At 43.8% G+C, this 72,089-nt stretch overlaps 1 protein-coding gene and 2 long non-coding RNA genes across 3 annotated transcripts; all 3 read right to left on the bottom strand.

Moving 5' to 3' along the window:
* Nucleotides 1-29,873: 29,873 nt before the first annotated feature.
* Nucleotides 29,874-30,977, bottom strand: LOC125940376 (uncharacterized). Its single transcript, XR_007463598.1, has 2 exons — nt 30,907-30,977; nt 29,874-30,050 (listed from the first exon to the last, which is right to left on the bottom strand). It is a non-coding gene; the product is annotated as an uncharacterized LOC125940376 (long non-coding RNA).
* An 804-nt stretch (nt 30,978-31,781) lies between these two features.
* On the bottom strand, nt 31,782-43,601 carry LOC125940375 (uncharacterized). Its single transcript, XR_007463597.1, has 3 exons — nt 43,449-43,601; nt 43,094-43,213; nt 31,782-31,954 (listed from the first exon to the last, which is right to left on the bottom strand). It is a non-coding gene; the product is annotated as an uncharacterized LOC125940375 (long non-coding RNA).
* Nucleotides 43,602-47,047: 3,446 nt separating this feature from the next.
* LOC119464626 (uncharacterized) lies at nt 47,048-71,582 on the bottom strand. The gene is made up of 6 exons (XM_037725654.2): nt 71,444-71,582; nt 70,621-70,770; nt 64,637-64,786; nt 57,900-58,064; nt 53,951-54,106; nt 47,048-47,169 (listed from the first exon to the last, which is right to left on the bottom strand). Exons 1-6 carry the CDS (start codon nt 71,562-71,564, stop codon nt 47,048-47,050), a joined length of 864 nt encoding a protein of 287 aa, XP_037581582.2. The 5' UTR covers nt 71,565-71,582.
* Between the last annotated feature and the right edge of the window lie 507 nt (nt 71,583-72,089).

The raw sequence follows: 72,089 nt of genomic DNA, 5'->3' as shown, positions 1-72,089 counted from the left end.
TGTAGGCAAGCAAAGTGTCTACAAATCCGCGGTTCAGGTAATTGGTGCATACTCAAATTCATCGTTATCTCACCCCTCACAAGCACAAGTGATGAACAGTCGTTCCAATAGAGTACTCCTCCACACGAAACATGAAAAAGTGATTGTGAGAACCCCATGCATTCTGAAGCAAGGTGTGAGACCGGGCTACTTCCGCACGGTATCACTAGGTCAAGGCTAGTCCTCGTCGCTTCTTTTTGTATTCCGTGTCTGTTTTTGCGCTAGTCATATCATTAACCATGTATTATCCCGAAAGCTGTGGTTGTAACAAAGTCATACTTACTGTATGCTCAGTAGGAACGACATCGCGCTTTCATTTTCTCGAGAGTCCAGACTTACACGCATGAGCGGTCATCAATATGGATAATCATTCTACACGATCTCGTGGATAGCGTAAGTAAACACAAGTGCAGCGCATTTAGGTTAGTCAAAATGGGTTTTCAGATATTTTATTCACAAACGAAGCAATTTCTGATTTACGGATATTGCCTCTAAGTGGTAACCGTTACGGTCATCCTACTTTCCTCAGTTTTATCACTGCAACTGACATAAAAGGGTCAATATCACAATCAACACAAAAACACTACACTCTTAGCAAACAAGTCCAAATTTAATTTGAAATCGCAGCCAGCAAGCCCTTCCTACTAACAGCGACCACCATTCCGGCAATAATCATGCCACGCACTAAAATGCCGGTCCACCACTATATTGTGTGCACTGAAACAGTCTGAAACGTCATCGGATAATTTGCGCCGCACACTGTGACCACACACATCGCAGCGAAAGTGCCACCGTTGACTTGTGCTCGGAATTCCTTCACTCGTACGACAAATCCTCTGGCAAGCAAGAGTAGTATCAATCAGCGACTGCCTGCAGAAACTATCGCGGGATGACCGCTAACGAATCGCGGTGATCCAATCACTCCGGCGCTTGTACCACGCAAAATTCTGGCCTTCGAAATTGGCTTCCGTTACATTGATCGAGCCATTACGGAGACATATTTCATTTTTCTGCCGATGAGTGTTTGGCGTTTAGTGATTAACGATTGCCGAGCAGCGACACAAATAAAATGTCAAATACAAACGTCTTATGGCATAAAATTCACAGATATTTTGCCAGCTTACAGTGGGAGGTAAACGATTGACCACGTGACGCTTAATTTAAAGCAAAAATTTCGTGACATGGCCCTTTTGAAATGGTCCTTTAGATAATTTTGTGTACTAGGGGAAAAATGTTATCACGCAGTTTTTACCTTGCTTGATTTGCTCCTTCATTTCTGTCAATGTAATGGTATAACCTGCTTTCATAGCCATGGCGCCCTTGTATCAAACCAACTTACGTGTACAATACTTTTGTATGCAACTTTCCTGAAACATGCCAGTGGAATAACATAAGTACTTCATACTTTATTTATTATTATTCTCAGATGAAAATCGCTTTTCTAAAGATATTGTGAAATATATTTTACTCAGACAGGATATATCAGTAACTGCATTTTTTTTAATCTCTTCGCTGTTGCAATGTGTGGTTTCGCTTAACGAATGCTGCAGTTTACTAACCCAAACGAGAACAATACACCTTCAACACAGGAGCAGTGAGATTCAGTGCGGACTCACCCTCATAGTAGGACACAGTTTCAGGCCCATATCTGTAACAATTACGCTACTTTGCTCATTTGAAGATGCTTTTTTGACGCATTTTGTATTGTGGGTATACCAACGCAATTTGTAACTTTAGGTGGGAGGTATGCCTTTTAGGGTGTACTATTCCCTCTTACAGTGTGTTGCCTAGCATTTAGTGAAGCACACTCACTGTTCTCACCAAAAAAAATTTACAAGTAAATATTTCTTGGGGCACTAGGCATCAAATAGACTTATTTTTATTGAATATTTTCTTCTGAAGTCTTTTTTCAGCATACCTACACAGCTAATGCTTTTTGTTTCAATGTATTTGTACTTCCTTATAACGAAGCGAACCGTGAACACCAGTTTCCATTTTCTGTAGAAAGTTTTTTGCAACAGGGTCACCGTTTCGCACATTATTTCTGTAATATACACAAATCACGCTTAACAAAATGCCCTTTTGCGATCATCATCAAAAGCGTTTTACTCACACTTGGGAGATTTTAAACAACAGGTAAGCTAGACAAGCATAGCAAAATTAGAAAAAGGCTGATGTACGTAAATTCTACCCTGTTTGCTTCAATAAAAGCTTTTTTAAATGTGAGGGTGTTACGCGCCAAAACACATTCTGATACTGAGGCTCACCATAGGGGGAAACACCGGATTAGTATATTGACAGCCTGGGGTTTTTTACCGTGCACCCAATGCATGGTACATGAGCCTTTTTTGCATTCCGCCCCCATTGGAACCCGGCGCCCGCAGCTAGGATAAAACGCGCGACCTAGCCCTCAGCAGCGCAACGCAATGGGCTGCAATGGGTAGCTTCAGTGTTTTAAAGCTGCTACTTCTAAATGGCCATGACAGACTTTTCTATGGATGGTAGACTTACTTTATTTAACTATGCTGCCCACGTTCTTGAACTGCAGATCCGGATACAGAGGATGGTGGTGAGGAATATCAACCTGAGGATGGAGGTAAGCACCTTGCGTGCCTCGAATTTCAAGTCTGTTTAGTGAGTTTCTTTTTGGAGGGGCTTCAACCTTGTACATATTGGTCACTAAATAATGTTGCATTATACTAGACGGGGTGATCAATTTTAAGCTTTACGGAATTTATTAGGATCGCATGTGGAAGATACCATAATTATGCTCCTAGGCTACTCGAAGATACGGTCATTACAGCACGAGAAATCAAAATACATATTTAACTAATTAACCGAAACTAATTCACCTCCTAGTTTTTTTACTTTACGGCACATATTGCAATTCATGAATTGCAGCAGGTGAGTTTGAAAGACGTATCCGCTTGAAATAATTTCCAGGAGCACACCACATTCGAGATATTATTTGGCAAAGTGTGGGACGAATTACATGGACATTCCAGTTACTGTTGACCTTTAATGCATAACATTGCATTTTGTTAAAAAGGAAGTGGAACAATGGTCCATCGGCTAATTTGAGGGCGCATAACTCCAGTCTGTTTTTATTGTAGAAATTTGGTCCAGGAGGATACGCCTTGCGAAATCAGTGGGTATAATTTGTAAATTGCATAAATGCCATAAAATAACAATTCAATAGTGAATTACTGTTGTTGTTCATTAGTTGAAGATGTGCTTCAATTTGTCTTGCAGGTAATGTCCACCTCTCTGAATGACCTAGCTAAATGACTGCAATTTTGTTCTCTGCAACACACGACTTTTTTTTTCAATTCCGTAACACTTAAATATGAACACCCACTATCGCAGGTACAGACAGTTCAGATGGGTTTTCCGAACCTTGAATTTTAAACGACACTTTCAAGTCCCAGCTTTCTCTGCAACTTATGTTGATATTTCTTGAACTTCAAGTCAATTAAATGAAGGGTGTTTATTATTTCCGACGAATTAAAAACATAAAACAAAGAAGCTGGTTCACTTGGATTGTGGGAAATGTTTTATTTTACTGAAAATAATAGTTCGACACAAACGTTGAGTCATGGTTGGTATCGATGTCATTGGGTTGCTCAAAAAAGCTTTTCTTAAGTATCGCAATAACAGATCTATGAAATTATGCATTGGATCAAAGTCCAGAAAAAAAATTCTTATTTATTGCTGTAGTCGAATTATGCGTCATAGTAATAAAATATTCAGTCTCAGTTGCAACTGTCAGACCATGGCTTTACTAAAACTGTCATGCGCTTCCATGTGGACGCCACTGACACTAGGCCAATTTTACCTTTCTTGCACCGATGCCTTTATTTTGCATGAGTATTAAGGAAAAAATATTTTCACTGTAAGCAAGCGGTGCCTGGTGAAGACCATGCTTACATTAAAATCCGCAGCCAATACAAACAAACGTTTATGTCACATCAGACCTCATGTAGAAGAACAGTTTTCCTGGCTTGCGTAGCACCAGATATCTTATTTGAAGAAGACACGTGGTATATATTTGCTTATAGTGATAATAATAATAATAATAATAATAATAATAATAGTAATTATTATTATTATTATTATTATTATTATTATTATTATTATTATTATTATTATTATTATTATCACAAACAATGCAAAAGTCATCGTCAAAACACACAAAAAAATTCCCTAATGACTTACGCATCAAAACAATACCAAATATGAATGGAAGATTCACATTCCTGTTGCACTAACGTAATGTGACGAACTGGAAACAGAAGTTCCAAGTATAACTAGTAATGAGGTTACAAGTTTTTTGAAAATCGTGGTCACACAAAAAAAACGCCACAATAGGATGATATAACAGTTGATTTCACCAAAATCTAGCGCATTTCATACTAGAAACATTGTGAACATTTCGTTGCACGTCACACTAATTCATAAAAAGGGAGGCTTTAAAAATTGCAGTATTAGTGACCGTTTCGCTTGTTTTTGGTATTGTACAAAGCCTACAACAATGTAATTTTCTATAAAATAAGTGCAATACTTGACTTATGCTTGACCTCAGTCAACCCATTGAACAAGCTCGTTTCAGGAAGGGGTATTTGAGAATATGTCATGTCCATGTCAATAATCAGGTTATGAAGAAATCTGAGGAGTACCGCCAGTCGATCTAGATGGTTTTCAATGTTTGCGGAAAGGCGTTAGATTTAGCAAAGACCCGAGCAGTTATGAAGGCAGTGTGCAGTCAAGGAGTACAGGGAGTATACGTTAATATGTTGGCAAACATCTATACAGATTCTGTCGTTACCTTATTCTTTACAAAAGAAGGGAAAATATCAATCAAGAAAGAAGCGGGCAAGGAGAGAATATTTCCCCAATCCACATCACTGCTTGCTTAGTGTTTAAGATATTAGACTAGGACTTATTAGGACTGAGCGTTGACGGGGAATATCTCAGCAGCCTGTGGTTTGCTGATGACGCTGTCCTCTTCAGGAAAGCTGAAGAAGCCATGCAACAAATCATTAAGCACGTTAGCTGACAAGATATACGAGTAGGTGTTAATAATAATATGCAGAACACTAAGCTAACTATAAATAGCGTGCTATAAGAACGAGAATTCAATAATTGTAGTCTGAGATTAGAGTCAGTAAAAGGCTAGGTTTTATCCATGCCATTTATTCAGTGGCGTCCACGATCAAGAGAAGAAAGTTTACAAAAAACATATAAATTAGCTGCAGTGCAGACATCACCAAGTCGTGACTGGCATCTCACCGCTATCTTTAAATTTAAAAAAAATAGTACCAAAGTGGTGCGCCATCCTTGAGCTGCTCAAGTAAACCCTTGAGGAAACTCAAGGCAAGTTTCACGCACTTTTTGACGAAGCTCCAGACCTTTAAGATTCTGTGTTAGCGTAGAAAGACGAAGTCATCGATGAGAGTTGATGTATGATGCTGCCATGCTGGAGTTCGGCGCTGTGTTGTGATACTCAATATTCTTACTCCATATTCATACTCTATATTGCGTCATGCTCCATACTCCATATTGAGACTGCCTATTCAGCATGACAGGGCAGGACCCGACGCTTCATTAAACGGCCTGGTTAATACGCCAACGCCCGTGATAGTATGTCAGAGCATAGATAGAATCAAGGAGGCGTGGTATGGTTGTCGGGTGATCGGAAATCAATAATCTTGGGAAACTTAATTTTGAATCGCTGTTGGTACGGAGGCAATCCCCAGCCGGTGTTCCGCTGCTGAGATGCCCGAATCTTCTTACGTGCGCCCTCTTGTTTGAGTGCAGGTAGTAAGCGAGAATCAGGGGCGCGGGTGGTAAGACGAAGCTGGAGTGGCGGCGATGCAGTGATCGCGACGGCATCGCGAACGCGAGCCTATAGCCAGCCGCTCAAGTTGGTAGGCCCTGCCAGCACCGTGACGTAGGAGGCTAACTAGACAGATAGACATAGTCAAAACGCCTGAAGTTCACAAAGAATGCTTCGCATTAAAAAGCGTGAAATAATTGAATTCTGCTAGCACTATCGTACGGGGCAAAAATTTAGAGGTTAACAAACGCCCTTGAGAAATTAAGGATTACGCATCAAACGATGAAACGAGAAATGTAATACGTAACTAATGACATATTATGACATATGTGTTACATAGAGCAGCAACGGGGGTAGCCGATATTCTAGTTGGCATTTAGAGGAGAAAAGCAAGCTGGGTAGTCCATGTAATACGTAGGGCGTTGGTAGTCGGTGGTCTGTTGAAGTTACAGAATGGGTGAAGGGAAGGGAAGCGAAGTAGAAGGCCCCAGATAATGAGGTGGTGTGATGATATTATGCAATTCGCATTTAGATAGTGTCAACTGGCCCAGCAAATGATTTACTGAAGATCACTTGAAGTGGTTTTACTCATGGTGGTGGTGGTGGTGAAACTTTATTTCCAAAAAGGGCCCTGAAGGACACCAGACTGTTGGTCAAGGTGTAGAGGGCACCTACCACGTTGGGACCTAGGCTCTCCGCCTCTTCGCGGGCATTCTGCACAACCCAGAGTTGGTCTTGGAGCTCGCTGCTCCTAAGAGCGCCGTCCCACTTGTTCTTGTCCTCCAGATAGGAGGCCTGCGTCGCGCATCCCCACAACATGTGTCCCAAGTTCACATATCCACCACACTGTGCACAATCAAAAGTTACGTCGTAGTCTGGGTCGATTCGGCTCATACGCCAAGGATTGGGGTACGAGTTCGTCTGTAGCAAGCGGAGAGTCACTGACTGTGCCCTGTTAAGTTCCTTGTTTGGAAGGGAGAATTCTCTACGTCCTAAATAAAAGTGCTTGATGAGCTCATTATATGTCTGAAGTTGGTCCTTAAAGGCCTTAGGAGGAGACGAGGGGGTCTGCAGGGGAGCGCGGCTGGCAAGTCCTCGCTCGGCCCTATGAGCGGATCCCTTAAGGTTCCGCTGTCCTCCAACTAAATCGCCCATATGGGCTGGGAACCAGACTATAAAGTGGAGAATAATGCATATACCTTCCAGTAACTTACAAACCTTCGCATCCACTACTCCCCTACCAAAGGCGCGAGTAGCTGCCCTAGAATCGCTATAGATTACCGAGCACTCTGGATCTAGAAGAGCGAGTGCAATGGCCATTTGTTCGGCCACCTCCTGATTCTTGGTATAAACAGAGAGTGCGTTGAAGACTCTTTCGTGGGCGTCTATTAGGGCTACCGAAAAAGCTTCCCGAGTGGCCACCTGGGCGGCGTCTATGAAGGCAGCTTCTGTGGAATCCGTAGCAGCCTCGGCAAGAAGAGCCTTCGCGCGGGCGAGCCTTTTCTCTTGATTAAAGACCGGGTGGACGTTCCTGGGAAAAGGACGAACCACAATCGCGTCCCTGATTTCTTTGCTAAGATGTCTGACGTTATCCTTTTCACGTTCAGTAAACATGCCCATAGTGACCAGGATGTCCCTGCCAGCTCTGGTGCCTTACAACCCGACGCTGAGCCTCAGCGATTTCAGCTAGGGTATTGTGAACTCCTAGTTTCAAAAAAAAATCTCGGTGGATGCGTTCAACGGTAGCCCCAGAGCTACCTTGAAGACTCGACGGATTGTGGTATCGAGTCGTTTCTCTTCTGTATTTTTCCAATCGAGCATAGCCGCAACATAAGTAATATGACATAGTACGAAAGCGTGTATGAGGCTAATGGCACATACCTTTCTCATAACTTTATTTCTATTGACAATGCGTCGAAACATTCGTAGAGCATTCTGCACTTTGCCAGTTATCTTTTGTATCATAAATCCATTGTATCCGTTACCCTCAATAGTCAGTCCTAGGTCTCTGATCGACCCTACTTCAGGGATGCGGTTACCATCCATGTCAAAGAGCACGATATGACGTCGACTATCTTGTTCCAAGCCCTTGGGTTTTCCTCCTGGCTTTGAAGGACGATAAATAAGCAATTCCGATGTCCTCCACGAGCATTTGAGGCCCACTGGAGAGAGGCAGAGTTCCGTGGTCCTAATAGCCTCCTTCATTCGAGCCTCCAACTCTCCGTCGCTGCCTCCAGAGCTCCATAGAGTAACATCATCGGCATAAATGGTGTGTTCAACCCCTTCAATGTCCAACAATGTTTTGGCCAGCATGGCCATCACCAGATTGAACAGGAAGGGAGACGATACCGAGCCCTGTGGAGTGCCCCTTTCACCCAGCTCATAAAGTTATGATTTTAAGTCTCCAATGTGCAAGAAAGCGGTTCTGCCGCTCAGAAAAGATTGAATATAGCGGAGAAATAGTTGACCAAGATTAAGATCCGAAATGGCCTGGAGAATTGCCTTGTGGCGTACAGCGTCGAAAGCCTTCTCTACATCAAGACCGAGTAGGACTCTTGTATCGCGAGTGACCCTTTCTATGAGCCTCTTCTTAATTTTAAGCATGGCATCCTGGGTCGAAAGTCCTGGCCTGAATCCGATCACGGTGTACGGAAAAACTTCGTTCTCTTCCGCATGGTTCGAGAGCCGGTTGAGCACGACATGTTCCGCGACCTTACCGAGGCATGACGTCAGAGAGATCGGTCTTAGGTTTCCAAGACCAAAAGGTTTGCCCGGCTTGGGAATCAGTATCGTACGTCGTGTTTCCATTCTTTCGGAACGCGGCCCTCTTTCCAGATTCTGTTGATTTGCCTGGTTAGGTAACTGACAGAATTATCTTCGAGGTTGCGCAGAACTCTGAGATCCCATCGGGGCCTGCAGCAGATTTACTGTTAGGTTCCTGAATCGCAAGGTGAATTTCACCCTCTGAGAAATCTCCATCAAGGTCGTGATTGGGAGACCCCGAGTATCGGACCGTAAGGGGGTTGAGTGATTGCGTGCTCTTGAGCGGGAGGTACTGTCTAGCTAGGTCATCCAACAGCTTGTCATCCGCCATTTCTTTTCTCGCCTTGTGAATAATTCTGCATAGCAGCGACCGTTGAGCGGATTGGGACTTGCAGCCGCTCTCATCCAAGAGATGCTTGAGGAGGCCCCAGCCACCACCTTTCCGGATTCTGCCATTCAGGGAGTTGCACATTTCGTCCTACTGCTGTCTGCATAGAATTCTGCAGTATTCCTCGATTTCTTTGTTCAATATTGCTATTTTCTTCCGAAGCCTCCTGTTCAACCGTTCACCTTTCCATCATGCCAATATAGATTGCTTGGCCTCTAGGAGGTTAGCGAGCCTGGAATCCATCTTATTCGTTTGGACGTCCGTGACAATAACCCTTTCCGACGCCCTGATGTCAGATCCGAGTTCCTCTACCCAGCTTTCGAGCGGGGGTTCCGCCGTAGCTCGGGGTGAGCATTGGGGGGTTCTCAATTTACGCAATTTGTCCCAATGAATCACCTTATATTCCCTTAGCTTTGTAGCGGCTATCTCGAGTTTGATTGTTATTATATAATGGTCACTGCCTAGATCAATGTTGGTATTCTCCCAAATGGACACACCGATCCCCTGATAAAAGTTAAGTCGGGAGTCGTGTCCCTGCACAAGGAGTTGCCGCATCTAGTTGGACATTCCGGGTCTGTAATAAGAGTTAGATTAATGTCCCATGCGTGCGTCCACAGCTTCTTCCCCTTGCCGGAGGAGAAAGGGTAGCCCCACGTTTGATGAGGTGCATTGAAGTCCCCCCCAACAAGCGAGGAGCATCCCTAGCAAGTTTAGCGACCTTGATTAGGATGGCTTTGAAGCACTGTCTGGAAACTTTGGGACTGCTGTACAAATTGAGGAAACATATGCTGCTGCTATTGCCTACGTAACTGTTTGGAACAATCTCAACCACAATAAATTCAAGATTACTGTGTATCGTTCGGAGCTCATGTCTTACATAAGGAATCTTCCTATTTATCAGAATGGCGACACCCCTGTCTCTATTTCCTTGAAGATTCCACTTTTTAGCCCGAAAAGGCAAGATCGATAGTCAATGTTTCTTGGAGCATAATTGCGTGCGGTTTCTCATGGTTTTACTCATGCAGTAGAAGTTATACGCTGCTGCTGATAATTATGATGATTATGAGGATGTTGATATTGACTTGGTAGACCTTAAAGCTGTTTATTCGCAAAAAACGCCAATGCTGTCGGAATGTTTTTTTTATTTAGGGCTCTCTAAGAATGTACATGCATTTACGCAACGCTCCATTGATGGTAATTAGACAACTAAAAAGTATCTACGGTGCCAGTGCACCGCAGATCGTCAATCACATCGTCAGAAACACATTACACAAACTTTTTTCAAGTTGTTTATGCAATTGAAGATATGAACTGTGTGTTCATATTCTGAATTTATGGTTCAACTATACTTAATCCACCTCGCAAACAAATATGCAGCTTTAGAGCAGGAAGATGAATACAACATAGAGGTAATGAATGAAAGCGTAACTAGACTATCTCCGAAGCAGGAATTGAAGTGGGAGGTAAGGCCCCAAGGCAACTTGTAGGTAAGCTCTTCCACGTAACAAAGGACCTAATAAAGAAACGGCAAAACATGAAAGTGTCAAACTCGAAAGATCAGATAGAATTCGCTGAACTGTCGAAACTGATCAGCAAGAATAAAGCAAGGGATACCATAAATTATAACGTGGAAAATATTGAGGAAGCAGTAAAAGATGGATGCAGTGTGAAATCAGTGAGAAGAAAACTTGGCATAGTGCAAGACAAAATGTATACACTGAAAGATGAGCTGGGTAATATCATCAACAATTTTGATGGCATAGTAAAAGCAGCCGAAGAATTATATACTGACCTGTACAGTTCCAGAGCAGCCAAGCTACTTTTATTCTAAGTATTGATGAACAGGATACAGAGGCTCCTTCTATAACTAGCGACGAAGTTAGAAGGGCCTTGAAAGACATGACCAGGGGAAAAGCTGCTGGAGAAGATGGAATAGGAGTAGATTTAAATAAAGGTGGAGGAGATATGCTTGAAAAGCTTGCGGCACTCTAAACACAATGCCTCAAGTCTTCAAGTGTAACAGATAGCTGGAATAACGCTAACATTATACTCATCCATAAGAACGGAGACGTTAAAGAATTAAAGAATTATAGACCCATTGGCTTGCTTTCAGTATTGTATAAAATATTCATCAAGAAAATTTCCAGTAGAATCAGGGCAACACTTGACTTCAGCCAACCAAGAGAACAGGCTGGCTTCAGGAAGGGATATTCTACGATGGATCATATCTATGTCATCAATCAGGTAATAGAGAAATCTGCGGAGTAGAATCAACCTCTCTATATGACTTTCATAGATTATGAAAAGGCATTTGATTCAGTAGAGATACCAGCAGTCATAGATGCATTGTGTAATCAAGGAGTACGGGAGACATACTGTCATACCTTGGCAAATATCTACAAGGATCGCTCAGAAACGTTGGTTCTCCACAAAAAAAGTCGAAACATACCTGTCAAGAAAGGAGTCAGGCAATGAGACACAATCTCTCTTAGAAGTAGTATTCAAACTCTTATACTGGGAAAGCTTAGGGGTGAGGATCAACGGTGAATATCTCAGCAACCTTCGGTTTGCAGATGACATTGTCCTATTTAGCAACAAAGGGGACGAATTCCTGCAAATGATTGAAGACCTTGACTGAAAAAGTGCAAGAGTGGGGTTGAATATTATTATGCAGAAGCCAAACAATGTTTGTCTGGCAAGGGAACAATAATTCAGGATCGCGAGTCACCATCTAGAGTCTCTAAAGGAGCACGTTTATCTAGGTCAATTACTCACAGGGGACCCTGATCATGAGAAATTTACAGAAGAATAACATTTGGTTGCAGTGCATACGGCAGGCATTGCCAAATCCTGAATGACAGCTTACCACTGTCGTTGAAAAAAAATTGTACAATAATTGCATTCTACCGGTGCTAACATATGGGGCAGAAACTTGGAGGTTAACAAAGAAGCTCGAGAACAAGGTAAGGACTGCACAAAGACCGATGGAACAAAAAATGTTAGGCCTAACGTTAAGAGACAGTAAGGGAGCGGCGTGGATCAAGAAAGAAATGGGAACACCTGATGTTCTAGGTGACATTAAGCAGAAAAAAATGGACCTGGGCAGGCCATTTAATGCGTTACATGGATAGCCGGTGAACCATTAGAGTTACAGAATGGATACCGAGAGAAGGGAAGCGCAGTCGAGGATGGCAGAAAACTAGGTGGGGTAATGAAGTTAGGAAATTTGCAGACGCAAGTTGGAATCAGCTAGCGCAAGACACAGGTAATTGGAGATCACAGGGAAAGGCCTTCGTCCTGCAGTTGACATAAATTAAATTTTGGCTGATGATGAGGATAATGATGATGAATCCACCTGTATAGAAAACATTCTTTAGAATTATCAAAATAATGAACTAAATCCTAACAGCAAAATCACAATTGTACGACAGAAAGTAAGTGTAAGCGCACATATACAGGGTGTCCCAACTATCGTGCACCAAGATTTACAGGTATGCGAATGCCACATAGCTGGACAGAACCAAGGTAATGTAGTTTGCCGTCGCTTGGAGATACTGAGATAATTTTTTGCATTCCGCCTCATTACACAATTAGTCAGAAATAAATATTTACCTTTCCAAATATTTTAATTAGAGGAAAAGTGCCTCGAGCGGCCATAGTCACGCAGAAATTTTGCGTGTATTGGCAGGCTTTTTTCACGCTCGGAAAAACACTTCTTATGTATCACGTATTGACCAACAGAAAGCTGTATCGGAAGTTTTTCGTGTTGCCTTACAAGTTGTCCATTGACACTTTTATTCTAATTTTAGTACTTGGGAAGATAATGAATTAAGACTAATTATCTAGTTAGGCGAGATGTAACAAATAATATGAGTATCGACAAACAACATTACCTTGGTTCAGTCCTGCGACATGACACTTGCATATTTTTAAATCACGGTGCATGATACTTGGGACACCTGGTCTATAGTTCGTCAAAGTGCAAGCCTCTCATAGCAACTGTTGTAGATTTTTGTATAAAAACATTCGGTAATAAACATTTTAAAATGTCTATTTATCTTTTTTGTTTGTATTTCGGTGTCTGCAGGAAATCATGGATGCCCCGAAATGGAGGGATGTCAAGTGTACTGCACAACACTAGATTACAGTGGAGGATTCTGCCTCGGCGAGAGTACACCGAAATGCGCATGCTACAAAATGTATTCGTATAAATTACGATGAATAAACAATTCATTCGTATTAAATCATCAGTTTGTCCTGATGCTTCAATATTTAGTTAGCGTTACAATTAGAGAAAAATTATTCCGCCAGATGTGTACCTAAGGAGCAAGCTTATTTATAGCGTATTCGGCAGGGGGTATTTAAATTTTGAAGTTGTTGAATACTAATACAAATATCTTCGAAAGATACATTCGAATATCAAACCAAATACCGAATATTTCGGATTTCTTGATAAACTAAACTATTAAGGTTTACTGGAATCTGGGAGCAAAAGGCTTACTTGTGGTATTTGCTATAGGTAATGCCTGTCTACCAGATTTCAGATCAAATGAGAAGCTTGTAAAGGAGAAACAATGCAGAGGTGATCTTATCTGTCGCAGGATGACAATGACACTATAATGACACAATCAAGAGAACATCACTAGATGCGCGAAGTAAGCCTTAGTGCTCATTGAAGGAGTTCTGCGCAGTACTAAGCCACCGCACACGGTTTTAAAGGAATGTTAATGCAGCAACACTGCCTAAATTCTGAATTGATTTACATAATTTGAGATAGAAAAAACCCAAGTTGAAACGTGCTCATTTGCCATTTGCAAATTATTATTCATAAGTTTTCTATCCGTTCAGTGGGTCGTCCGTGTTGCTGTTACCGTTTTGCCATACTTGTCCGAGCTGTATTTTAAAAATCGGTAGTCTTTCTTGGGCTACCTAAACGCTAAAAACTTAGCCTGTATGTTTGTTTGTCCCTCGATTCAACCACCCGGCCAAAACCAATTAAGCTACTAGCACTGGTGCCATGGAGTCATACACGTCAAGATTATAGATGCAAGAGAAACCTTAGGCCTATTTGAGGCAAAACACATGTAAATAATCGAGATCCGTAGCGTTCATTTAATTAAGAATACACATTCGACTGGTTTTTACGTTAGTAAATAAAAAATCCAAGCGTTAGAAATGGTGTCGCAGACATACTACGCTTTAAAAACAAGCCGACTGAACCCGCGGCTCTGTAGCCGGCTTTAAGCCAACAGTAATAAACGGTCCCAACAGATGGCGGGAGAGCAGAGCGAACGCAGGACTTTAAATTGAATTCAGCAAAACCTCCATTGCATCGATCATGGGAGGAGCGAGAGGGGAGCGGAAGAGCGTGAGGGTGGAGAGAGAGGGTGTTACGTATCAGGGGTGGCAGAAGACTATCATCTTTCGAAGTCATTTGTAGCGAAGCAAGCAGATATGCGGGCAATTTTTTGTGGTTGTGTGTTTCCATTTTCCTCATTCAAAGATTCCCAATAGAGAGTCGATTACAAGTGCACGGAGATCAGCGCCGCGCTTTACTGGGGAAGAGAAGACTATCTTATTAGGCGTCGTGAAAAGACGCAATCATACCTTGAAATATTAAAAAAAAAACAAAAAAACACACGTCACAACGCTGAATTATAAGACAGAGACGTGGGCAGAGCTCGGCAAACAAAACACCTCTAATCATAGAGTCAGATCTTGAGATCCCAAGCTTCTTTAAAAATGCTGGGGTAATATGAAGTCAAGGACGAGTGCTCGGAAGAGAAGCATAAAGTTCTTAAAATAGATGAGTGTTTTCTGATCATACCTCATAAGGGTAAATAACTGGACGCTAACAGCAATGTTCGAAATATCGATACTCTGAGCTTGCATACAAGCTCCGCATTTGATCGTAGGGCACTGGTTAGATTCGCTGCGCCAATGGAGTTTCGTCGATTCCCGCTAACAAACTGCAAAATGTTCACCGGCAACTGGCGCTCTCGAAGCACTGCGTACTTTTCGCCTTGAACAATATTCTGCAAAAATAACTGCCCAACTCGTCCTGCAGCTTTATTGGGGTCCTGCACACGGATATGGAAGTAGTTTCACAAATTTCTGGCTCACCGGTTGCCTAGTAGCCTCCGCGCTGTTCTCGCGATTTATCTGGTACAGACGCGCACTGTACAAGCGCTCTGCTACAACAGCAGCTGAAGCATTTGTCTGTTATTGAATTGCAAAGGCTATTCAAAAATGTGGAAGCAAATAACTCACTTATAATCTCCCGTTTATTTTACCATCTTTATTAGTAGTATGGAATCAAACTTTGAAATTCATATCTGCCCTGTCCGTCTTTCTCTGTGCTCACGATGTCGCTATTCCTCCTTTTCCGGTCGTTACATAACCACCTCCCCCCCCCCTCGTTGTCGTCAACTTTCCTTTATTGACAAGGAACCACAGTGCCTACAATTGCCATTTCCTTCGCGTTTTGTGGTCCGTGGTACCAGATTGACTTAAGGAATTCCTTCCCTCTTGACTGGCTGCCTTCGTCGATTTGTAAAAACTACTCAAAGCGTCTTCGGAGCCTTGCAAGCCTCTTCGGACCATAACAAAATCTACTCTGACATCAGCTACCACCAACAACGGCCACTGGAAACTGAACCTAGCAATGTTGAACACGCGCACCCTATCGAGTGAGGCTACCTTAGCAGGGCTATTTGAATTGGCCTTAGTGAGGTTAGAAGAACTGGCGATGCTTATACAGTGCTGAACAACGGCCACGTCCTCTGCTACAGAGGTCTTCCAGATAAAAGAGAATTCGGGGTAGGATTTCTAGTCCACAAGGACATAGCGGGCAACATTGATGAATTCTACAGCATTAATGAGAGGGTAGCAGTAGTCGTAATAAAGCTGAATGGAAGGTATAGAATGAAGGTAGTACAAGTCTACGCCTCTACCTCTAGTCACGATGTTGAAGAAATACAACAGTTTTATGAAGATGTTGAATTTGGAATGAGAAAGGTGCAAACTCAGTATACTGTAGTCATGGGCGACTTCAATGCAAAAGTGGGAGAAAACAGGCTGGTGAGCAAGTAATTGGCAACTACGGCATCGATTCCAGGAACGCTAGAGGAGAGATGCAGATAGAATTTGCGGAAAGGAATAGGCTCCGAAGAATGAATACCTTCTTCAGGAAGCGCAGCAACAGGAAGTGGACCTGGAAAATTCCTAATGCAGAAACAAGGAATGAAATATATCTCATACCCTCTGCCAATCCTAGCATAGTGCAGGATGTAGATGTGTTAGGTAAGGTAAAGTGCAATGACCATAGTTTAGTGAGGTTTAGAATTTCTCTCAATTTGAAGAGAGAAAGAATAAAATTAGTCAAGAAACAGGTCAACCTAGACGCAGTAAGGGTAAAAGCAGACCAATGAGGCTGGTGCTCGCAAACAAATATGCAGCTTTAGAACAGGAAGATGAAGACCACATAGAGGTAATGAGTGAAACCGCAACCAGGCTGATCTCAGAAGCAGCAATTGAAGTGGGAGGTAAGACCCCAAAGGCAACCAATAGGTAAGCAATCCCAAGTAACAAATGACCTACTAAAGAAACAACAAAGCATGAAAGTATCAAACATCAGAGATGACATAGAATTCGTTAAACTATCGAAACTGATCAACAAGAAGAAAGTAAAGGATATGAGAAATTATAACATGGAAAATATTGAGGAAGCTGTAAAATATGGACGCATTATGAAATCAATGAGCAGAAAACTTGGCATAGGACAAGGCAAAATGTATGCCCTGAAAGATAAGCAGGGTAATATCATCAGCTATTTCGATGACATAGTAAAAGCAGCAGAAGAATTCTATACTGACATGTACAGTACCCCGAGCAGCCAAGCTACTTTCATTCGAAGTAGTGATGAACAGGATACAGAGGCTCCTATAACTAGCGAGGAAGTTAGAAGGGCCTTGAAAGACATGGCCAGGGGAAAAGCTGCTGGGGAAGATGGAAGAACAGCCGATTTAATAAAAGGTGGGGGAAATATTATGCTTGAAAAGCTTGCGGCCCTTCATACGCAATGCCGCATGATTTCAAGTGTACCAGAAAGCCGGAAGAACGCCAACATTATACTCATCCATAAGAAGGGAGACGCTAAAGGATTTAACAAATATACACCCATTAGCTTGCTTTCAGTATTCTATAAAACATTCAGGAAGATAATGTCCAATAAAATAAGGGCAACACTTGACCTCAGCCTATCAAAAGAACAGGCTGCCTTCAGGGGCGGATATTATACGATGGATCACAACCATGTCATCAATCAGGTAATAGAGAAATCCGCGGAGTAAGATCAACCTCTCTATATGGCTTTCAGAGATAATGAAAAAGCATTCGATTCAGTAGAGATACCAGCAGTTATAGAGGCATTGCGTCATTATGGAGTCTAGGAGGAATATCTAATATCTTGGCAAATATCTACAAGGATTCGACAGCAACCTTAGTTCTCCATAAGAACAGTAGAAAGAAACCTTTCAAGAAAGGGGTCAGCAAGGCGACACAATCTCTCCAATGCTAGTCACTGCATACTTAGAAGTATTCAAGCTCGTAGACTGGGAAGGCCTAGGAGTGATGATCAACGGCGAATATCACCGCAGCCTTCGGTTGGCAGATGACATTGTTCTAGTCAGCAAAAATGGGGGCGAATTACAGCAAATGATTGAGGACCTTAACCGAGAAAGTATAGGAGTGGGGTTGAAGATTAATATGCAGAAAACAAATATAATGTTCAATAGCCTGGCAAGGGAACAATAATTCAGGATCGTCAGGCAGCCTCTAGAGTCTGTAAAGGAGTACGTTTATCTAGGTCAATTACTCGCAGTGGACCCTGATCATGGGAAAGAAATTTACAGAAGAATAAAATTGGGTTGGAGTGCATTGGTTGGAGCTTACTACTGTCGTTGAAAATAAAAGTGTACAATCATTGCATTCTACCGGTGCTAACGTATGGGTCAGAAACTTGGAGGTTAACAAAGAAGCTCTAGAACAAGTTAAGGACCGCACAAAGAGCGATGGAACGAAAAATGTTAGGCCTAAGATTAAGAGACAGAAAGAGAGCGGTGTGGATCAGAGAACAAACGCGAATAGCCGATATTCTAGTTGACATTAAGCAGAAAAAATGTGGTTGATCCCTCTTATATAGGAATCGGTATAGAACACGAAAGTGAAACGTGTCTTCACAGAAGTAGTGTAATGTTTATTGCACATTGATATATAATGTCTATTGGTGTTTTGTGGCTAAAGCGCCCTTAGGCGTTGATGCACCCACGCTGACGCCTGGTGGCACGTCTCCTCCATCACGACTACCAACGTCGATGACCATGAGCAACCGTCGTGCATATGGAAGCTGCACTACGCTGCACACGCTAGCACAACGCGAAAGACGAAGCACGTAACTGACACACTAATACAACGCGCAAGACAAAGCACGTAACTGAATCGTCACCGAGTCAAATCAGCGCGTACAGCGCGTCGTAATTGCAGCCTCCGCGATCAACTTCAGAAACATTTTCAGAGCTAATTGCGGAGGCCACGCTCCGCTGTGCTGAGTACGGTGAACGCCACCTAGGTGGCGTTGGTAGTGCTTCTTGATGCCAGCGTCCCTTCGAATGCTGGCATCGAGGCGTCGTAGTGCTGAGACCGCCGAAGCGTTCACTGTCGGTATAGTGCCTAGAATATACTTACTAGTGTGCCGACCGACGGGCGTTTCCAATGGGAGACGCTGGCACCGCCGGTGATGCCTTCTGCCGGAGCCCACCAGACGGCGACACTGTTTGGGACCGTGCTAACCGAGCGGCGCATCACGCGTCGCTTGCGCTTCGGATGCACTTCGGATGCGCGTTCGTAAGCGCAGTCGGTTGCGGCGCGTTGTAGCTTTCGAGCAAGTAGCATGTGGTGCCTCCGCATGTCATTGCTGGGTTTCTTTTCTGTGCGCGTGGTTCGCACTTGTGTCTGTTCACGGACGGAACCGAGATGTCGTCGCAGAAAACGAGGCGTAAACACAGCACCTGTTTTGTCCCATATTGTACAACTGGATAGCGCTCAAACAACGAGCAAGTCTCATTATTCAGCGCGCCTGCTGACCCAGAACGTTTTGCCGAGTGGGAGAAGAATATAAGAGGGCAGATCGAAGGCTAACTCTGGCGGCTGTCGCTTGTGAGAAACACTTTAATAATTGCTACATTGAGCGCTCGTTCAAAATTAGTCAACGGTGTTTCGCCGCCCATGAAAATGTGCCCTGTTTAATTACCGTCATTTATGGTAATTAGTTACAACTTGGTGTGAATTTAGCATTTGTGGGCATGTCTCGCATATAATGCTTTACTGTGGAAAAAGGTTACACTTCTTCGGAAACCACATATTTATTTATTGGCATTTTTCGCAGAAACACCCGGTATCGTGTAGCGTTGTAATGATAACTGTGCGTACGCTCGTTTGTAAGTGCAACGAAATCATATTCTTTCGATTACACTTTGCACCTCAACCAACGTTCCGCAGAGCGAAACGGGCTGGGACAGCCCATTGGCGTCTGTCGCACACGCGCGCGTTGGCTAGAGACGCCGCTCGGCATAGCACGGTCCGTACGGCTATCGCCGTCTGGTGGCCGCCAGCGGAAGGCATCATTCTCCGTGCCACCGGAAAGCCCGCGGTCGGCACACTAGTAAGTATATTCTAGGCACTATACTGTCGGTGCGCGTTAGTGTCATAATGCAGTACTTCTCTTTTCTGCTCGTAGGCGGCGACACCGCCCCGAGCAAGAGCGCGGGGTACACGGAGGAGTGTTAGATATATAAGGCGCGTCTGTGTAGCTCTCTGCAAATGCGTTTCTGGCGCAATGGGTTAAAACGCTCGGCGATCTATCGTCGCGGACCGAGAGGTCGTGGGTTCGATTTCCAAATTTTGCATGTTTGTGGAACTTTTTCTTCAGGTTTCTTTCTTTGTATTATGTTCTATGACGTATTTCCGTGACGGAAATACGTCAGTGAAGTCTTGGTGGACCCCGGCATAAAACACTTTCGTGTTAAAAAAATTGAAGGCTATGTTCTATGTATTGTACCAGGGGCTTTAGGAGGATATGTGGTATTTACTTCTTAATTTATTAATTGATGACATCTATCATAAATACTTAGTTTGGAGGAAAATCTGCACGTTCGAACATAATAAGTGCGTTCTGTTAGATCACAAATCAGGCTTTACCACAAATATACATGCCTAAACTGATGTTTGGAACTGAAGGAATGCTATCTCGGAATTCTTAACATAACCAAAACAAGCATCGGCTTTAGATGGCTTTTGACAATGTGCTGATTAAGATAGCTTACGCACCTCTTAACGCTTCTACTAAAGCGGTGCTAGGTACAGAACTCGATAGGATTTGGCAGTACCCGCTAATCATTACCCACAATCTAACAAATAACGATGCAAGACAAAGGAGTTTCTTCTATTTATCTCGAACTGTGAGAACTGTGAGAACCTACCTTTAAGAATTTTCGGCTATGTGATTCATGACGTTCTTGCATCACATGTCCAATTGTTGTGGCCGTTTGATGCTTGTAAACGATCATTTGCAGTAAGTATACGCGTATCTACGTGTCTACGTGTTTTATATATGTAGTACGCGTGCAAAAATGCATATGAAGATCTGAACGCCATCTACGGAGACTGCGCAAAAATATAATATAGAAATATGTATAAAAATATAAAACAGTTGGACACAAAAAAGCACCATGAGCTACGATGCCTATTATGTGAAATGTATCTGTGAGAACTATATTTCAGCAAAATTTTGTACGTTCTATACTAAAACGTTTGCTCACGTACATCGCACCACCCCGTCGTTCATCTCGTAGGTTCAGAATCCAAACTAACCTCAACAATTTGTTGCTCCGACAGCTGTATATGCTGATTTGGCTGCTTACTTGATCACTGGCAAGGTTCGCCTAATAAAAGCAAAATAGGCGAATAAAAACGAGAATCTGAAAGGTAACTTCATGTCAAAAGTAACTTATTTCTTTATTTAAATAAATATATTGCCTTAAACCCCGCAACATTACTATGAAATATTCGGCACTTATTTCAGAGTAGTTGTGCTGTTTGGTGGATATGGGGCATGATATGTTTGTTCCCTATAGAAACCATTCACAGTTTGGGCGATAGCAAGTTCTTTAGGATGCCGTGTTTATTATCAAGGAGGTTCCTGCTTGTAGGTCTTGCTTATTCAAGCTGTGCAACGACTGATCTCAATCGTCAACGAAATTGCCGCTTCAGTATCTGCTATTGATGCTGTAACTGAAATGTGACAACTATACACTGATGCCTGGCTCGCTTTAAATCTGTTACTGGCGCCCACTATTGAGGCCTGTCGTGTATTTGAGATTGTGGCACCGTTGTGATGTTGAACGGCGGCAGGGTGACCGGCGCTTGGTTTGGTGGTACTTTGCTGGGGGATGTCTGCTGCGTCAAAGATGGCTCAGGAATCCGTAGCATTGCTCTTGAACTACCAGGAGGATTTGGGACTTGTAGTGCCTACGCTGGTACAATTAGTGCATCCAACTGCTGCTCGGCGACTTGACATGTGTTCTTTGTAAATGTTCTGCTGTGCGGCTGTTCTGAATTTAGATGCTGCCCGATGAAGTGTACATTGACAATCTCGTTATCGTTTAATGATTTAGTGGCTCTATTAGGGAACTAGTGTATATAGAGTAGTTTTATTTGCTTAAAAAAGCCATGCCACGAATTCGTACCGGTCTTGGGGACTCTGCTGTGGATAAGACATCGGAAATTGTTTAGATGCTTGCCATTGTTGCGGCGCCAGTTTTTGGTTCGCCTGGTTAATGTAAGTGTGTCATAGGATGAAGGCAGAGTTCTGAGAAATCGGTGGCGCGGCTATTGAGTTCGAGGACTCTCGTGGTATTGAGTTCCGATACTGACACAGCAAATGAGGGAACAGCGCTGCGCATTGGTTTCAGCTTCAACGCTCAGCTGATCCATACGTCTGTGATGCAACTTTTCTACCAATACAAGCTATGAGATTGCTGGGCATAGAGAATGTGCTAATAGGTCTTCATATATGCACCGTCGAAAATAGAGGACTCAAACAAGAGAGGGAGACAGAAGTAGTGATGTGTGTGTTTACTGTCTGTTGAGTATGTTTTGTCCAATTTTGTCAGTGTATGATGTGGTTTTTGAGACGCCTCCATATAGCATATAGCAGGAACCGTTTTGTTTAAAATTGGTAAGAATTACGATAGCCTGAGCTACATCGCCGCCATGCCTGTAACACAGGACCTGTCATGCAAGCTTTATTTTACGCCTACCCCCCCCCCCCCTTCCTGCCCCAGGGTAAAGCTGTGCAGAGATTATACATTTCATTATTCTGGATTTTTCACTTCACGAAATCTGCGCATAATAATTTCTTGGATTTTTCTGTGTGACACTGAAGTTGACTCTTCACTGAATCAGGGATATTTTCTGTTGTGCCTGGAATTTTTAAAACTTTTCTACGACTAATAACTCAACTCACTTTTTGAACTATTTTACTGAAACATACCACCATTACTTGTGCAATAAATTAGAGCGGTTAAGTAACTAATTATCAATTCTTTACGCCACCCAATCGTTCTATGGCAAGGGCTTGGCGTCTATGGCATTACGCTGCTAACTACGAAATCGCCAATTCCACTGCCGGCCATATCCGCCGCGTTTCCCTTGGGAACGAAATGCAAAAACGCTCGTATATTTTGTGTATGTAGATATAGATGCAGGATAATGAACACCACGTGGTCAAAATTAATCTGGAGAGCACCACTACGGTTTGCCTATTAACCTTTCAACTGGCAGAATACGTAAGACTCGGTCTAGAAATATTTAACTTCTTTATTTATTCTTCATATGGCACAAATAGATACAAAATAAAAAAGTAAGCAAGTGTTACACGTTTGTAAAATGAGAAGGAGAAAGCCTACCAGCTGTGGAAGAAGACGACGAACGCTCGAGCAGTGGCACGAGTGCGTCTCTCCGACCACGCGACGTGTGCAATCAGGCACGCACTAGGCACACCTCTAGCAAGCCACAACCATGGAGCAACCGTTGCTTCAGGGCAGCGTGCTCGTCTCGCCCCGCGGAGGCCCGGGATCGATTTCAACCCAGACCAAAATTTACCAAAATTTATTTTCGAAGCCCCTAATTCAGTTTGTTTGCAGGAGCCTCCCTGAGAAATATGACGTCAATCCGAGCATTTTAGATCTGTTTTTACTCCTTGCGGTGCCGGCCATTTTTCGTCATGGTGCAGTTTCTCCAAGGTCACAGCAAAGTCACAGGCAAAGGCAACGCTAACATAGACACCTAAGACTTTCGCCTTAATATCAGGACATTTCCCTAGAAACTTAGCCAGATTCAGTAGGTCAACTATAGTGTTGAGCTACCAGTTAAAGGTGAAAGCACTGTTCAAGAAACACCACCTAGATAGCACAAGGCCTACACTACAGACTCCGATTCATGGCGTCATGTTGCCTGGCCGGATTACCCTAGAATCTAATGGGGGTGCTCCCGCGTTAGCAGCAGTGATTTTGACGTCACCGCTTTCTTCACGCCAGCATTGGCAATGGAAATTTCGGGCCAGATAGCATGACGTGATAGATCGGAGTGTGTAGGCCTGTGCTATCTAGATGGTGTTGGTTCAAGACTAATGCTTGGTACTTGCCTAGAAAAGCCAGCAGCGCACCGTTTTTTAGAGCTATAATAATCATGAAAAGACGCGAAAAAAAGATGCTTTACTGCTAAAGCGCTCAAACACATCGCATTGTGAACAGCTGAAACCAGAAGCGCCTCTGTGCCAAAGGTACCGGTGGCCTCTTTGGTACCTACAGTCTAGAGGGGAGCTGAACGTATAATATACCACTGCAGCTAGGCCACCCGGCGGAAAATTTGTCAGGCACTTCATTGAAGAATTTTGCAGCATTTTTGTTTAGAAGTTTTTGTTGTGCTCCATATTCTAGACTTTGCCATATCGAGGTTCCTATCTCATTTGTCGCACTCCATGTCTTGTTGCCGGTAACGGCAATCAATAAGAATTTTTCCATTTGTTATTGACGAATTCCCACTTTGCTTAGCCTACAGAAATAATTATACCGCGGTGGGGTAGATACGCCACCAAAATTAATCAATGGACATTTTTGCTGTCAACTGAGTGCTTTGGCGTGTAAGGATCTACATTTTGAAGAGCTGCGGTATCGCCACTTCAGTGAAGGTTTACCTGGCTCAGAAAGAGCTCACACGGCGCCAGGCTGCCCTCTATGTATGCCGCAAAATGGCATTTTCTTCACTGCTAAGTAGAGAAAGTATTGCAGGAGTTACTTGAAACTCGCAAACCGATGTTTTTTATGGAAGTGCGTGTCAGCTGCGCAAGACAGTTTCTTATTTGCCACAAAAATTATTTCAATAGTTCCATTGACATTTTCTATTGCGTGTGCACAGTTTTTCATAAATAATGTTCACCCGGAATGCATAAAAACACCAATCATGCACCGCCTGCCTGATTGGTAATTGCAAAACAACTTCGGCGAGATCTCCTCTATGCAGACGAAAATAAGAGGTGCCTGAAGCAAAGGAAACAATTTTTGCAGTGGCAAATATAGGACCAAAACATGCACTAAGAAGAAAGCTGCAACTCCGACAGGTTTAGTCACCAAAACATGTGGTGGTGCTCTCGGTGGACATTTTCCTCAATATCACTATTTTGCAGGTAACTAAAAGAAGGCAAATATAAAGTCACAGGCTAATCTTTTCATTTCTTTTGTTTTTGCAGTTGTTTTTGATACGGCAACAATGTTGTTGAGTTGCCAGTGGAAGGGGTAATCATATGATTTTAACGCATCAAACCCCATAATTCTTCTGATACACTTTAGGGTGAGTAATGTATTTCGCGGATTGGAGCGGCTGTTCTTTGAAAGACGTGTCCCCAGTGAAGAAATACTCAAGCTTGGATAGGTAAACGATTAACCATTACGAAAACAAACAAATTTAATGAAGGGATTGAGCTAGATTATTTTTAAACTGTTATTAAATTAATGATGGACACAAGGTGCGCCACCAGAAATATTTCTTTAGGAAAGAGAATTTTTTTACGTCTTCAATAGAAATTAAGAAAAAAACACTTGGCATACATTGTGTGAGCCTTCGATATAAGCAGATGGGAGAACCTGAGCTTGCACTTGAGAAACAGTATTCTTCGGGACAATAACATTTGATCGTAAATCAATGTGATATGTCATGGACTATAACAAAAGATGTTATTTTTGCTACGTGCTGCGGAACAGTCACAACAGAATCAGGCTGCAAAATAACCTGTACCTAGTGACAATTCCCATGAATCACTGCGCTAGGTGAGTTATGCCCCTGCGCGCCTCTTACCTGACACGGGCTGTATCTAGAAGCGCCCAAAATTGGCAGTTTCGCCCGAAAGGTTAAGCATCGATTGCGGTAGCAAATTAGTGGACAGCTATAAGATGTAAGGATAGTAGTTTTATCAGCTGTATAAACTTGTATACATAGGCATACTAACTAAATAAACAAGCAGGGTTTGAGGCACGCACAAGCAAAGATGAGCATATCTGACTCGATGAGCGCGGAGGGTAGCTGTCAAAACGCTGAAGTGAGGAAGCGTGGCAGCAGCCGCGAGCGAATGCGAGTGCAACTGCCACGCTTCCTCACAATGTGAGTGCTGCTGCCGCGAGTGCTGCGTCTTGCATAAGCGCGAACTAAGCCGCAAAAAATTGGAGGATGCTTAAGCTTCGGCCTAATGAGTGGAACGCGATAGCGTTATTGCGACCCGTTCGCCTCGAATTTTAGCAGCAAAGCTGTTCTAGCTAACCGTAAAAAATGGCGCCTGCTGTCGCAAAACCTCCCCGAGCTATGACGTCATTGCGTTGCCTAGCAACCACCTCGCGGAGCGGTGTGTGCCTCCCCTCATCTCTGTGCCAGGCACATGTTACCTTGACATGCGACGTTAAGGTGAGGAAAGGAGGGCATGCGCGTGGCGCAAGCAATGCTCGGGAGAGGGAAAAAGAAGATGAACGCGAGGTAGAGAAAGAAATTGTAGCAGCACCAACAAAGCAACGCGCAGAGCTGCTGACGACGCCGCCCGCGTTGCCTAGCCGCGCATGCACCGAAGCAGTAGCGATGACGTCACCTCGTGTTGCCTAGTAACCGCCGGCGCAGGTGCGAGGTCGCTTCGCCCGACGCAGACACGGCTCCCACCTGCTTGCCTGCGTTAGTGGCATGCCAGGAACGCTGTCGCTCGTAGGCGCCGACGCGTCCAGCGCTAGTCACTCGAAATGTCGCGAAAGGGAAAGTACCTCCGAAAGTGATCGCTCGAGAATACCTTCCCTACATGCATAGTTAAGTTAAAGCAAGTTAAGACCTAGAAGCAACCAAGTTAATACCAAGCAGTAGCAGCCAGTAAGACTTGAGGATTGACAGTTTCGCTGTGCCTAAGCTTTGCACGACCGAGTGCATACTTGCCTGTTCTTTTTCTTTATGAGTAGGCTTCAATGCAACCGCAACGTGGGAAAGCCAGCTTACAAAGACCAAGCTTACACCAATGCCCTAAAATCAGCTTCACCTTTAAACACAAATGCACTGCTGGGAAGACATTTTTACAGGGGAAATATAAGCCATCTAATATAACAATGCGAAGGCCCTAGGACATTTTTTTATTATTTTAATAATTGCTTGCTATTGCCCCGGGGCACGCGCATTTGCAAAATTTGGAGGACGCTTTCAGAGATCCCTGAATGCTTGTCAGGCTTCCCGGCAGGTACAGCTTTCTTGTTTTTCTACCTCAGCCTCTACGCGCCGCTACCGTTTTATGCTGCCGTGGAGGCGAGCACCATCTTGAAGGGTTATCGCAATTAACCTACCCGAGCGCGGCTAATGTTATGGTAGAAATGCTGGAATAGGGGTTTGTGTTTGAGTTTTCTCGTAACATAGTTATGTTTTCTCGTACATTGAAGTTACAATCCGAAGCTATCATGTCGTTAGGTTGTAGTTAAGCCGTACTTTATGATTTTTCTGACGAATTTTACTTTGGGTAAGGGGTAATCATATCATGATTTTAACGCATCAAACCCCATAATTCTTTTGATACACTTTAGGGTGAGTAATGTATTTCGCGGATTGGAGCTGCTGTTCTTTCTGACGAATTTTACTTTGGGAAGGGCTAATCATATCATGATTTTAACGCATCAAACCCCATAATTCTTTTGATACACTCTAGGGTGAGTAATGTATTTCGCGGATTGGAGCTGCTGTTCTTTCTGACGAATTTTACTTTGGGAAACGGTAATCATATCATGATTTTAACGCATCAAACCCCATAATTCTTTTGATACACTTTAGGGTAGTAATGTATTTCGCGGATTGGAGCTGCTGTTCTTTGAAAGACGTGTCCCCAGTGAAGAAATACTGAAGCTTGGATAGGTATACGATTAACCATTCCGAAAACAAACAAATTTAATGAAGAGATTGACCTAGATTATTTTTAAACTGTTATTAATTTAATGATGGACACAAGGTGTGCCACCAGAAATATTTCTTTAGGAAAGAGAATTTTTTTACGTCTTCAATAGAATTTCAATTCAATTTTTGTCCACTCATGCTTGCACCACGCAGAGGGCCTGTATGGTCGGGGTGGTTCGGGCAGAATATCTCCACCATGAACGGCGATTCCTACGCCGACGCTAGATTTTCTGCGACACGGGGCCCTTAACCCTATCGCGTAAAAGCGCAGTGTACGGCGGACTGTGTCTCCGACGTATATGGCTATCAAGATACAGCAGCCCGGGCGGACATTTGAGTTCCTGCTCCCACCGGCAGCAATAGTGCTTCTGTCAACTTTCATCTCTTCTTAGCGTACGATTTCTACATTTCAAAAAACTAGAAAAATATTCCTCATCATGTTTAGGAAAGTCCCCTTGTCTAATATCGGTTTTACAAGCACCAATTGTTTCATAAAACTAAAGTATCACTGATAATTTCCTGCAAGCACTTTCTTTTGGACAACTCGTTGGGTGGGCGGACAACTCGTGGTGCCATACCGCTGCTGTCAATTTTCGCAATACCACAACGGGGAACCTTATGCTCTTCACTAAAATGCACAGTTCTAATACGCATTGAAGAAGTGATCCATACATGCAAGGGACTGCGTTTGCTATATGACTCTCGATATTCGACCCATGCATGTAATCCTAGGACATTGCCTTGTACTCACAGTTTCAACCACTACACGCACTCGTTCGCAGTCATTCCTTAATATCACTGACATCAGTGATTTCTGAGAGTTTCTTTGCCTAACAAGGTTTATCATAAATTAAAGTTCTGCAGAATCACATACCGCCCTCTGCGCCGGTTTCTTTAGTTGCCTGGGAGTTTGGCGTGCTTATACCACCACCGATCACACACCCACGCATATTATTTTAGAACAAATCTCCCAGTTCTGGAAAATTAGCAGCGAATTAGTTCTAGGAACAGTGGACTCATCGTCTTCCTCTTGTGTGCTATGATAATATCCGTTCAGTGGAAAAGGCTGTTCCTTGAGATTCAAGGTTCAGTACGGTGTCCCCATGTATTACCTGATCAGTTTATGCACCCTGTGTATTAGCTGTTCACGGCACATAACTTACGTCTTCCTAATCACGCATTTTAACGTTATGGCGGGCACAAAAATGAGTTTTTGAAAGAATGTTCCAAAAATATGGGCAAAAATTTATTACTCGTGATGATATGCTCTTTATGGTAATGTGAATGCAGATAGGCAAACAGCAAATAGAATGCGTATAGGCAACTATCAGATAGGCAACATGACTTGCGCTGGAAGGAAGCAAAAGAAAAATGTTGGCAGCCTGCACTCGTGGTGCAAGGCTCGAGTAAACAGCTGAGCTGGTGATCTACCCAGCTTCTTCCAGGTTTTACTAGCCTTGGCTAAGTTTTGCTAGGAAATGCCAAGTGTTGCTAGGCACGGTATTCCAAATAAGCTCGCCGCTGACGCGTAGATTCTCGCTTGGCCGCGCTACGCGCTTCAAGACGAGCGGCTTCTTCTTCGGGTGTTAGGATCTTCTTTGGTCGTCCCATGTCAAGGCTACATGTATTCGCGACAGAGTCAACAAGAGTTCTGCCGCCACGCGGGGGCTCCGAGCTTTGTCTCCCCGGTGACGTCATGGCTAAGACGGGCCTCTGCCAAGCCACCACCAGAGGCGCCTGCTGCAATTACGGACGCCCCGCGCGTTCGGCGCGAAGGCCGGGAAACGCGGTAACGCGGACGACATCGGAAGCACCTCTGTGCGTTGACTCGTTGGTGCTGCTACAATTTCTTTCTCTCTCTCGCTCTCATTTTATGTTTGTCTCTCCCGAGCATAGCGCGTGCTGCGCGCTCGCTCTCCTTTCCTCTCCTTAACATTCCCTGTCGAGGCAACATGTGCACGGCACGGAGAGGAGGCGAAGCACACGCCGCTCCGCGAGGTGTTGCCTAGGCAACGCGCGTTGACGTCAGCGCTAGGAGCCGTTATTGTTCGAACTACGCGGCGCAACCAGGAGCTTAAACAGCTCCGATGTTAATAACTTGTTATCAAGATTGTTGTACTGCTCTATTTTACTCAACAAAAAGCACCCTGTTTAGTCAAAGATAAAGTCGGAGGTGTTCGCGGCACCATCAGGGAAATATCTGCGCAGGTGTCAGAATAAGTAAGTACACAGGACGCACTTTTGGATTACCGTTCAACGTAAAAAAAAAGGAACCTTCGTAGGCTAGATTTATTTTAGATATGCGTGCTCAAGATCTCACAGAGATGCCGGTATATTAACCTTAGAATGATTGTGTAAATCTAAGAAACATCGCTATTTCTTGGTTGTCTTCACGTCAAGTGTTGCCTTATCTTCTGAAGAAATTCCATAACCAGACAGTGCAGGTACCTGCAAAAGAAAATGATGGGCCCGTGTTTTAAACACTAAGATAAGAAAATACCACCGTGAGTAAACGCTACGCCATAAGAAAGCCGGTCGATTTTTTTACATATTATAAATTGTAACAAATGGCAGCCGTTAAGTGAATGTCACCAAAAGTATGTGCTCAGTTGAATTTCCGGCGCATTTCCAATTTCTATTTTTTGTACAGACCATGTTGTTATTGATACGTATTTATTACAGCACATTCTCGTACCCTTTGAACTGTCGTCATCAAGGGTACGAGGCTGACGCAGTCCTAGCACCTTAGAAGCAGACCATGCTTTTGAGAAAGTCTATTGCGGCTGAATTCATCCGCGAAACAGTCAGTTTTATAAAATGACATGGTTATGCAAAGCATTCTACAATTCACGTGGAATACAATTGTAGTTCGCGGCTGATCTAGGCGAAAATATGTGAACTTTTTGCGTAGCGTTTTCATTTCCACACACTTTACGTGGCCTGATCACTGTGTGAGTGACTGGTATAGTGCAATTCGCTCGCTGTGATTCGATTACTTACAGGGTCTTACATTTACACGGCGACAAATTGACCGTTTATTTACAAAAAAACTGGTAGATTTACAAATTATTTTGTGGCAGTAATTCATGGCATATGTAGCGATTCGAAACCAGAGTTATAAGCTAAAAACTTCCCGAGTAGTTGTCAAAAATTATTTGAAAATAGATTTTCAAAGAAAATTTAACTGTCATTCTCAAGATCTCACAGAGATGCTGAAATGGATGCCATAATTCTTGTCTCTACTAAATGCTGAGCTCTATATATGTATACTTCAGAAATTCATATAAACTGTCATTCGTCTTACCATTGGTTTTTGCATCGCTGGATGGACGGCGGTAGTCTGAGCCATCGCTGGAACATGCTTCGGCAACTCTGAAGATTTAATCCACGAAAGAAAAACAAATACTTTGTTTTATGCGCCAAACCTCCGAGTGACCCGTTTTTTACAAGTTGTGCTTATAAAAACGCACGATTAGAAGTTATGCAATAGTTTTCAAAGATTTCAAAAATGTATAGTTTTACTACTGCTGCATACTACTGCTACTGCTGCATGCTGCAGCCAGCAAGACTTGAAGATCGACAGTTGTCGACAGAACAGAAGAACAGAAGAACGACAGAACATCGTTTCGCTGTGCCTAAGCGTTGCACGGCCGAGTGCAAACTTGTCCATTTTTTCCGCACAGTACGCAAACATGTTTGCATTCCACCGCCATCAGAGAACCGTCACTGATAGCGCGAGACGAACTTGCCGTATCCTGCTTGGTAACAGTATGCTATTGCCTCTTTGTCACAGCGGCGGGAAGGGCTCGCCGCTGAAAGCAATGTAAGAGAGTTATGGACTATAAAAGCTGCGTCTCTTGACGAAAACAATATTTATTAGGGCCAACCATGTTTTCTGGAACCGCGTGCGTTTAGATATTCCTATGAAAAGTTGCGGGATCTTGAGCGGACTGTGTCAAACGATATTAATGGTATCTTTCCCAATTTTTTATGCAAGTTTTGAACGCCCGCGTTTGGCGCTCATGGGTTCTTAGTTCTGCCTCCTTCGTGAAATAGGTATGCTACTAACATACCCTTTTGAATCCACAATAAATTCCCCGCTATCTGGCTTCCGCGTGTTGTTAAGAAAAAAAGTGTCGCCGTTTTAACTGCAAAGGTCACAATGCAAAGGTCACATAGGTCACATTCTGACTCGCCTGTTCCAAGGTGCTGTCCTACAAGGCCTGTGCCTGTTGATGTAGCCGAAAGTGAGGGAGCCGGTAGATGACCCGCACTTGATCCGGAATGGAGTTTTGAGCCTGAGGCTTGAGCGCTGCCCGCCGTGACAGTTGCTATTTGCTGATGTGCTGCGCCTGCATTGAATACATTCTATCCTAAGAGCTAAAGTTCGCCATTGCACATAAAAACAGATAACCCTGCAAGGCATGAAGGAATTCATATTGAACAATAACGGAATCAACTTTAAAAACCTTGTCCTTCGTAACTTCTGTTGGCCATTATCCAGCTGGCTTCAATTATATACACGTAACGTCACAATTTCTTGCCGTCAATATTTACAAACACCTCTGGCGCAAGAACAATTATCTGAAAACGGGCTGTATTAAAAGTCATCACATGAACTTCCATAAGTGTACCGGAGCTTTTTTTTTTCTTTTACGTGCACGCGTATATGCTCCGTCTGTCATATCGGTGAAATTTGTCGCCGTAAGGGAAGCCAGCGCCAGAGGAGGAAGGCGCCTGTAGGTGGAGAAGATAACCGCCCGCTGGGGACAGTACGGAGGAGCGCGCTGTGCGCGCGGCAAGGCAACGCCACCTAGAGGAACGTCTAGGTAGCGTAGAGCGAAGCGTGGAAGAACAGAAGCGAAGCGTCGCGGACGAGGAGGGTAGGCGCAGGCGTGCTTAGTGGACCCACTCTGGCAGTTGGTAGGGTTTTGTGTGCGCTATGGACGTACTGGATTCGTCGCGTCATAACATCGTCCCCGAGCGCCGTATGCTTTATGGGGTGCGAGTGAAAGCGTGCGACGGTGAGCCGCCGATCTCGCGCGCACAAGGGAGGGAAGCGAGGAGGAAGCCGCCATTTTCCGTCCCACGCAGGGCACCGGGGGGAGAGGAGAGGGGGAGGCATTCTAATTTGGCGGCTGTTGCGTATGGCGCCGCTACGCGAGCTCTATCTTGAAAGTGATCTACGATGCGGGCAGCGCCTAAGCGTCTAGGCGCACCTGGGACCCTTAGCTTCGTCTATGCTATAGTACCCATACGCTTGCGCGTCACCTGCGTTCACGAAGTGAAACGTCACTGTAACTTTTTATTGTGCTTGTGGCTCTCATACATTAGTGCGCTCCTGCCCAAGGAGCCAAATTAGCACACCACAATTTTTCTGTTGTCAGCCAGCGCCAGTTGGGAACCCCGTTACAGCACCTTGCCATTTCCGTGGATTTAGAAATCTCGTCGATGTTCGCGTGCTGCACTTTCCCGATGTTCCAGGAGACTCAATCACGCAGACAAGACCACATTTGATTCCGATCGGTAGGTTGGGATTTGTTATTGACGTCTACTGATGTTCTCCAAGTTAGTTTTGTATACGTATTTTTCGTGGGTTGGGTGCGAAGATTGGCTGCACATCGAAAAACACAAAAAATTTAGCAGAACCAATCTCACGAAGAGTATCTGTGAGGCGTGTATGCAGCCCGGCTGCTCCCTCGCACTTGCCTCAGTACACGCGGCGCCATCTAGCGCCGGCCTAATGAAGTCCCTGCGTAGAGCGTTTATGAACATAGGCTCAAACAGGATTGTCTCAGTGTATATGGCGTAAATTAGCCTCCACCCAGCAGAAAATATATTTAAATGACTGTTTTTGCCACTGAAGAGCGGCCCATACCCAGTTACATTTAGCTCGTGACACAAGTCGGCGTAAAAGATGTTCATTGAAGAGTGGTATATAGCTTCTGGCGCTTACGCCGCGTCAAAACAGACATCAAGAGGTTATTTAAAATGTGATACATACCTTGTTTCCCATACCACTCGACCCAAGTTGGAGTGAAAGAAGCTAATTGAACAGTTACTCATAAGCACTGATACTTACATAGCAACCAAATTTGGCGTGAAACAGGTCAGCTGATGGGGTTGAAGCACGCCACATACAATCTGGTACATGGTCAGTTACCTAGGTTGGGCTCAAAAAAGATTATTTGAAGCGTGGAACATACCTAGTGGATTATACCCAATGGCCCGAGTTGGCGGAAGGCTCAGTGGAGTCAGGTTTAGTAGACCAAGTGGGAGATACCCAGTGCACAAACATAGCATCAAAAGGGTTTATTGAAGAGTGGGACATACCTATTGTAGCATATTCAGGGATCCATGTTGGACCGACGGCTGGTTTCGAACTTGTTTCCTGAACACAGCAGGTGGATCAACTACCCACTCCCGGTGACGCATGTTGGTGGGAGCAACGTTAGCGAGATCGATAGACCGACACATAGATAGATAGTCCCTGGCAGCATACATATTGAAAATCAGGAAGGCACAGCGCCTTAGGAACAGCGGCTGAACGCGAAAGCCTGAAAACCTACCGGCGACGCTCGACGCCCTTCACAACTGCTATGAGAGTACGCTAGGCCACTTAACACCTTTACGCCAACCTAAACGTAGTGTCTCCAATTACTACCCCTACAGAAAGCTGCTGCGCGAACTATTGAGCTTTCATGTTGCTTTACAGCTTTCTCCTTGACACTTTTCATCTAATTATGCTATTCGAGAAGTTTATCAATAATTATCATCATCATCAGCGTATATTTATGTCCACTGCAGGACAAAAGCCTCTCCCTGCGATCTCCAGTTACCCCTGTCTTGGGATAGCAGATTCCAGCTTGTGCCTGCAAACTTCTTCACCTCACCCAGTTTTCTGCCGTCCTCGACTGCGCTTCCCTTCTCTTCGCGTCCATTCTGTAGCTATAATGGTCCACCTGTTATCCCTCCTACGCAATAAATAGCCTGACCAGCTCAATTTTAACCGCGGAGCTGTTTAAGCTCTTGGTTAGGCCGCGTCGTGCCAAAAAACTGTGGGCCGATCCTTGAGGCAGTGCAGAAAGGGTCCAAGCGCAATGGCACATACCTCTGTGAACTAGCGAAGATGTTTAAGCTCGAGGATCGTCCGTCGCGTGTACGCCTTAAAACTTCCACCTTGTGATGACGTCACCATGCGTCTCCCCAGCAACGCTTTGCCCCAGCTGCGCCGAATGCGCCGAGATTCGCCACAGCTGCGTGAGCCGTGACGTCAACGCGCGCACCGCATCACTTCGCGTTAGCTTTGCCGAGCCATGGTATGCGGAGTGGTAGCCGCGGCTCCGCAGACACAGAGCTAAGCCATGACCTCACTGCGCCGAACCACGGAAATGTAGCTCCCCATCGCCGCCGCGGCGACACCAAAGCCCAGCCGTCTCCGCGCCGAGCACAACGCCGCGAAAATGTGGCGGGCGAAGAATAGCGTCACTTCCGAAGCAGAGGAAGCGCAGCGCGAAAGCCGCCGCGCCGCTACTCGAGAGCGAGTGAAACGTCTTCGGTCCGATCATCATCATCATTTATTAACCCTTAAAGACCCTTAACAGGGACATTACATAAGGGGGGGACAGTATTGAAATGACAAATAATGGAGCGAATGTTATTTAACAAAGAGCCAACTACGTTACAAATACAGAGCGCACACACAAAATTTTTTTGTCATTTTGTTCACTTATAATGAAGTACAGTAATGAGCAGTGAAAAACACAAGGCAAGAAAAAAAACGATCAAACACAAGGATGGGATGGAGCAAGTAATTAGGAATAAGCTAACAAATGAATAGATACTTTATAATAAGAGGGTGACACAAAACCGGACAATCAAATACAAGTCAAAGTGTGCAAAGCAATATGGAAATCAATATCTTCTATTGGACAACGTCTGTAACATAAATGGTGCGAGAAAACAAAGAATGCGTAGTTCAAGTTATTAAACAAAGAGTGTAGTTAAGGACTGCCTGAATTTTTCTGGATTTCTCCCAAGAGCAACTGCTTCGGGAAGGCAATTCCAGTCTTCAATGGCTGCGGGAAGAAATGATTTGTTGAATGCAACAGTCGAACCATGAAGGCGTTGGACGCTGTTGGAGTTGAACAGGCGGCGAGAAGTTCGAGCGGGTGACAGTAACAGTGTACCATGCAGGTGGGAAAAGTTGTGATATAGCTTATGGAACAGACTGAGTCGTGAGATTCTGCGTCTTACTGCTAAAGGGGGTAGTTCAAGAGATGATTTGATGTGCGTTACGCTGGCGTGTGTATTATAGTTTGATGAAATAAATCGGGCAGCACGATTTTGCACCGACTCGAGAGAGGTAATTAAATAATCTTGGTAGGGGCTCCAAATGGGAGAAGCATACTCGAGTTTGCTCCTAACGAAGGTTTCATAGGCTATTTTTCTAATTTCCGGGGGGGACAGACGTAGTGTTCTTTTTAAGTAGCCCAGTGACCTTGAGGTATCAGTTACAACACTCGAGATGTGCTCTGACCATGTCAGTTTAGTGTTAATGAGGACGCCTAGGTATCGGTACGAGCTAGCATGTGATAGAGCTGTAGAATTAAGGGAGTACTGAAAGATCAGATTAGTTTTTTTGCGTGAAACAACCATGCATTTGCACTTCGAGGTATTAGGCTCCATCAACCAGCGCGAGCACCACGTTTCGATTAGGTTGAGGTCGCGTTGTAATAATGATTGATCATTACTGTTTGAGATTCGACGATATACAACGCAATCATCCGCAAAGAGGCGAATAGATGACGTTATTCCAGATGGCAAGTCATTTATGAAGATAAGAAAGAGAAGCGGGCCAAGAACTGATCCCTGAGGGACGCCGGGTACTACTTGTGCGGCTGTTGATAGCTTACCGCCAATGACTGTGAACTGAGATCGTGCTGTTAGAAAACTTTTGATCCATGACAAGGTAAGCGGGTCAAGATTAAGACAACTGAGTTTGGCCATGAGACGACGATGAGCTACGCGATCAAATGCCTTTGAAAAATCAATGTAAATAACATCGGTCTGAAAAGACGAATCCAAGTTCGAGTTCAGGTCTGTAGTGAATTCGAATAATTGTGTTTCACATGATAATCCGGGGAGGAAGCCGCGCTGCTTGCGGAAAAAGAAGGAATTATTATCGAGATGACTGGCGACGTGGGAATATATGATGTGTTCCATTAGTTTACATGGAACACATGTACAGAGCCGCTGGTTACAGAGTTACATGGTTACAGAGCCGCTGAAGCGGCGGCTAAACGTCGAGTTACGAACCCGCGAAGCCGAGAAAAAGCGTATGATTGTCCACAAGCCTCCAGATACTTTAATGACCGAGTTTTCGTTGCTCCTTGCGCTGTCGATGATTCCGGGGTGATCTTGCGCAAAACGTGGCCGAGTCTCAAAGCATAGCCTCGCAAAAACTTGGCCGAAGCGAGATAAAGCAAGGTGGAGTCACTAGGTTCGCTGTTTGGCCAGTTTTCGCACCACTAGTGTGAAGCGGTCCCTACTATTTTTTAACAGCGAAGATGTTTAAGCTGGATGTAGTCTGGTGTTGTACGCAAAGAAACTCCTCCGCCTGACGATGAGGTCACCGCCGCCGCCAATCGCTCTGACTCTGCCAATGATGGTGATTATGATTTATTGGCATCCCCTTTGAAACGGGGTGGCGACAAATAGTCACCTAGCCTGCTTGATTTAATCAGGTACACTATACTTGTGTTTTATCTAGCATTTTTGCATACCTCTCAGTATTATCATTTTTCAAAAATTTACCTTGTACCGCTACCTAATATTTTAAGAGATCAGGTCGTACCCATCTTTCCCTGCTTCTTTTCCACCAGTACTCTAATCGTTTCTTGCTGATCTCTATACGGCTGATCTGTTGATATTTCCTTCCACTTTAAACCCAAGCGCTTCTGGGAGTTGCACGTTACCTACGGTTCTCGCTGGGTGGATCCCGTCGCATTCCATTAGGATGTGCTGAGTGGTCTCTGGATCTTTAGCGCAGCATACGCATGCCTCATCTACTTCCAAATAATTCTTCCGGTATGTTTTGGTCCTTGGGCAACTGGCTCGAGCTTCAAATAGCAAGGCACTGCTTTTTGTGTTATCGTACAAATTTACTCTTCTGATTTCTTTCTTCTGATTCTTGTAAATCTCCGTTCTCCTTTTGTTTCCATTCTTTGCATCCAATTCACGGTCTCTATTTCTCTCACTTTCTTTCTGATGACCCCTGGTTGTCTATTTACAGTTTCGATTATCCTGTACTTGGTTGCCAACTTCATTGACCTCTTCCTCCATTCTGTGTGCACGCTTTTCCTGTAGAGATATTTGTGCACTTTAGCCGCCCATTTATTTTCATCCATGTTCCTGAGCCTTTCTTCAAAACTAACTTTTCTCTGTGCTTCTCTGACTTCAAAAGATGCCCAACCCATGTCACCCTGCACTGCCTCATTTGTGGTATTACCGTGGGCTCCCAAAGCCAACCGGCCTACTGATCTTTGTTTAACTTCCAAACCAGACAAGATATCCGATTTTAAGCATATAATGGCATTTGCGAATGTTAGCGCTGGCACCATTACTCCTTTCCAGATTCCACGCACCACCTCATACTTATTGTGGCCCCACAGTGATCTGTGTTTCATAATTGCTGCATTCCGCTTCATTTATTTTAAGAGTATCTTGGTGGTTGCTTGAGTAATTCTTTCCTTCGTTTATATGTACGCCGAGGTACTTATATTGCTTCACTACCACGAAGTTACTCGTCTCTTCATTAAAGATCATAACTCCTGATTTCTTTGTGCTAAACTTAAGGCCTAGATTTGTAGCTGCATTCCCGCAGATATTCGCAAGTATCTGTATATATTTTTTATCGTCCGCTAGTAGCACAATGTCGTCTGCGTACATCAGTCCAGATGCGCATCGTTTCACGCTGATCCCCAATGTGCACACGGTGGCGTGTTAAAGACCTACACCCGCCTTAGGCTCCGGTATTACTGGCCTGGCATGTACAAGTTCGTTCGGAAGTACGTCCGCTGCTGCCTCGACTGCCAGCGCCGAAAGTCGGCCCCTACTTCCACGGCCGCACCCTTACAGCCGCTTCCTTGCCCATCCCGTCCTTTTGATCGGGTCGGAATCGACCTTTACGGCCCGCTTCCTTGTACTGGTGCTGGCAACCACTGGATTATCGTTGCAGTGGATCACCTCACACGCTATGCAGAAACCGCTCCACTTCCATCTGCAACTGCCCAAGATGTTGCATCCTTCATACTGCGGCATTTTGTTCTTCGTCACGGAGCCCCTCGGGAACTTCTCAGTGATCGAGGCCGCGCATTTCTATCTGAAGTCGTGACGTCGCTTCTGAAGGAGTGTCACATCATCCACAGGACCACTAGCGCGTACCATCCACAGACGAACGGGCTGACGGAGCGTTTCAACCGTACTCTTGGCGACATGCTCGCATTTGTCCATTACGCATTAAGGATAAATCAAAACCTAATTCGCTGCTTTCCAGTCGTCTTTCTATACCATTGACGTAAAGCGTGAACAACAATGGTGACAGAGGGCATCCTTGCTTCAATCCTTGGTGAATTCCCACCCTTTCATTTCCTTTTAGACCTTACCATACCACTTGTACTTGGTTGTCTCTATATATCTCCCTCAGCAGCTCCACGAAATCATCATCTATGCCTTCGTATTGATGAATATCCCACAACAATTCCCTGTCTACGTTGTCATAAGCTCCTTTAATATCTATAAATGCTATCCATAAAGGTCTTTTCTGAGCTACTGAAATCTCTATGCACTGAGTACAAACATATTGTCTTCTAAGAGTCTGCCTGGCCTGAACCCATTCTGTAGTTCCCCCAATACATCGTTTTTCTCCACCCACTTCGACAGTTCCAATTTTATGGCTTGCATTGCCATTCTATATATCACCGACGTTACTGTAACTGGCCTGTACGAGCTCGTCTTATCCTTATCTCCTTTGCCCTTGTAGATGAGATTCCTCTTGCTTTCACGCCATCCAACGGCAATTTTCTTTGTTCTAATCACTTGCTCTATGCCATTAGTCAGCAGTGCCTTGCTTTTTGGACCGAGGTTTTTGATTAGCTGTATAGGGATTTCATCGGGACCTGCTGCCTTGTTGTTCGGGACATTTTCTGCTGCCTTTTTCCAATAAAAGCTTTCCATGCTAAATTATGATCTCTCTGGCCTCTCTGCTGTTGCTGGATCTGTTGTCTGGACTACGCTTGTTCTCGTGCCGAAGTTATCCCTAATAACGTCTGTGATGTACCGCATCGCATCATCTCCTTCGTAGATGTTATCGTCTTCATCCCTTATAGCCTTTTGCGAGTTTTTAGTTGGAGCTCCGAGTGCTTTTATATGGTTCCAGAATCTTTTTGGAGCGCCTTTGTCTCTTTTGTGAATGTTATGCACCGAACGTTCACTTGCGCATTTAATTTTCTCTTGCACGAGCTCACTCGCAACCCTTTTCTTTTCTCGGTATGTATTCCATCTAAGGAGCACCTCTTCTTCTTGTAATCCCAACTTTTTGGCTTCTCGATGAGCCCTAGATGATGAGCCCTCCGCTGCTCCCGCCACAGCGCCACCTAGCGACGGCTTGCCTAACCTCCGCAGCAACGCCACTCGCTCCTCCATCGTAGCTTTTCCTCACAGTCGCGCGGGGGCGATGCTAGGCAATGACGTCACTACAAAGTATAGCAGCTCCGCGTCGCCGAGGTGCGGCGACACACATTGACTCGTTAGTTTGCGCCGAGTGCGTGGGTCATTCGAAGAAGATCGTCACGACCGAAGAAGAGGAGGAGCGGTGGCAAAGGCGCTGCGCTGCCACTCCAGAGCCACTCTAAAGACTTCGCTCCGATCCAGAGTTTCGTACGAGGGGCACAACGATCATTTTCTCTTTCTCTCGCCTATAGCAAGTTGTGTTACAATTGTTAGTAGAACGCAATCATATGGTTCCCATAAATGCATGTTCTGCAAGCGTGGTTGTAAAGCCTAGTGGTTATGACACTCGCCAAGAAAGTTAAAAAGGCCGAGTTAAAGCTAAGGGAGAACCAAGTTAAAGCTAGGGAAGGACCACCACCTTCGCTGTTTGCTCAGACTTCGTACCACTAGTGTGAAACTGACCCCATTTTTTTCTCTTAATGTAAGTTAGAATATAAGCAATCCACAACACTCTCTTCCAGTCTCTTAACGTTAGGCCTAACATGTTCCATCGTTCTTTGTGCGGTCCTTAACTTGTACTCGAGCTTCTTTGTTAAGCTCCAATTTCTGCCCCATATCTTAGCACCGGTAGAATGCAATGGTTTTACACTTTTCTTTTCAGCGACAGTGGTATGCTCCAAGTCAGAACTTGGCAGTGTCTGCCGTATGCACTCAAACCCAATTTTATTCTTCTGTAAACTTCCTTCTCATGATGAGGGTCTCCTGTGAGTAATTGACCTAGATAAACGTACTCCTTTACAGACTCTGGAGGCTGGCTGGCGATCCTGAATTCATGATCTCTTGCCAGGCTATTGAGCATTATCTTTGTATAATGCGTACGATTCTTCAACCCCACTCTTACGCATTCTCGGTTAGGGTCCTCAATGATTTGCTGTAATTCGTCCCCATTGTTTCTGAATACGACAATGACATCTGCAAACCGAAGGTTGCTGAGATATTCGCCGTTGATCCACACTCCTAAGCCTCGCCAGTCTATGAACTTGAATACTTTTAATAAGCATCCAGTGAACAGCATTGGAGATATTATGTCTCCTTGCCTAACCCTTTTCTTGATAGGTAACTTTCTACTTTTCTTGTAGAGAACCATGGGAGCTGTGGAATCTTTGTAGGCATTTGCTATGATATTTACGTATGCCTAATGTACTGCTTGATTACGCAATGCCTATATGACTGCTGGTATCTCTACTAGATCAAATGGATTTCCATAATCAATGCAAGCCATATAGATTGATCAGATATAGATTAGAGCACTACACGGGCCGATTAGAGCACTAAACGGGCCCGGTCCGGGCCTGTTTTCACTTTGGGATGCCCGCCCGAGCCCGACCAAACTTTTATGGCGAGACCCGGGCCCGGCCAGGGCCCGAAGATAATCTACGTTACCCGCCCGGCCCGGCCCACCGCCCATTTACCTTAGGCCCGAACACGGCCCGAGCCCGGCTCGAAACCGGCCCGAACCCAGCCCGAGACCGAAAAAGATCACCGAGCGGCATTAAAAAATAAAATGAAGAAGAGACTGAAAAGAATTTAATCTTAAGGCATAAATACATGTCATATGCATATATGAACACCATTTGGGCGGTCTGAACGCAAATTGCAGCGTGCGAAGTAGTACGAATGACCCTGCCGAGCAGTATCGCCAGCAGTTTCCAGCGGTGCGACCTTGATGCGGCCCAATCCAATTCTATCACAGTGCCGCCACAGTATTTTCCCATGTGGGGCGCCCCACTGCAAAGCATGCGCCGTCCCAGCCGGGCGTCCCACTCAACCGTATTCTAGTACACCATAGCCGAAGGGCAGCCACGACCGGTCGTTACCGCAGTGCATGGATGGAGTAAATGGAGAAAGAAAGCTTCTCGTTCGTCCATGGTGCAGCGTAATGCGCTGCTGCTAGGCGGCCGATTCTGAACATGCGTGCAAACATGGATGGACGCAGTGCCATATTTCAGCCGCAGTGACGAATTATCTTATCTTACCAGTCATAGTTTTACCAATGCGCCTTTGAACAATAAGCAAGTCGCGAACGCGCTGGCACCGCGCTGAAAGCATTAATTACATTGATTTAGGTAAGGAATACAATGGCATCCTTTGGGTAGAGGTGACTTCGGTCTTTCTGAAGCTTTACGTTGTGTTAAAACCGCGCAAAACAGGACGGAAGAAGAAAAAGGAAGTACACAGGAGTAGCAATGTTAGCTTCCAGCTGCGTGGGGGCAACAGGTTTTTTAAAGTCGACACGCGCGTGGATAACTCGCTGCACGTTACATGCACACTGCCAGAAAGTCCGAGACCGGCCCAGGCCCGCATTAGAATACCCGAGCCCGGCCCGGCCCCGGGTTAAAAAGCACATGCCGTGCCCGAGCCCGGCCCGAGCCCGTGAAAAAACTACCCTACCCGGCCAGGCCCAGCACACGGGCCGGGCCGGGCCGGGCCCGGGCTTTCGGGTAAGCCCGAGCCCATGCAGTGCTCTAATATAGATATAGGTATAGTTGATCAATAATGAAGAGTAATTAGGCGGAATGCAAATAAATTTTCTAAGGATCTCCAAGCGACGGAAAGCAACATCACCTTGGTTCTGTCCAGCTACGTGGCGATTGCATATTTTTAAAGTTTGGCTTAAGTTACGTGGGGCGACCTGTATACAGCACATATTATACATTTTGCAAAGTCACTGCAGAAATTACATAGGGATCGCCGCTTACCTAATGCTGCTTGACGCGTTAAAAGGTCCGGCGCAGATTGGCCATGTTGATGGATCGACTGCGTGCTAGTATTGCCGGAACCTTGCGTACTGGCCAGCAGTGAACTTGTGGACAGTTGTGCTGCGACAGCATAATTAGGATTCTTTTTCTTGTAAACACACACGCATGATAGGCAGCTCAACACAAACAAAAACACAAACACAACACAAAAAAACATAAGCATATTTGCCTTTTTGTGAGCTGCCCTAATCGGTTTACGTCTGAACAAATGTGTGCTATCTATATGTCTGATTTATTTCGAATAGAGTTAACGTTACTTTATCAACTCTATGCTGTAAGCAAATTTCTGACTCACCTGCTCCTTGTCGGTGCCCTGAAGGGCTTGTGGCAGTGGATTGAACCAAACTTGACTGAGGTGGTTGATTAGGCGCATGTGGTACTGAAAGACTTATATGGCCAGAGGTGTTGGTACTGCTCCCGAGGACTGCAGACACTTGCTGGTCAGCTGCGCCTGCACAAAAGACATCCTTTGGTGATACATAAAATTCACCAATTACATTGCGGAGTCGAATACACAAAGCTTGTCGTGTATAAGTTATGTTTGCCTGTAACCTACGAACTTCGCAAACTATATGCTCAACATCACGATTGGTTGTCCCTATAGCTCTTATGGACAGTCCCAAGGTAAACACCCTTTTATGAATACACGCCACAAGTCATATTCCTCGTGAAAGAAAACGTAACGCACGCAACCTAAATTCGCATTGTAAGAAGCAGTATTCCAACCAATATTTCAAGCTGGCTAAAAATGATGGCAGGCTAAAAATACATGCAGGTTGTGTGGAGTTTACGTGATTCATTGTTAACGTTTATCGCGTACAAGACTGGAAGGACGTATGTACGGACGTACCCCAAAAAAGTCTACGATGTAAAATGCATGCGTGTCACCGATTGGCATGGTGTAATATTGAGGTTTTGGTAAGAAAAATTTAGGACTTCGAAAATCGTAGGTAAAATTTTTGGCTATGGTTCAGCGAAGCGTTGTGGAAAATCTCAAACGTTATCAAGGAGTCTTTATCTGCTACCGCGGTTTACTTCTGATTTAATCAACCCTCCTCCTCTTTGATAAGTACAGCATCATGGCAGGTTGTTACCCATGGTTAGACAATGCCAATCAGAGACGCTTTTACAGCATTTTACAGCTTCTGTTGATCTCGGAATCTCGCCGATGTGTGACCATTGTACTTTGAGAACGTTGCAGATGACTGCTCAAAAGAAAAAAAAAACACAGAGCCCGTCCACTACTGTGCAGATGGAAGCCAGCGAAGCTTTGACTATGGTGGGTCTGCTGTAAAGAATATTGCCCCCCCCACGATGAGAATGGGCGTATCGTCGTTGGGCATCACCTGACAGAATATGTCTATTATGAGCGTTCCGTTTGAGAAACTCGCGTTGAAAGCTGGATATCGCTCCGGGGATGTTGGCTCTAGCGTTGCCGAGGCGTGCACCACCATTGTCGGTTTCCTGGAGGGCAAGACGGCGCTGACGTTTGGTCTCAACTTGGCGGCCCCGCAACTCCTGTTTGGCGGCTCTTCGCTGACGTTTGGCCTCAACATCGCACTCCCTCAAGTCGGGGTCCATGGCTGTTCGACATTTCACCTGGGCTTCCGAAGCGCTCACGCTACAACCGGCACGTCGACGACAAGCCCTTTCCCGAGCGCGTTCGCGGCGCCGTTGCTCAAACACGTTAGGACGTGTCGTCAGTTGCTCATGAATGGCTCATACCTTTAAGCCATGGCGCATACCCCCGTAAACGCGGCCTCCCCATTACGACGACAGAAGAGAAGTGAAAGTCTACGCTGGAATGATTAGCGGCAACGCAGCCAGCTGTGCAAGCAGGCGACCACGACGAACGCGGGAGCAGTGGCACGAGGGCGTGCCGAGCACTAGCGCCAACTTCACTCTCTCCAAGCTCACGCTCTACCAGCACGGCGATGCTACGCATGAGAACGAGACTAGTCTAGCGAGCCTTTAACAGTTCCGCTGTAAAAATATGGAGAGAAAATTATGCCAAAATCACTGTTATTGAAATACAAATTTATTGGGTGGTGGTGTGTACCGCTTTTTGAGTTTTCTTTTCCGGCAATTAGAGTGGCTGAGACTTACCGATAGGGAGCGAACAATAACTGCACAATTGAATACATTTGCAGAATTATCTCAAAGTCACTGCTGTATAACTAACCTGATCTGAGTGGGAGACAGTGAACATCAGCTATTTTGCAACGCACAAGACTACAAAAAATGATGAGGATCCCTATGCAATTCTTATGATGTGTAAATGCGAGAGAATTGCCTGTCGCTGAGCGTGTCGCTGAGTCATGTGGCGGAGTTCAGTGTTGTGGTGAAATGTTGCTGAGTTCAGTCCTGCTGCATTATGTTTACGAGTGTAACATTGCTGCTTATCAGGCCGCCGGCCACATTGCGGTCTCTAAGTTGAGTTTTATTTGCGGATTTCTCTTTAGAGTAGTGTTTCACGCAAATTGCGCTGAGTGTCCTTTCTCGATTACACTACTTTTCAGCGCGATGACACAATTTTTCTGAGCGATGACAGCACTTTTCCGAACGGCAGCTTGTCGACAGTACGTTTCTACATCGGGTTCGTGGTGAACGTTGCTTCGCTGCAGCAGCTCGATTCGCACGTTTCGCTGTGTGTCGATGGTGTGGTACCTCGTCGGCAGTGAAATGATGATGTAGACGCGGGTGATTCGATTTCGGACGATGAAGACTGCATAGCGCCGACAGTGGCGCCACTGCTGTCATGCGCGATCCAGTGAATTGCACACCAGGTAGCGCCCAAGCACGTGCACAACCGCGAAGATATTCCCCCACTGCCGCCTGTTGCAACGGTAGCGCAATCCAACGGTGGCGCAGTGGTTAGGCCGCTCGGCTAACGAGCAGTAGTAGTGGTGGTGGGGCAGAGGATCGAACCCTCATGGTGCCCACTTCTGTTTAGTTAGATTAAGATGACGTAAGTTGCGTGCCGCCTTTCTGCCACGGCTTTCTGATGACTGGTGGTGTCGCACAATGAGCCAGGCAATGCTCTCGCATTAAAAATGATCACTTCTGTTCAGAAGGATTGAATTTACCTATGGCTTTTCCAATGCGCCTACATTGACAGATGAAGGAACGCTACCATTTTCGAGCTATACGTATAATCTTAGTTGATGTACCCAGCCTAGCACACTTGTGGAAGTGAGCACACTGTTAATGAGCCTTCAACCACGAGACCATGCCCGCTGGAGTCAGTAATATGCCTGCCCTCACATACCTCAAAGTTGTCAACGGTTCATTACGGAACTAATAGAAACCTAGGAATGGTCACAAGGCAGCAAGTTTGCAAAGTCAATGACATAGTAATCGCAATACAGATACTTGCCTCAAGCTCCACCTTAACCAAAGCGAAAATTTTCTTCCGTTTACCACCCACATATCTCTGCAGCCCTACTTCGCGCCAATTAAAATTACCTCCATGATGACACACGTGCTCTCATTCCATGGTGTTCCACCTATTTCCCACATCACCTTTCTAGGATTAAGGAAAATGCATGAAGATTATGCAGTCCAAATAAGGTCATTGTGCGGTACCTGACCTTGTCGTGCCACATGCCACACTTTGCACTGTGGTAGAACGTGTTTAAACTGTAGCTTCAGTGGAATGAAAAGAAACGTCCGCCATTTAACATGTACTAGCGCAGCCTTCATACAAGAATACCTGGTCTCCTGCACTCCACCTTGCACTGCAGTGCCACCTTTAGCTATAATCGCCGGATACAATACAACCTCTGCGGTTAAAACACTCATTTATTACATATGCATAATTAGTGTTACAGCGTAGATGTATTACACACCAAGCAATAAGTCATGATACTGCACAAATTACGTGAGTAGCGCTGCTTACCTAGTGCCCGCTTTCTGAGCAGTAAGTGCTGGTCCTGTCTGGCCATGTTGCTCTATGAACAGCGAGCCGGAGCCGGAGCTTTGTGAACTGCCTTGTAGTGAGGTGGTCAATACATGTGCTGAAAGTATACATTCAGTATTTGTATGTAGACGAACATATACTGCCATGGTGATCAGAACCTTAGCACAGAATGAAGGACCCTAGGTTCACAAAGGTGGAAAATAAAATTTGGAACATGTTGTATAAATATAAATTACATTATCTTGAAATAATCAGCAAAGCACATACACTGAAAATTTGAGCGACTAAATGAATCGATGATTGTATTGTCATAACATATGCACGCTTCATAAATTTACACCAATCTGTCTGCTCGTAAAGTCATTTTACAATACAAAGAGAGAAAAAATATACATTTCCTCTTGTTTAAAGCTTGATCCGATGATATCAATCAAAACAGGCGAGTGTGCAAAGCTCACTTTGTGATGAAATGTATTGATTTCTCCTTCACACAGAAATCACTAATTTGCGTTGTGTGTTCTCGCTGTAAACAAGTGCCTAAAAAGTGTACCTACCTTTCTGAGTGTTCTGCATTGATAATGTAAACGTTGAATGTGGCCAGACTAGTTGTAAACGTTGATCAAATGGTAAGTAATGGGAAGAGCAAAAATATTTTATCAGCGAAGCTGTTTAAGCCGTTGGTTAGTCCGGAGAGTGTGCGCAGGATAACCTCACCGAACGATAACGTCACTCCGCGTCGCCTCGAAACTCCGAATCTGGAGCTAAGCCGTGACATCATCGGGTGCGTCGCATCACTTCGCCCCAGCTTTGCCGAGTCATGACGTCATTAACCGCGCCTCCGCGTAGCCGTGTCCAGCCTTGCTACAGCTTACCCGTGACGTCACTGCGCTGATCCTCATAATGGCTTCACGTCACCGCGGTAGCGAAAGAATGCCCCGCGTCTCCGCGCCGAGTACATCGCCGTGAAGATGGGGCGACCAAAGAAGTGCGTTAATCCCGAAGAAGAGGAAGCGTGTTGCAAAAACCGTCGTGCCATACTCGAGAGCGGTTGGGGCGACCTTGGATCAACCCCGAGTATTGCGCCGATGAAGCGGCGCGGATCATCGGCGATTTGCAGAAGGTTCGGAGTTAAGAGCTCGCATTACGGAGTAAAAGCGTGTGTGCAGCCAGAATCGTCGACCTAACCATCCGGGCCTGCAACTTAGCCGATCCGAGATAAAGCTAAGTGGGATCGACAGCTTTGCTGTTTGCTGTCTTCGCACCACTAGCGTGAAGCTGCCCGATTTTAACACGAAAGTGTTTTATTCCGGGGTCCACCAAGACTTCACTGACGTATTTCCGTCACGGAAATACGTCATAGAACATAATACAAAGAAAGAAACCAGAAGAAAAAGTTCCACAAACATGCAAAATTTGGGAATCGAACCCACGACCTCTCGGTCCGCGACGATAGATCGCCGAGCGTTTAACCCATTGCGCCACAAACGCATTCGCAGAGAGCTACACAGACGCGCCTTATATATCTAACACTCCTCCGTGTACCCGCGCTCTTGCTCGGGGCGGTGCCGCCGCCTATGAGCAGAAAAGAGAAGTACTGCATTATGACACTAAAGCCCGGGATACATGGAGCGAACTTTCTCGACGAACTTCACGCGTCAAGTAACGACGCGGCGACACGACGCAGGATGTTTGCTGTGTTGCAATACATGCGGCGAACGCCGCCGCGCGTTGGCCGCCGTGTTGGCGGCGGTCCCGGCCGCCCGCTTCGAACTGAATTTGGCGTTGTCCTTGTAGAATTCACTTAGTTGGAAGCAAATGACTGCGTAAACGGCTTTCGCTTAGTCTCAGGCCGCTTCGACGACAGAGTAGTATGGATAACCTTGAGTAGTTTTCGAGATCGCTTCTCGTTTCGAACGCGTCTAAGCCTAGCGAAAGAAATATCCGATGCCAACGCCATCTATCGGGGAAGTCGGGAGATAGGCATGACGACAGCATGTGGCCTCTGAGATCAGAAGATTTCTGTTGAAGGTTGTTGTAGAGAGCTTGCACTGCTTGTCTGTTTCCTCGCAGATCAGCGGATATGGGATGTACAAATACAACGCGATTCCTGAGAGATCATACTAGGAACTACTCAATCGGTGCAGAGACATGCAGACACGGCAACACCAACGCGATTGCAGACGACGCGAAAAGGCGCGCGCGCGCGAAACACCAGCATGCATTGCGACCGGAACTAGTGCCTCCTGATTGGCTGTCGTCCACCGCTGCGCGCTAGACGCTTCCGGCGGCGGCGTTCGCCCGACGAAAATGTTTGGACAGGCAGATCGGCTGCGGACGGCAAATTTCTTGACGCCGGCCGTCGGACGTTCGCCGCCCGACGAAGTTCTTCGCTCGGACGCCGGTTATTCGCTCCATGTATTCCGGCCTTAACGCGCACCGACAGTGAACGCTTCGGTGGTCTCAGTACTACGACGCCTCGATGCCAGCATTCGAAGGGACGCTGGCATCAAGAAGCACTACCAACGCCACCTAGGTGGCGTTCACCGTACTCAGCACAGCGGAGCGTGGCCTCCGCAATTAGCTCTGAAAATGTTTCTGAAGTTGATCGCGGAGGCTGCAATTACGACGCGCTGTACGCGCTGATTTGACTCGGTGACGATTCAGTTACGTGCTTTGTCTTGCGCGTTGTATTAGTGTGTCAGTTACGTGCTTCGTCTTTCGCGTTGTGCTAGCGTGTGCAGCGTAGTGCAGCTTCCATATGCACGACGGTTGCTCATGGTCATCGACGTTGGTAGTCGTGATGGAGGAGACGTGCCACCAGGCGTCAGCGTGGGTGCATCAACGCCTAAGGGCGCTTTAGCCACAAAACACCAATAGACATTATATATCAATGTGCAATAAACATTACACTACTTCTGTGAAGACACGTTTCACTTTCGTGTTCTATACCGATTCCTATATAAGAGGGATCAACCACATTTTTTTGTTCTTCTTTCTGGGGTTTTACGTGCCCGAACCAGTTCTGCTTATGAGGCACGCCCCCACTTTTTGGTTTTTTTTATCTTTTCAGAAATTTTCAAGTATTGGATTGTGTACATATTTTGCATAATTGTAATCGCTACCGGTACATTTATTGTGCTATTAGGCCAGCCTATGCCTCTGACTAAAGCATATTGCTGATCTATAATTTTAATTAGAAGTGGAGGATAATTAGGCAACTTCCAGGGTGCAATAAGTAAAGTAATAATGGGCAAAAAACATAGTGCTGGGCCTATTACTTGATTCGGCAAAACAGTTTGAAACCATTACGCGCATTATCGTGTTACAGAAACTAAAGAGGGTTCGCTTCCAAGTTCATTATACACAATTTTTTTCCGACTATATATATATATATATATATATATATATATATATATAACCATTTCCACGTAGTCTCTGCAAAAAATCAATATGGTAATTGCTAGCCAGTTAGATATGATGTGGTTCAAAGGTCTTATATTTACCATTTGCGTTAAGTACTTTGCGAACCTACCACTACACGATACAATATTTTAATATACTACCTACAGTACACCAATAATATCATAGAATTCATATTTGAAGCCATAAATAATTCCAGAAATGCAATAAGAGTTTTTTACTTGTTTGTATGCAAGTCAACTTTGTTTCAACTAAAACTCGGTTATGTTTTATAAATGTTCATAGGAATGTTAACCTACACCAGCCCATTCAAATACATGGTATTCCGTATTCGGGGTTTCTTATTGTTCTCTTCTGCTAAGTATCTCGGACTTTAATTTGATGACCATATTTCGTGAGACACCCACATTGGCTACAAACACATAAATTTACGAGCTGTAGCAACGCAGTTACGCACACCTAAGTTTAATGACCCCCTTAGTTGTGTAGCTTATTTCTTAAAGCTCTGGTTCAGTCCGTGCTCGCATCAGGTATTTCAGTTTACGGCTACTGCGCCCCAACATAAGTAGATCAATTGGATTAGCTGTTACGTAAGATATCTGCACGCATACACTCTTAGCACGCTAACGTTTAATAAAGGGGCATATTCTCACAAATCTGTGCACCTATAAAGAAAAGTTACATAGTAACCTTTATTTAGGTAACCTTTAACACAGGAGCGTACTCTCCCAAATTTGTAACCTATAAGTTGGAAATAAAATTCTTACCTTTGTTCAAGTAACGTTTAATAAAGGAGCATACTCTGACAATTTTGTGCACCTATAAAATATATAATATATAAAGACTACGTGTACCTATACTCAAGCTTACTATATAGTAACCTTTAGTGTAGGTACACATAGCCTTTTTGTATTGTAACCTTTCGTATAGGCATAGTCTTGCAAGGCTTCACATGTGCGTCCTTCTGCGCATGTCCATGAATTTAGGACATTGATTCTTCGGCCTGCCACCAAACTTCACCGCAGTGCACTAGCATAACTCACTGAGCATAACTTCATAAAAGTTATACTTCAAATGATCGGCCGAATTTCTGCAACTTTCTGTTACCAACGTCAGCAAGATACTCTCTTCTGAAAATATACGCATTTATGGCACTTGGTCCTAACTTTTCTGCTGCGTTATATTGGCGCTTTGGTCAAGGTTAAAGCACTGTTATAACTAAGCAGGGAAATTAGGACTAAGTTCCGTAAAAGCTTATGTTATTGGAAAAAGGTATCCTTTCGACGTAGCTAACAGAAAATTGTTGAATTTCGGCTGAGCTTCTGAAATACAATTTTTCTCAAAACTCTGCTCAGTGAGTAACGCTAGTGCCCTGCAGTGAAGTTCAATGAATGGCCTAAGCGAAGAAGCAATGTACAAAACTCATGCGCATGCGCAGAAGGACGCGCGACTGAAAACGTGCAAGACTGTATGCCTATATGAAAGATTACAAGAAAGGTTCATAATAATGGCCGCAGGGGTTAGACCGAATTTGTTGAACATGACTCATTGTCGAAAACTGAAAAATATTCAGGTCTTAAAGACAAATTGACATTTTATTGCTGTGAAAGCTTCATAGCCGCCTATCAATTTCACTGCGTGCAAAAGAATGATTACATCTCGAGCAACAATGGCCATTAAAATGCCATGGAACAATGACAAAATCGTCGATAACAATGTACGTCGACAAAAACAACGGACGTAGTACAATCAAAAGTATGACCTGGAAATGTGCGGCAAAACGTTGCTGTGCTCTTTAACACTCATCCGTACTTCGTTGCTCCACCCCACGGGGGAAAAAAATGAATGAAATAGCAAAGCATTTATCTCCACATTTTCACTACAGATTTCTCCATATATCTCTGAACTGCGCTGAAGCTCTTGCTCTGGACGTAGATACTTCCTCAAGGCTATTAATGTAGCACTGGTTCACGTCATTTTTGGTTATGTTTGTGATTTGGGCAATTACGCACTTTCCCCTCAAGGCGATGCTAATCAATACATCATACTTCTGACTAAGGCATTTGCCATGCTGAAGCAACGCAACAGTTTCCATTGTTCAATTTCTATACTTTATTCATGATGCATGAAGCCCAAGTAATTCTTTGTAAAACTCTGGTACATAAAACTTTCATTGGCAACTGGTGGAGCAAATTGTGATATCCTACGGAGCTAGGAAGTATGGACACTAAAAATCTTTTTTTATTTGCCTATTGTTAATGATCTCAAATGCGCCTATGTTCTAACCAACGGAATGTATCGAGAAGTAAATGACATGATTTAACAACTTAGAAAATACATTCTCGCCTCTTCTATCTCGTTGGCATTTGTGTTCTTTCTGGTATATGCTTCAGTTCACATATTTTTTATTTGACTCAAATGTTATAGTGCCTTCACATTGGTCATCAGTTACGGAGCACTGTCCCTGACGCTGTTTTTTTAATAGATTTGGCTTATGCAGCTCAATCCGATGACATACTAGCCCACTGCATGACAACATGCACGTTATAGTCGAAACCATCAAGTCATCGAAGTCATTTTCTACTCTGATGTCGCTGTATTATGCTTTTGTTCATTCTCATATAAACTATAACATTTAATCATGGGGAAACACTTATAGCAGTCACCTAATGTCACTGCAAGTCATTCAAAATCGAGCTATTCGTCTAATAACATTTTCATCTCGTAGCATTAACGCTAGTGAGTTATTACACGCTCATAATATTTTGAATGTGACTGATCTTGTTAAATACAACCTCGCCATTTTCATTTTTAGGGCAATAAACAATAATATTCCAGTAACCATCATACCACCGACGTCTCTTATGAATACAAATAATACTAGATTTGCAGAGAATATCAACTTTATTTTACCCAGCGTTCGCACCAACTACGGCAAGCAGTCATTACACTTTTCAGCTTTATCTCTCTGGAACACATAATCATTTCCTTTAAAATTATTAAAATCTCACAGGTTTCATACAGAACTTAAGCGCTTTCTTTTAGCTTTATCCGACTCTCATTTTTTAGTGAACTATGTTTTTTTTTCTTTTGTAACTTTTTTTAAAACTTTAATCGTGTTTCTCTATTTCCTGCATTCTTTTCATCTTCTTGGAAATGGACCCTTTGTAGTTCTCCCTATTATTGTCTAAACTGCAGCCTTGTTCTTATGCATTAAACAGCTGTATTTATTATTTTTTTTTTCATTTATGCCTTGTCTTTTAAAACCTGTATTATCGTAAGCTTTACATGTTGCCATTGTTTGTATTAATAATTCTTGTCATCATGCATAGGAGGTCCCATTTCAGTTTTTAAGTACGGGACCTCCTTCTGTATATACTTACCATGAAATTAACCCTGTTTTTGTATTGAATAAACTGATTCTGACCAGCAGAATAAATCTAATAAACCTCACTTACCCGCACCTGTTTGGGTACCGAAAAGACCTGGTCCAAGAGATGTACCGGAATGTGACAAAGCTGGTTGAAGACCCACAGTAGATCCAGCATTTTGTATTGGCGTGGAGGCCAGAGGGGTGTCCACTCCTGATCCCGCTAAGTGCTGTTGTGATGCACCTGCAAAGAACGCAGTCGATTTTTGGATAGCACGTTCATTGGAGACAATAGATGACAAACTTACAGGATAGACAAAGCGGTACTTTGTCAAGGCTACAAAACGTTCCTTCAAAATACGATGCTGATTATGAACATCTCAACGCACACATCGCGGTTGAAATGTGTTTTTCGCTTTTCGCATATTTAACGATGCATGTGTTGCTCATTTTGAAGCATATGTACGTAGTACGGGGTCTAACAGGTCCAGTATTTGCCCGGATTATATCCAATAGGATTTTTTTAAATCTGTGTCCTGTCAAATTATCTAAGAGCAGAGAAACGTCTGATGTGTCCCGATGTGTCTGCTCTGCCTGTTCACGCAAAAAGAAACAAAACCACAACAGAAAACACGAGTGAAGATGCAGAAGTGTGCGGAGAAATACCAGAGGTATTACTGTCCTTCACAGACTGCAAGGATCACAATATCTGAGCCTTACTATATAGTGCCTGATGTTGCGCCCGAAATACCGATTGCTTCAGTGATAACAAAAGCGCACTACTTATTATAATTGCCGTATATCTGCAGAGTTTCTTACCTCTGTCGAAAAATTTCTGACAGAATGCATTAGGGCGTTATTCATTCAGAATAAAATTATATTGTAAACACTAAATATACTTACCATTTAAGACAGAGACGAACCACAAAGAGATGTAAACACTCTTACGTATTGGCTCAAAAATATTGAATTTAGCGAGAAAAACACGATAACGTAGAGGGACTGGACAAGCGCTTTGCTCCATTCTATGTAATCGGGCTTCTAGCGATCAATTGAATATTATTTAACATTCGCCATCTAGCTTTATTTGATAAAATCTGTGCGCAATATCAGTAACCACAATTTTTTGGAAGACAAATTTCAAAGAACAAGAACAGACCACTGTAAAGGAAGTATCAAATGTCATTTACATGTCGGTAATTCCTACAGACCAGGTATCCTGTAATTTATTAGTAATGTTATTGCGGCGTCGGTAAAACGGGCTAACTTGTCAAGACCTCATGCGCGAGCTCAGCAACTTATTTTATTATTTTTATCGGCGGCAATAAGCCTACACATTCATCTAAGTGCTCGTGTAACTCCGACTCTAGAGAATGATATTGAGAGCGTGTACGTGGCAACGAAAAAATAGCTACAGTTTCAGTAGAAAGTCGACTGAGGCCGCCTTTTTGATCATCTCGACTGGCTGCACCCATGTATACGTCAGCCACCCACTAATGCATTACACAACGTTGACATACTAATCTGGCAAAGTTATCCATATACGACCACAAGCAGCGTGGTATTGTCTTCGGGCCGACACCTGGTCTTTAAATCATATTTCTTTGTTTGATGATATATACTGTATTTTTATATATGCTCTCAGTAGTAAAATGAGCATCAACGTTCCATCTTAACCTTAAGCAGCCCTGTCTATTGTGCAGTGGAATTTATATTCGGAAGTATAAAACCAAACAATTTGCAGTTAATCTAAAATGTAGACACCAGAACCCCTTAGGAGCACACAACATAAGATTTAACAAAACGACCAAAGGGAAGCACACTTAGTACATGGAGCAACAAACGCTGGGTTAAATGGCTACACGCAACTCACCAACTCGAGATTTCAAAGTGACCATTGCGCTATAAGCTAAAGGCTACGCCATCCACCAGCGAAAATTCATCTGTAAATTCCTGGTTCACGAATAACCAGTATTGCGTATACAACTATAGTTTGATTATATTATTGTGTTCATGTATACAGGTTTACATATTTATTCCTGGCTCAATTTTTGGAAAGAGTTACTGAAACTGCAATTTTGCCACCATTAGAGTAGTATTGAGATCGGAAGAATCAGCTAAAAGAGGTCATTTGAAATCTTGCAATCAATTGAAATATCATCCTGAATTCCTTCTCAGAAAAAATTGTCAAACTTTGCCTAGTCAAGAGAGCCTGCGCTACATCAAAATTTATTGCACTGTCAAAGGAGTACTGGCACACGTGTAAAGTATAAACACTTCCACAAGCTTTTCGCATGTGAACGGAGGAAATTTGGCAGTTATAATGGTCGAAAAAAACACATAAGACCTTTACTGTAATACTCATACTTTAAGGTTATTCTAAATGCTACCTTTGCGTCATCGGTACTAAAGGGATGGTGTGACACATAGCAATAATTGTTGATGTCGTGCTGCATTAGGAGGAATTAAGCTTTAGTTCAGTGGCTGCTCTCTAAGTATATAGGAATGTAGACATCATTTATCTCTACAAACATGACACCAAAATCAATCATGTTTATAGCATTTATATGAAAAACAAAATGTCTAGCAAAGACATAATTTAGTCCGCTGAATATATTGTTGAAGATTGTAAAATTTTTGAAATCAAAACCACAAACCTTACACCTTAACACCTTGGATACGAAAAACGACATAAAACGTTTGTATAAACCACTTCATAAAGCATCTAAAGCAAAATAAGGTGATGTAATACACAAAACTCGAAAATATATAAGTAATTCGCCAGTTCGATTTTTATAAAACAATATTAATATAAGTAACTCATTCTCCTAGGCCGTGAACTAAAGAATCAAATTCATGCGACTTGAATGACCTAATGGAGAAAAGGGGAAAGGATAGATGCAGTTTACAGAACTGCTATATCCGTTATTGTTGCAGAGTTTAAATAGGTTTTGTGCTTGTTTTTTCTTAAACGTCAATTTTCAGCATTTGTCGTGAAATATTTAAGGTTATTAAGAATTACAACTTTCTATGACCTCTGCAAACAGCCTTCTTTGTCTGAAATGCAAATCAATTCAAGTTCGCCCATTGGTTGTTTTAAACGCATTTCTGCAGTATACATCTGCTTTATTGGAGAAATTGGACGTTGCCCCGACCTATAGCTTCGTCTTATCGAAGGCTTTGATGAATGTGCTCATGAAAAATGGAAAAAAATTGTTCCACAAATTTTTTTATTTGGTACGCTTTCGTGTGCTGCCACGGCCATTGCGGGAGGGTTAAAAGCCATGACATATTAATAACAGGATACATCAATATCCTAGGTGCCAAAAACGAAAATAGTTTGTAGAATCAAGCATTTCAGTAATTATGTGAGGGCAACCTTATGTTTACCAGGATGTTTTGCAATACATTGGACCCTGACGTTGCATTAACAAAAAAATTGCCGTCAGAAATGTCTTCTCTCTTATTTATTAGTGCTTGGCACGATATTATAATAAAAACACAGAAAGAAAGAAAAATCGTAAATGCCGTCAGAGACAACTTGAAACTGGGTTCATATTGTGCATAAGTTCTACCTGGCACTGGGGCAGTTCATTTTTGGCTGCTTAAAACGCGTGGTAAACACAAAACACTGGTGAAATAGTAGTGGGAATCAGCAGTAATGAGTGTTAATGAGTACGTAAATTAGGGAACCATGGTGGCAAGAAGGGGCGATAAGTATGAACACATTACGCATCAGATACTTATTCCTAAATGCAGCAAAGATAAGCATAATTTTATTCTCGCCTAATACAACGTGTGTGTACAAATTATGCTTGAGAAATTTACTTTCAAATGTTTCGCGTTTACTTAGTGCAATATAATACAACTTTATTTTACCATAGCAACAAATAAAAATAAGTTAGGTTAATAAGTTAGCATTGTCACATGGCAACATGGTCAATACGGTTGGCACAATGTTCCTTGCAATTAGCACTGAAGAACAAAAAATTGCAGAAGTATGTTTGCTGTACATCATATTCAAATACGTAACTTACCCTTTCTGCAAGTTTTCTGACATTGCTGCAACGTAGGGAATTTATTTCCGAAGTAAGAACAGTCGTACGCCTTGAAGCACGAATTCTGGTTGGGATTGTAAATGAATACTTCGTGCACCTCACGAAAACAGCCAATGCTTGCCATTGGGAAATCACAAACTCCCACTGAAAAGCAAATTTGGTAACGTTATCGAGCACCTTCAAACCCTTATTGAGCCTAATTTGTGTAATTTGTATAGAGCTATGTGTAAAACCACAGTTTTATGAAAGGAACTGCGTTGCATGGCCACTCAAAACACTGATATTCATTCTAATTGCTTAAGAAGAAGCTTTGCGGGCGAAATCATATTCTAGGTTTCTTTCATGTTACTGTCTTCTTAATTTACTAAAACACTACTGCATGTTTCTTCTGTGCAAGCAGATGTGTCCACCAACCCAAGTGACTATATTCCTGTTATGAGGGTTTTCATTAGTGTAGGCTATCACATCGCTTTGCATCGTTTCCACGAACGATTAAGGAATGGAACAGTTTACCGGCGTCTGTTTTGCAGTCGACTAGCATTGAAGGCTTTGAGGAGTGGGTAAAAACCTTTTATGAAATTAAATCTTAGTGGTGTCGTGTAAACGTTGTCACACTGTTATAGATAACATACTGTAGTCTTTCTTTTATACTGCTTGGGATGTCACTGTCACATTGCTACAAACACGTATTTATTAGCGAAATTATTGTATGTGCATCTGCTTATTTGTTTTGGTGGTTATTGCATTGTATTTCAAACATTCATTGCTTCATGTCCTATTTACGTTTGTAAGGTGAGGACATTTTTTGCGTTATGTGCAAACTTGCTGTACCCAGCCTGTTGATGCCAATACGGCCAACAGTATTTGAAAAAGAAAATATTTATGCTTTAGAAACGGCGACATGCATGTCAACACAAGAAATACCCGAAAATTGATAATGTGTATGAAAGAGAAAGCTATATTAAATGTGGCACAAAATACTATCAGCGTGGCCTAACGTTTTGTGACGCAAATATTTAGCACACAAATTAGTATAATACTTACTGCACCACGTCTTGTACAATAAGGAGCCCTTCCCAAAAAACAAAAAAAAAACACTTTTGAACCAATGAAATAACCCAAGCCTTTCCAGGCATCAACTCAGCACCCGCTCTAACACACATCATCAACGCAAGAAGGCGAATTGCATGTTATTGTTATTGTTATGGGTGCATTCAATTACTCTAACCTGAACATTATATTTTATAAATATTGCGGACTAAACAGTGCAGCCTGTGTTGGAAAATATGTATGTAAGTCATTTTATTAAACAGACCTAAGTATAGTCACTGTGAACTCCTCATGCAGATAGAGCAAGGTATCTTCCATGACACCTTTGCCCGAAATGGCAAAACGCACACTAAAAAAATGTGAACAGTAATGAGAAGCTTGTTTTTTAGGGTTGCATGCGAAATAACTGGAAACGATTGCCCAACACAGGTGTTAAATTACAGTGACGACGAAATTTGCAAGAAAGATGTAATGTACAATATTCAAAGAAGCACTGTTAAGTTAACCTCAAATAACCGACAAGGTGTCGCGCTCTTTTCCGTGATCAAACACACCTAGCGATACACATTTTGAAACACAAACATTGATGGCACTTGTTGAAGTTTTCTCCTACACTTTTGATGATGAAGGCCGTAATTCTTGATGGATACCACGGAATGAATTATATCTGTGCGAAGGTGGAACTATCTATTCATTTTTAGTCTTTCTTGTAGGGAGCAAGCAACACACTGCGGTATCCGTTAGAATATTCGCATTTGTGGGCACATCAGCCTCCAGTTATTATTGTTACAGGAGTTATAATCAATAGTAGCTCGGTTGGTACTCGTAAAGCTACACAGCACAAGAACACAGGCGCTTCCACCTAGCTTGATCTTTAACTAACACTTTCATCGTTATCGTCTTGATCGCTCAACTGTGACAAAACCCTCCAGAGATCACGCACCGTCCCGGTGCTTGAATGGTTTAGACGGCGTATCGCAGGAAAAATGCCCAATGTTGCTTGGTGGTGCGGCAGTCAATGACTTGGGTGTCAGCGGAGACTTACCAATGTTAAGTTACCGATGTTATTTGGGACAGGACTCCATAGGGCTTAACATAGCCTGACGAAAGCTTATCGTAAAGGCCACCGTGAGGAGAGATGAGAGGCGGAGCAGGGCGAGAGAGCCCGGAGGGAAGTAGGCATCTCTGCGTCGACGATCATAAAGGGACTTTTTTTGGCTTGCAATGAAGAGAGCCGATCGCGGGCTACCGTGCGTGCGATGGCCGCACGGGTGATGGCGTCATAAGCATTAGAAGTTCTTGACGCTGAATCACACATAATCCTGGTGTCGAAGGTCAAAAGGTGCGTCACGTCCAAACAAAAGACAAAAGGGCGAGTAGCCGGCCATTTCAGGACGGGATGAATTGTCGGCAAAGGTGACAAATGGCACAGCAGTGTCCCAATCACGGGGATTGTCGGAAAATGCATGGAGAGCATGTCGGTCTGTGTACGGTTGAGGCGTTCGGTAAGGTAACTAGTCTAGGGATGATGCAAAGTGGCAAACTTGTGATGATTAGCACACGAGCGTAGAAGGTCGTCAAACACGCGACACAAAAAGCAGCGACCGTGGCCTGTGAGTAGCTGACGAGGCGCACCATGCTTAAGGATGATGTCGTAGAGGAAGAAATCAGCGACATCACTCACGCAGCTTGTCGGAATTGCTCCAGTGATCACGTATCATGTGACATATTCCATAGCGACTCCGATGCACTGGTTTCCAGCAGTCAGGGGGAGGACCTATCAAGTTCATCCCCACGCGATAAAACGGCTCGGCAGGGACTTCAATTGGCTGGAGTTGTCCAGCCGGGGCTGTCGTAGTGTTCTTCCGACGCTGGCACAGGTCGCAAATTCTAACATACCAGCGAACAGAACGATACAGATCTGGTCGGAATAAACGTCGTCGTACGTGGTCATAGGTTCTGGAGATGCCTAAATATCCGCATGTTGGAGCATCATGAAGTTGTGTGATGACATCTCTGCGCAGAAGATCAGGAACAACGAGAAGTACCGCACCATCTGGTACATGTTGCGCCGGTACATAACATTGTTTTCAAGCAAGAACATACTGTTTTAAGGGTCGGGTTTGTGGCATTGAAGATGGTCAGTGAGGGAGATAAACGATGGATCATGGCACTGTTCGTTGGCCAGATGAAAAATTTACAAAGGAACTCCTCTGGGAGTTGTCTAAGTCTGCGTAAGCTTTGTGCCACTTGGTCATCTATCGCCATGCAACCCGGTGCCATTATCAATGGTATGAAACTTTATCCAACCAGTATAAACCCTTATCAACTCTCATCGGTCGTTATCAACCTTATCGAGCATGATCGGACTCTTATCAACTCTTAGCGGTGGTTATCAACTTGGATGTCCAGCGAAGCTGTTGCAAAACTACTCCTACAATTGCTGAGGGCGGCACGGAATGCTTTATCGGTGGTTCAGATGCTTGTTTTCAGCTTGTTCTTTATTTAAACGTATACTGTTTTTTGTGTTCTATGGGTGATTTCAATGACTGCATGCTTCTCTTTCCTTAGCGCTTGTAGCCTCTGTCTTACGTGGGTATGAGTAATTGCATTCTTACTTGCTTACTGAGGTACGAGCCATTGTTTAGGGGGCTATGAGCCACTGCATTCTTTTTTACGTTACGGACAGGATTCTCGTTGGGTAGATAAGATTCTCGTTTGGTAAGTTCGTGATGGCAGATGCAGACGCCAGTTTACCGTTCGGTTGAACTCGAGGGGTCAAGTTGGTGGCGGGATATGCAAGCAGCGTTTTTGTAGAACTTTCCATATCAGTAGATTACAGAGAACGGGTACTCCTGTAGTCGTAATGCCCAATGGCCAAGCTGTCCCGTGGGATCTTTAAGGCGTGGCAGCCAGGAGAGAGCATGATGATCTATAACAACTGTGAAAGGGCGACCGTATTGATACGGGAGGCACTACCGCTCAGCCATCAAATAATTCTGTTTCGATGTAGAAAGAAGGCGGCTGGCGTACGCTATGACACGACTTTAGCCACTCTATTTGAGGGATTGCAGCTATGCCATGGCCACTTGCGTCGGTGCGAAGCTCTGTTCTTGCGGCTGGGACAAACTGAGCCAATACTGGTGGGAATGCGATGGCAGATATCACCTTGGTAAAGGCATTCGCTTGTTACACACCCAAGAAAACGCAACATTCTTTCTTAGGAGGTCAGTGAGTATCCGTACTATGCTAGCGAAGTTGATGACAGAGCGCCAGAAATAAGATCCTAGCCCAAAAACACTGCGGGCCTCTTGAGAAGAACGCGGCACCGGGAACTCGTGGACAGCCCTAACTTTGTCAAGGTCTGGTTCGGCAACGGTAGCGTCAACAAGGTGGCCAAGAATTTTGATCTGATGATAAGGGAAACTGCACTTGGAAGAGCCGAGCTGGAGACCAACGCGGCGAAGAGCATCAAGAATCGCTGACAGACGAGGGAAGTGGCTTACAAACGTGCATGAGAAAAAAATCTCCTTGTCCAGATAGCAAAGGCAGGTCTACCATTCAAAACCACGTAGAAGCCAGTCCATCATGCACTAGAAAGTTGCAGCAGCTTTACACAAGCCGAAAGGCATGACCTTAAATTGGCAGATGCCATCAGGAGTGATAAATGCGGTATTCTCGCGGTCGTGGTCATCGACAGAAATTTGCCAGTATCCCTACCGGAGGTCGAGCGATGAGGCGCCATGGAGACTTTAAAGCGCACCATCAATTCGTGGAAGAGAATAAATGTCTTTATTAGTGATCCGACTCGTCAAATTACACATCACAAGACCAAAGGCTACCGCCTAGATCGTTTTCACTCATGCCTTCATTTTCTTCGTCTTTATCGCTCAACCGTGACAGTATTCAGACGTTTACAAATAGGGAGAGATTGTAAACATTTTTTAGAAGTTTAGTCTCAAATGAAAGAAACACAGGACTTAGTGATAACTTTTTTTCGGAGACCTATGCCTGCAATGAATTAGAACCCTTCTCACATTGACTGTCGAATGCGATAACTAATAAACCAATGTAGAGACACACCGCATGGATTAACACACATTTATTTGAAATTTGCGTCATCATTCTGACACTTCAGTTAACTGGGCAATATGCAACATACAATTTCACCGGTATCGGCCGACTGTGCTACGACAATTGCTTGCCAACCAAGGTCAACCATGAGCATTAAGGCATGCCAACGACTACAGATGATTATTCTCAAACGATGATAATGGTATAATGTCAAATGTGTATTGACGATGACGTGACAACAATGGGATGACGACGAGTGTGTGAAAATGATGGCGTGACGGCTACTGTATCACGAAGACTGTAGGGCGACGATGCCTTGATGGCTATCATACGACAATCGGTTGCCGTCTCAATAACACAAATGGAATGGCCCCGGCGACACGACAATGACCGAATGACGATGACGCATTGACAACGAATGCATGACAATGGCACCATAAATTACGATTGAATAATGACAGGATAATAGCAATGTAAGGACGAACGAAGAATTACGTCAATGAAACGATGGAGGTGGCATGACGACGACGGTATTGCAACTATCGTATACATTTTTGAGTGATGACGATGGTAATGCCACAGCATAATGACGTCGGCACGATGACAATGACACGACAAATGAATGACAACGATGGCATGATGAGTGTTGGAGGAGAAAGGTGAAGTAGTGTCGATGCATTGACCGTTACGGCATGACAGCTAGAAGCTCATAACTAGTAGCCCAGAATACTACACAACTTGGCTCACTGAGTAATCGTATGTGTATAAATCGACAGATACATAGAAAAATAAATGGACAGATAAACTCAAAGTGGCTAAAACGGGCAAATAGTATTATTAACGTTAAAACCCAATATTCCATCAGGAAGAGTGTGTGCACAAAGTCATTGGAAGTGAGAAGGCCGTGGATTTATGGAATTCTATCAATCGCTTGTTCATTTCTTTATGGCAGCAAAGCTGTCCGAGTTATCACAGCCTTTTATGACTGTGGGTGGATGCTACGTTCTTACTGAATAGCTCGTACTTAGTAAAACACTGAACTACGTATCCGATGGGAGGATAGAACCTCGGTTTCCTGGCCCAGCAGCTTGATGCACTAACCATTAGGACACAATCGCAGGTAAAAATCTATCGTGCCAACGCCAACAAGCTCTTTGAGATTATCACTCTGTGCGTCACATGGTGTAGCATGGATGTTCCAGAGCACATGTGCACGTGTCATGTTTCTTTGCGCCAAAGAAGCCGGAATGAAATGGGCAAATTATCAGAACTTGAAGAAGCGCTTCACAAAAGATTCGCTTCACGTAGATTCCATGATGTACATCGCAACCGCATAGGTTTTCCCTTTCAGCGGATGACTAGGCATTTTAAGTATACTTTGCGTAATATAGATTATCATTATTTGTAGATCACCAATCTGAGAAGCATAATTTTATCCTCTTGCATGGGTTAATGAAGTTTTGTAATTGGTAGCGATGAATTGTACCGACATTGACTTGCTTGCCAACAAATCTATATTGACAACTTTTGTAATCTCACTGGAGCGTTCTTTTTCTCATTCGCGATCATAAAACATGGTGGAAAGTTCTCACCGGATCGACAAACTCCATCGCAGGCTATCTTGCTCCTAAAGGGAGCCCTTCTACTGCAGCTTGGAAGGCAGGTTCTTGTTCTTTTATTGAAGAACCACTTTTGACCACATTTATAAGTTGGCAATGTCGCAATAACCTTGCATCGCCTGTCTAAAGTAGAGAGGGTGATACACAAGGCAAACAATAAATAATTGCAAAATGCTCACACAAATGCTATGATGTAGGCCTAGCCTGGCAAAGCCTACTCTTTTTTTTTTCTTTCAAGTATTCAATCATATGAGGGCCAATATTTTCTCAAATCTTGTAATTTTCTGACCGCATCAGACGTTTTCTTCCCTCCATAACTGCCTGGTTTTTAATTGTTGATAGAGCAAATTAAGAAGTGCGAGATATTAACATAAAAAGAACCACGGAGTCCTACGCTGAAAGCGGAATGACAGTGCACAATTATAGACAATGTCGCACTAAATCAACCAGACGAGATCGATCATTTAGAAAAAATATAAGAGAGCAGCATGATACCATTACAAAAATATACTTATCAATAAGCATTATCAATGGTCAAAATCCTCACAAAGCAGGCTACAAAATTCCTGAATCAAGATAATAAAACTACATTATTTAAATAACTCGAAGGACGAGTAAACAATAAAACAAGCATGCATAGTTAAAATATTACAAATGTGAAAACACCATAGGTTTTAAATATTTCTTGACAACTGTACAATGTTGTGCATAATGGACACGGACACAAAAAATAAGAATGGGACACACAAGGCGCATGCGTTTTGGGCCTTCTGTGTCCCATCGTTCTTTCTTGTGTCCCTGTCCTTTGTGCGCAACATTGTGCATACTCATGGCATATTAACCGGACCAAGTACCTACCTTATTGAGCTGCACAATCTGTATTGTGTATATTGACACAAATACTCTTATAATTTCCAATATTTATAGAATACAGTTGCATAGCACCCAGTAGCCATATTCCGTACAGGAGTGGAACATTAAGCAAAAATTAGAGTGGATGGTGTGAGTGTAACTTAACTATATAGATGGGCAAAAATGTGTTTGTGCATTTTTTTCAATCACTCAGCAAATATAGATATGGTTGCTGTTAAGGTTTTGCGAGCTTATTGATTTATTTTGTTATTGTAATGAGCTTCTTCCTATACATTGAATATGTGACTACAAATTTTCACTACAAATTTTCAGGCAAATGTACTTCTTAATAAGAAGCGCTGCAAATGGTTCTCACAAAGCCTGCTCTTCTTTCTTAAGCTTTACGTGCTAAAACCAGTTATGATTATGAGGCACGACGTAGTGGAGGGCTCCGGATTAATTTTAACTACCTGGGGTTCTTTATCGTGATCAAAGCCTGCTAGCCATTGGAGCCATAGAGGCATGGCGCAGGAAAGTACCTATTTTCGCTGAAACTCTTTCTTACCGATTAGCGCACGTTACTTTTCAGCAGTGCAACAATTCTTTCTCTAAGTCTAAATAGCTCTGCATGTAAGCCTTTTTCTTCCTTTGTTCGCAATTAATGCACCTGGCCGTGCACCAGCGCAAGCAGTTGTGTTATAGCACTGCGCCATGTGCTCTTCGAAAGTCGTGAGCATCGCACCATTACTTAGTACACGTGGGTAGTTCAGAGTGAAAACAGAGACCACGCAGCCGTTCGCCTATCTTTGGGTGTTATAACTTCCGAACACACACACACACACACACACGCAGATATATATATATATATATATATATATAGAGAGAGAGACACACAGTAACAGTACCCGCCTTCCTATGGTATGTTGTGTGCAACCGCTTGAGCTCCATTCATATAGTGCACAGGTACGCATGTACACATGCTGACAAGCAATCCAGAAATCGTGTGGGTTCAGACAAACATATAAATGTTTGTCTTACTTTTTGTTTCCATCGTTGCCCGCTATTTACGCACGCTTGGTGCCATTGTTTAACATTCAGGCAGTCCCCGTCATTTCACTACAACGAAAGCCGTTTCTTTTATTGTTATGCTTCGTGTTTCTTGTTTCTGTATACCTTTAATTCCACTGGTTGCAGAGACAATGATCAGTTCTGTGAAAGAATTTCTGAAACCACTAAAGCTTGTCGCTTCGGCAGGTCACGTCTTAATCACGGCACTGTCACTTTCAAGCAATGCGAATATATGACTACGTGAGAAAAGCAGAATCAAAATGAAAGAGTAATAGATTCATGTTGGATATTTAGCGATAGAAAAGACGGACACCAAGTAAGTACACAGCACCAGCGCTTTTCCTTTCCGGTTCTATCACTGTCTTCGTCTTTTGCAGTGATAAAATTTTAACATGAATCAATAATAAGTTGCTTTGTTCACTCTCCTTAGTAGTAGATTGGTGTTCATATATTTGCTGAATCTATGGTTTCAACTGACGACGGAGTTTTTACGTGAAATTATGTATCTGGACAGGCCATGTAGTGAGTAGATTTTATAACCGGTAGCGTATTAAAGTGAGAGATTGGGTGCCAAGACACGCCCAGCGCAGTTGAGAACACGTATAGAATTAGTTCGTGTTTTGAAATCTGGAAATTCAGGCGCATAATATGCATGGGTAAGCAGGTGCAAGACCGCGGGAACTGCAGATCGTTGGGACATCCTTTCGTCCCTACATAAATAGGCCGCTGCTAGTTCTTCCGTTTATATTGGTGGACTTCTTTACACTATAAACGAGTAATTAGATGTCAGTACATGCCGCGGTGCTCCTTTTGCCCTGTTCATGTTTTCTGCTGTTTGAACCTTACAGTGGGTGCACGTTAAGAAACACTTCGTGGTCAAATTAATCAGGAGTCCCCCAGTACGACTTGCCTCGTAATTACATCTTGGCTTGTGCACGTAAAGCCCCAGAATATAATTTTAAATCTTAAATTACACTCGCATATGAATGCTTTCGAGTGTTGTTTAGTTCGCATTTGTGAAACGTTTCGAATGGAGTGGTGAATAGGAAACGGTAGCGCAATTTTTAGCCGTTAAACGGAGGACCACACTAATTTTACTGTTTTTACAGCGAAGCTGTTAAGGGCTCAGTCTTAGATGGTCGCGTCCGGATGTAGAAAAAAAGTTGTCGCAGTTTCACCTGAAAGGCGAAGCATCAATTGCGATAGCAAATTTGCAGAGAGCTATACGGAGTAATGATGGTAGCTTTATCAGCTGTATAAACTTGGACATGCAGCAGCACCGGCAACGCGCAGAACTGCTGTTGACGCCGTCGGCGTTTTGCCCGCGTTCGCACAAAATGCGTGCGGCGTTGGTGACTGTTGCCGGAGCCTCTGATATAAATAGGCACTTGGTGCCGCAGCTAAACGTCGCCTCCCTTCCCTCCCCCTCCCCCCCCACGGCCTTTCGTGCGTCAGAAGAAGGCGCGTTTGCTCTACATATATGGTGATGGCAAAGGAGGAAAGAGACGCCTACTTCTGCAGCCCTTAAGGGAGCACGGCGCAGAATGCGCATTTGTTCTCCGCCGTGCGTTCACTCCCCGTGAAAGCGCGCGTCCCTCGCGCCCTTTCACTCGCACATACAGCGTTCGGCGGCGCGCGGCGACGATTTCATCTCCATTGACGTCATACGGAACCTCACGGCGACGGCGACGTCGACGGCAGAAATCTGCTTTGGAGTGTCCATATAATTGCTATCGCAATAAAAACTTTCATTGGTCATATGCTGTATGTGTGAGTGAAAGCGCTCAAGGGACGCGCGCTTTCACGGGGACTGAACGCACGGCGGAGAGCAAACGCTACTCCGTGCGTCGCGCGAAGTGCCGTTGGGGGACGGGAGGGAAGCAGGCGAGGCGACGTTTAGCTGCAGTACCAAATGCGTATCTTGCGACGGGGCGTAAGAGGAACTGGCGACTTAATCTCCCACGCGAAAAGAGGACAACGGCAAGGCAGCGTGGCAGGGAGGGGTTGCGGCTTCTGCTCTGCGAGCAACTTGTACTTTGCGCGGCGCCCGGTGGTCGCGCGTACCGTATCTTGAAGCCTATCTGCAACAGGGCTCCTACTTTTCTATGCGCTGTGCTTTCGCCGCTCAGTTTCCGTGGAATGATAGACCGCATGAACCTTCGCTCGCTGCTGCTAGCGCACTTGCGCACACCAGCGTTCTGACAGTGGTTGTGTGCGGTGACACAAATAACGCGCAGAACTGTTGTCGACGGCGAAAGCATTTTGCCCGCGTTCGTACCAAACGCGCGCGGCGTTTGGTGACGTGCCAACCATGCCGAAGAAGTAGAACGTGCCAACTTGTAACGTACACCCTAAGCGGTGTACCGTAGGGACCATAAGGACATAGTCTTTGTGGGCACTAAATAAATGAAAACCACCGGATCAAACATATTTCTCCAATCTTTGTTAGGTAAAATAACCGAAAACACCACCACATCTTAATAGTCATAATCGGAAATACATTAGTACAGCTTCGTTGGTCTGCCATCTCCACCGCAGTGGAAGGGCTGCCACTTTTTTTCAATGAGCACTAGTGTATTTGTTTCCCATCGCCGGGAGAAAGAATGGTCAAACTTGAACTGACTTTATTTCCGGTAGCTTTAGATAAAAAAGGAACAAAAAGCTCTTGTCCAGCTGATAAAATATATGCGCCATAAGTGGCTCATGACTGTTCATGACAGCCAGAACCGGACTGCCTCTTAACTGCACTGCCAGTTGCAATGCGGCCGCACACCAGGATAAATGTCCAGTTGCTCCATTCGCTGCACGTTGAGAATACCTTCAATTGAGGCGAGGCAACATAATTGTTTTGTGTTTCTTTTTTTCTAATTTTGCAGGCGTTATTCTGTACACAGAGAGCACAACTGTATACCAGGCTAGAAATTCCAATTTGCTCGTTAGATGCTTCATGTAATTTTGTACAATACATTTTCATTAGACGTTTTTGCTGCACAGTTATTACTCGCGAAGTCGGGTAGTTAGTAACTAACTATGCAATCAAGCGTAATTAACATTTAGTGCAACTTTCTCTACACCATATACAACAACAAGGATTTAGGCATATTCTCTTCTAGTGCTTCAGTTGTTTTTCGGACTCGGACACGTTCAGCTGCGACCAATACAAGCCCTGACACACGCGCTGACGATCTTTCGGGTGGTTCGTATGCAGGGTGATATTGAAAAAATATTACGCGTATTCAGAGTGAATTTACCAGCTTGACATGTTCATCTTGAGGTGATACCTCCCAAAAGTTAACCTTTTCTTTAGGCGTCCGGTAAAATAGCGCAAAAAAGAAAATTGTTTCTGGCCTACTGGACGTTTGATTTCTCCTTTCTTGATATGATTACAAAAGCCGCCGTATAGCGTTTGCGCTTGGAAATAATTTTAGGCACCTGGTGCTTATTAAGGTGCATTCAATGCCTACTAATGGGGACACTTTGGAAGTGAAGCTTCACCAGATTACGTCCGCTGCAGTTTTGAATTAAACCCACGGGCTTCTTTGTTCGGCGCCTTTCCAGGCTTGGCTGCATCTTCAACTACCTATTCAATAAGCCTTGCTTACGGACCAGGTATGAGCTTTCGGCGGTCCCTAAACTTAGTTTTCCAAAACAATGTCCTTCTTAATACTTATCGGTGAGTAAGTTCACAATACACCCATAACTAAGCGAGTAAGGCAACAAACTATTGAATATAATAAACTAAGCCACTGTGATTGTCAAGGCCTATCGTCTTGGGTGTACTGCGCTAACAATAATTATTGACCTCAATTTTAACTAGATAAGAAATTCGATAGGGTTTTTTAATGGTAAAAAAGTTTATAAGTAAATAACATTTTTTCACCTTATCTCAATTCGTAATTTGTGCCTAATACGTTTTACAAATGATAATTATTTGATTCAGGTATTATCTAACTTGATCCAATTGGGATGAATTCAGGTTAAACATCCCAATCTCTCAGAAGCTGTATTCTTTATATATTGTAGGAAATGCAGCTTACCAGGCGTAGGTCGTTTAGGGCTTGCTTGTATTTTAACAGCTGTTAAGTTAACTTGTAGAGCACCTTGCTGTAGAAATGACACATTGAAATTGCAGGGTGGGCTGCAGGCTTGTTGACTGCTCCCTGTCGCGTATGTGACGTCTTGCTGTTCTGCACCAGGAGACAAAAAGTATATTGAACGGTAAAGTTCATATGACTAAAGGTACTTCCTGAGGGCCCGGTTTGTGCACGGTTGAATTTTTATTGGGGGCGAGAAATAAGTAGAGGTCAGAGGCACTCTTCTCGAATGACTGAATGTAGGACTTGTGATCCCGCTTACACAGGTGACTACAATGAGACCGCAAGATGGAGAATTCTTCTCTCTATTTGTTAAGTTTGTGACTAATTAGCTTTCCTGCAATTTATGGCAAGTTGGTTCACGTGAACGGATCTGTCGGTTGTTTTACGCCAGACAAACCTAAATTGGCCATACCAACTATAGGAGGATATTTAGCTTTAAACGATGAAAGAAAATTAAGCACCCGCTTATAGGAAATAAACTCTTGTGAAAGCTATTGTGTAACCCACTCAAGCCAGGCTTTAGAACATAGTTTAGAGTAGAATCAACCTTACTGGGGCAAGTATTGGGCCGAAGTAAAAGACCGATATACCTGACTACAGTACACTGTATGCTAAACATTATGATATCTGCATTTGTATTAGGAGCGGCCACAGAAATGGAGCTGATGAGTCGGTGGGAAAATGAGATGTTGTTTTGAATTCTTAGAAAAGTTCACAATCCGCTATTTCATGATTACTGCCACAGTGCAAGGCGTAAACTCACCAGTTGGTATTTGCTGCATTTGCTGCAAAATGGCCGGATTTCTCGACTGCGGAAGAAGTACCTGATCGGTGAGAGATGCGTTGGCATTGTTTGTCTGGCCAGAGACTGGGGTGCTGCTCATCTCCAGAATCGTCGATTCGCGCGCTGCAGCAGTATATAAATAAACATGATCGTTGCAGGCAGCTATGAGTCGATGTTGCAATTGTGAAGGCACCTGCTGAATTAACAGCTAGAACTTTTTCCCCTTATTTCGACAAATATTTATAAACCTGCAGTATCCCTACCGAATGACATCTCATAATTTTGCTCCACTTTGAAATTTTGAAATTCTTCAAAAGTGTACAAATTACGGCCAATGCCTCTTACTTCCATGTAAACTCCCGAACGCGCAGTCCAGAAACACAAAACAGCATATCTTAAGCAAGAATGCAGTCTGTCCCCTATCGAGTATTCCGCCCCCCCCCCCCCCCCCCCAATAGTCACACAGCTAATATAATTTACTCGGAATTTACATAAGCAGATTCATTAGACTTGGAAAGCATTTTATTGTGTGCCACAAAAAAACAGACATCAAATAGACGTCTGTTTGACAAACAAACAGAACAAACAGATTGTCGTCGAAGACGTCTATCCACATTTGGAGCCC

The sequence above is a fragment of the Dermacentor silvarum genome, chromosome 9 (assembly GCF_013339745.2).
Source record: "Dermacentor silvarum isolate Dsil-2018 chromosome 9, BIME_Dsil_1.4, whole genome shotgun sequence".
NCBI classification, from domain to species: Eukaryota; Metazoa; Arthropoda; class Arachnida; order Ixodida; family Ixodidae; genus Dermacentor; species Dermacentor silvarum.
The sequence above is the reverse complement of the archived record's forward strand: the minus strand, read 5'-3'. Positions and strand labels throughout refer to the sequence as shown.

Coding starts and splice junctions, on each gene's coding strand:
- LOC119464626 (XM_037725654.2), bottom strand. CDS start 71,564: ATGAGCAGCACCCCAGTCTCTGGCCAGACAAACAATGCCAACGCATCT. Junction 70,771..71,443: donor AATGCAGCAAATACCAACTG/GTGAGTTTACGC, acceptor CTCCTGGTGCAG/AACAGCAAGACGTCACATAC. Junction 54,107..57,899: donor TCAGAAAACTTGCAGAAAGG/GTAAGTTACGTA, acceptor CGTTCTTTGCAG/GTGCATCACAACAGCACTTA.